The sequence below is a fragment of the Haliotis cracherodii genome, unplaced genomic scaffold (genome assembly GCF_022045235.1).
Source record: "Haliotis cracherodii isolate W230 unplaced genomic scaffold, xgHalCrac1.p SCAF_2, whole genome shotgun sequence".
Classification (NCBI taxonomy): Eukaryota; Metazoa; Mollusca; class Gastropoda; order Lepetellida; family Haliotidae; genus Haliotis; species Haliotis cracherodii.
In genome coordinates, this window is record NW_027266275.1 from 69,527,231 (window position 1) to 69,599,319 (window position 72,089).

At 39.1% G+C, this 72,089-nt stretch overlaps 2 protein-coding genes across 3 annotated transcripts; one reads left to right on the forward strand and one right to left on the reverse strand.

Moving 5' to 3' along the window:
* Window positions 1–16,227: 16,227 nt before the first annotated feature.
* Window positions 16,228–24,949, forward strand: LOC139469523 (uncharacterized). The gene is made up of 8 exons (XM_071251714.1): window positions 16,228–16,338; window positions 17,047–17,142; window positions 18,092–18,190; window positions 19,244–19,376; window positions 20,438–20,568; window positions 21,277–21,413; window positions 22,199–22,379; window positions 23,245–24,949. Exons 1-8 carry the CDS (start codon window positions 16,230–16,232, stop codon window positions 23,466–23,468), a joined length of 1,110 nt encoding a protein of 369 aa, XP_071107815.1. The 5' UTR covers window positions 16,228–16,229; the 3' UTR covers window positions 23,469–24,949.
* A 12,160-nt stretch (window positions 24,950–37,109) lies between these two features.
* Window positions 37,110–60,620, reverse strand: LOC139468425 (troponin C-like). Of its 2 annotated transcripts, none has more exons than XM_071250383.1 (5): window positions 60,455–60,620; window positions 58,969–59,002; window positions 44,137–44,280; window positions 42,076–42,318; window positions 37,110–39,361 (listed from the first exon to the last, which is right to left on the reverse strand). In XM_071250383.1, the coding sequence occupies exons 1-5, from the start codon at window positions 60,455–60,457 to the stop codon at window positions 39,333–39,335; spliced, it is 453 nt and encodes a 150-aa protein (XP_071106484.1). In that variant the 5' UTR covers window positions 60,458–60,620; the 3' UTR covers window positions 37,110–39,332. The 2 variants fall into 2 exon arrangements, with proteins under 2 accessions (XP_071106484.1, XP_071106483.1); XM_071250382.1 differs by lacking the exon at window positions 60,455–60,620 and adding an exon at window positions 59,343–59,384.
* Window positions 60,621–72,089: the final 11,469 nt, after the last annotated feature.

Here is a 72,089-nt window from a genome sequence, read left to right on the forward strand (position 1 = left end):
AACTCAGTTAGTACTGAGCACAAATACAGCGTATCAAAGGTTTTTATGTCTTTTTACTAGTAAAAGTGTGTTACAAATATGAACAAAACGGACTGTTGTGAAACTGAGCATAACCAGGTGTTTGTAGATCAAGGTGAATGTCCATGACCTATGACACCTTGATGACAGGTGAAAACGGGTGCTTGAAACCCACGTGCATGTGATTTGTCAGTGGTTAGTGATTTGTGAGTGGCATTGTGGGATAGTGAATCATCGTCAAAATATCAGAACGTAAAAGTAACATATTCCCTTCTAAAACAACAACTTAAATGTCATGATTATTATGTACATAAACGTAGCTGTTATTTTCATTGTTTTTGATAACTGTTTTCCAGGCTAATTTGCATAATGCCTATAGCCTGTTTCTGCCATGTCAATTTGGACTTAGTTTTATTTTTGAAAGTTGAAAGTGCCTACAAATTATCTCCTGTAAAGTACATTTTGTATTGAGCACTGAGATAAAACTAGCAAATCCAGACCAGTGCTTTTCCAGTTGTTTTGTTATTTCGTATTTACATCTACGTAATGCTTTGTGTCGATTATTAAATCCAGCAAAACAGTTTTTTTTCATTTCCATGAGTACTTTAGTTATATTTTGTAAACACCAAATACATATTTCTAGAAAAACGCGGGGACAAGGACAAATGCAAAACATGACATGATATGTTTTATTACAATGTAGATTCTGCGATGTTCAACCCACGAGTGGCAATCTCGGGGGGAGAGTAATTACTCTTACAGCGGCAAGCAAATGCTTTTCAATGGATGGAGCTATGGCTATTAAAGTGAAACTGCTTTCCCTGGGAAATTATTTCTGCTACATGGCTCCAGATAAGGACAGTATGTACAAGTGCAAATATACAAGATAAGATGTATGAATTAAGGAAAGGACCTGATATCTGTGTATGGCCAAATCTTCTGCTTTTAGCCCCTAAATTTGGAAAAAGGCCCACATTTTCAAATACAATGCGACATTTTAACGTTGTGCTGTATGGGCAAGTGCGGGTGTACCTAGGGAATATATGACATTGTCACATAAGGGGCCCATGTCAGAAAATTCCTTGAGTGAACCCTGTATTTATTAACTGGTGTCAAGACTTAAAATAATATATACACACATATGTAAGGTGGTGCATGTGAACAGGGTATTACTTATTCTATTATTCCATTATGTTATCAATAACTTGTTTTGACACACTTGTGAAGTCCATTACTTGTAATTGTCAGAGAGCATGCAATGACTTATAATATGCACACTGACATTTTTTGCTATCACTTGTAAACAGAAGCTGAGGAAGAAGCCTGCAGCTGAGCTCTTACAAGCCACTGACAAGTACATGGTGACCCGTATAAAAGAATGGCTTCGAGTTCCAGGAGCAAGGCTGAGAAATGGCACAAGGAAAACGCATACTGAAAAACAGAGGTGCAGATAGAGAATCTGCAAACAAAAGTGCTGAATTGCAACGGAGCAAAGAAATAAAAAAAAGTTGGTGTTGACAACATATTTTTCACAGGGTTATGACCCTTGTTTTTGAACTTTGTACATATACTGCAAGGTTCTCTTGGACACTACTGAAGTTAATAAATGAAACTTTCCTTGCTTATCTAAAGTACAAACTCCAAAAGATGGTTTTAAGAAATTATTTTGTATGGAGTTATGGCCTTTGCTTCATGTTTTTTTAACTTGATGGAATGGGTGAAAAAGGTTTGTCTTGCAAACGAATTTGAACCAAATAAATGAAATTTTGCAGGCCAATATGAGGGGTATATGTTTAGACTGAGTTTTAAACCTGGTTTGGAGAATATACGTTTCACATCCGCCTTGTTGCAGGTAGTAACAGTTTTCTTGTAAATAATAATAAATTAATAATAAAGTTTATTATTCTATTTTGCACTTTGTGATTAATTGTAAGTATTAACTTCGCATGTATTAGGGTACATAAAAATAGTACTGTAACTAGTGTAAGAATTTCGATTGTTTTGTACAGCTAGAAGTATTCATATTACTTACAGTTTGTAGGTGATACGCTTTGGCCATTGACACATAATCCAGTACACTGTCTTGAATGGTTTATTTTATAACTTCAGCATAGATTGATGAATACATTTTTGATTCAGTCTTGATTCATTGACAGATATTTTGTATTATATTTTTCCTTCAAATTCCTTTACTGGCCCTTTAATTGTAAGGCCTATTGTTGACAGGTACAAGCTATAATAAAAAACAAATGGGAAATATTACAACTTGTAACTAAGGTAGTAAGTACAGGTACATGTTATTTTCAACTTTATTTTCCGGATTTTAAACGAAACATCTGTGATACACACTTCAACCTTTTCAACATGCAATTTACCCTTTTACACCATTTACATTTGTTATAGCATTGCTACTTATGATTTACATGTTGTTTCTTATATATTTTGTTAATACTTACAAATTTTATGGGCCATTTACACCCTACACAAGTTCATGTCATTCTGCTTACGTCCACGTGCTTGTCCATGCACTGACTAAAACCCGGATGATTAACCAGGACAAACCAAAAAGTAGAGAACTTAAATGAAGCTCTCATAAAAGAACTAAAATGACTTATCCTCACAAGTGGTATCCTACACAGTTGGTTTTCAAAGTATTAAGTATGATAAAAAATTATCACCTTTTTTCAAAATTCAGTATTTTTAGTTTTACCTTTCATATTTGGAACTTTAACATCAGAACTAGCTGCAGCTTTTAGAAATGTTTAGTTTTATGTACCCAAACACTACACTTGGAAAAGTTCTATTGTGGCATCATTTACATGAAATATTAAGATGAGATGTTGTCAGTAGTGACGTCTGCAGGCAACTACTTTAGATGGCATCAGCTTATTTAAGACAATGGCAGATGAAAAAACTAACGGAGCGTTAAGTTTGGATGTTTTTGACTATTTGTGAAGATATCGATAATTCTAAATGATTACTGCAAATTGTTAGCCATTTGTTTCATACTTTATGTATTTATGTATAACTGCCATCAAATATTATGAAAGGTAAAAATACTGAACATCCCAACTGCCATTGTAAATGAGCAAAGAAGAGAAAGGGTGATGAAGTCTGAATGACTACTGCTTAGATGGTGATAGGACTTGAGGTTGGACAAGGGTGATTCTAAACCTGAAATTACTGTCAGGCAAATGTCAACCCAATGCTGCGCCGATAATTATCATCGATGTTGGGCCGATGTCCAGCCGATGCTGATTCGATAACAGTTGCCTATGTCTGGCCGATGGCTGGCCAGATAACTATTTACGACATTGGGCCGATGTCGATCCGATGAGCAAAACTTCATCGGCCCGACGATGTTTGCCGATGTTTGCCGACGCTGGGCCAATGATGGGCCGGTGCATAGCTGATGCAGGGCCGATGACGTTTGCCGACGTAGGGCCGATGTCGATCTGATGAGCAAAACTTCATCGACCCGACGATGTTTGCCGACGCTGGGTCAATGCTGGGCCGGTGCAGTGCCGATGCACTGCCGATGAAGTTTGCCAACGTTGGGCCGATGTCGATCCGATGAGCAAAACTTCAACGGCCTGATGCTGTTTGCCGACGTTGAGCTGATGGTGTAGCCGACGTTTGGCCAATGCAGGGCCAATGATGGCATGCTACCTGGGATGCTTGCAGTCAAACATTTATGTATTTGCTAAAGAAAACCTTGAGTTTTGAGCAAAGGAAAAATATTCTCGCCCATGAGCGAAATATTTTAATAACGCTACAAATTAGTTGAATTAAGTTTAAATGAGTTCAATCATGTGTCCGATGCTTATAGACAAACATGTAAGTATTTGCCAAAGAAAAACATGAATTTTGAGCAAACAAAAGAAAACGTTCTCGCCCATGGGCCACATCTTTTTACCCAAGGGCGAAATATTTTAATAACGCCACAAATTATTTTGTAGCACAAATTTGTCAAAATGCTGAAAAACATCTGTTTTATCCTTTGCCAAATGATGTCTTTTTTATTTTCAAATATATTGCTTCAAATTCGATGTCTCTCCAATCGTGTCGATTTATTGATCTTTGATGAGTACTTCTGCTTGAGTATATCCTCCTTGTATCCTTGGTGCCGTCTGTTGGAGATCCACAGACCATGAAGCAGAGGACAGTAACCTCTGTACCAATACTCCTGTCTGTTTCAACTGCTCTGGCAACCATCCCTCTTCTTCAAAGGAATGCCCGACTTGGAAACTGCAATATAAAATTTCACGTGTAAGGCACGAGCGCAGTCTCCCTTATATAGAAGCAAGGAAAATTTCATATAATTCAATATGCCTATCAAACAATTTATAATTCAATAAGTTGCCACACTGACTACACGTGGTGAAGACTAGTACTTCTGCTCCCACATCGTTGTCTGTTGCATCCCTAGGTGAGGCCCCTGACAGGAGAACTCTAGCTCACAAACTATCTCTACATCACAAACATTCACTAAATCACAGGCATAATTTGTGATAAAGATCCACCTTCATCTCGGGTAATAACAGCTCAACAAACTAGGTGAGGTTAAATGGGGTTTAACGTCACGTCCAAGATTATTGCACTTATAAAGCGACGTGCATGCACGTTTGTGTGTGTATGTATGTATGTGTGCGTGTGTGACTGCTTGTACTAGTCCGGACTGATGCCGATTTATAGTGCTTGCTCGATGAGATTCCATGCCGCAGTTTAACATGAATACCCCACTCAGACACAGTATACTGACTCCGAACCGACCAGTCCTTGTTTTAGCCCCTTAATGCCGAGCGCCAGGCAGGGTAACAACAAGTACAATATTTCAACGTCTTTTGGTAGGACGCGCCGGGAATCAAACCCCAGAAATTCCGCTCTCCGGACGAACGCTTTACCACTTGACCACGGAGGCGATCGTGCTCAACAAACTATCTCCGACATATATGTCAAACCAATTGTTAAGAACAAATCCATGCCAAAAAAAGAACAAGCGTACACTACGACCTGGAAATATGGACTTGTAAATGATCTTCATGAAATGGGATTGAGAGGGCGTTTGCCTCATGTTGTACCTTATTTTCTAACCGACAGAAATTTCAAGGTCCGTGTTGAATCCACAGTCGATCAAGATGTCCCACAAGGTAGCATATTGTCGGTAACGTTGTTTATAAAGAATATTGGTTTAGCTAAGGTTTTTAAATGACGTTAGTTGATGGGTATTTGATTGTTGATGATTTGTTTGTGTCATGTCGATATGCACACGATTGAGAGAGATGCAACTTTGTCTGAATAAAATCAATGATAGCGCAGAGCAGAACAGGTTTTAGTTTTCTAAATCTGAAACACATTGCATTCATGTCTGTCGAAAATGTAGACCACATAGGGACCAAGAATTACACCAAGCTATTTGATCATCACCTTACTTTCTTACCACATATTTAATGTCTAAAAGCTAAATGTTTGAAGGCACTGATTTATTAAGGGTTGTATCTAATTCCAAGTGGGAGGATCAATCGACCCTCCTTCATTTGTATCAGTCACTCATCCGTTCTAATCTCTACTATGGCTCCATCATTTACTCGATCCAGTACACTGACAGTCTGTACATTGAGGCCAATGAGCCATCTCCTAAACAACGCCATATTAAACTTTCTTTACAGTATTATATAAATAATAAGTTATATTGTAATGGGTCCAATCATGCATACAGCTGTGTGTTTAATCCTCTCTATGAGGATCTGTATTGTAAAAAGTCATCTCTTGTTCCGCCTCTTGGAATAAGAATTGAACCTTTTATTTCTGCTGCTGATGTTAAAATGGAAAATTCCGTCTGCTTTCTTCTCCCTCTTGGCAATTGGTAAAGAAACGGGTGGATCTTACCTCATCTAGACAAAAAATATCTGAAACAAATCAACTACAATTTCAACAAAAATATGATCAGTTAAGAAGCGAATATAAAACTTATAATAATCTATTTTTACAGATGGATCCAAGGATCGTGATGCTGCCGCCAGCGCCACTGTCATTGGTTCCAGAACTGTATCAACTCGATTACCTGATATCTCTTCCATTTTCACAGCTGAATCACAGACCATTTTAATTGCTCTTGAATATATAAAAAACTGTACTATTTCTTGGCCTCAATCTATAGTCATTACATCTGCTGATGGCAATCCATTAGAATTAATCTCATTTGCCATCTCCAAGAGCACTGAAGGTCCCTGCGAAGTAGTAAAAATTGTTACACGCCTTCATAAATGCTCACGTCTCTATATAAGTGCAATAACAGTGGCCTTGACGTTAAACCCAATTTCAACTCACCTCATAGTTGCTCACTCTTGTTGAATGTGCACACAGACAACAATCTGTTAACATCAAGGTTGTTGTCTCTGTGTGCACAGTACACTAAACTCCTGTCAGGGTATCATCAGGGATTATGCTCCTTGTCTCGCTGACATGAGCTAGGAAGTGATTGTCGCTGAACTAAATGACCAAGGTGTTACTGCTATAAAGCGTTTCACAAAGAACCAAATAATAGAATTACAAAATCAATCACTTACTTGTTCACCTTTGATCTGCAAAAGCTTCCAAAGCCTCTCAAACCTGGTTACTTTAATATCAGAGTGGAGGCATTTGTGCCAAATCAACTCTGATGCTTCAAGTGTAAATAATTTGGCCATGGTGCTAAAGCCCCATTCACATGGACACTTTTACGTACGTGAGTATATATACTTACATGAGTAAATTTACCTATGGTGGTATGTGAACGCATTTGCTTACGTGAGTAAATATACTCCAGGAGTAAAGAAACATGAGTAAAAGTATATTTGCTACACCTGATGAGGTCTAGTAAAAGTATATTTACTCATCAGTATAAATGCTCCTGGAGTATTTCTGGTCATGTGAACAGATTCTCTATTTGCTTACGTAAGCATATTAAATCCTTGTGATCCAGCTCCAATGGTTCCCTCACATACATTTCCTGTGCAGGAAAATACGGCTGTAATTCCTTGCAAAGAACATAAAATGTTTCGCGTGTCATGCAAAAGTTATCGATCCACAGTTTATCATCAAATGATCGTTTGATGACATTGTTCCACCAGTGTTGAGAACGTTCTCTCTTCCACAGTTCTCTTTCCTGGCATAATCCTAAGACTAATCTCATACTAAGAAAGTATGGAAAGTCTCTTTCGCCTCTGGTTGACTATCTTCGTCAGCGACATGGCCTCAAATGATAAAATTCCACAATTTATTTAGGAAATGATGTTTACTTTTGCCTTGCATAAACTTCATGTGAACGCAATGTAAGCATACTTTTGCTTACATGAGTAAATGGGGCTTAAGTTTTGCACTCGCAACACTGTGTGCGTTCGTTGTGGTGGAGCTCATGAGATCCTTGACTGCACTCCATCAAATGTGCAAACTGCGAATGTGATCATGTTGCGCAATTTATTCCCATGAATCTAAAATTCTCATCATTAAATACACCCAAAATTTATCACATCATGAGGCAAAACACCTAGTTCCAACTCCATGCCTACCTACTGCTGCTAAAACATATTCTGCCACAGTCTGTCTTTTCTCCAACCTTATGTTGGGTGACTGACAAGCAGATCACCCTGGATGATATCCCTCAAACACGTCAAGAAGAGTCACAAATCTCAATGTCTGCTTCAAAGACCGAGATTACACATTCTTATGAACAAGAACCAGAAAAAAAATGAAATATTTCAGGGCGATGCCCACTTTACTAAAAAAGAGAAGAAGAAAAAACAAAGAAAAGGGCTAGGGCCCTCCAACATTTGATGGTGCCTCCTTCTTTGACATCCCCCGTGGAGGTTAACAATCCGTTTGGACCTCTTGAGATGGAGGTGGCACCTTAACCTCGTTCAAGATCACCAGTTGAGCCACCATGAGCTCCTGTAATATAATTACTGGAACTGCAGAGGACTTCACAATGATTTACAGTTATTAATACAAGATATGCAGCCGTCAGCATTTTGTATCAGGAAACATATCTAAAAAATAGCGATCAGTTTGATATTAGACAGTATAATTCATATAATGACTTTTCGCCTCCAGGAGCTTAAGCAACTGGAGGTTATTCTGTTTTGGTGAGGCAGGGTGTCATCCGGGAGTCCTGTCCTTCTAAATACTCAACTCCAAGTTGTTGTTGTTCGTGTAACACTGCACATTGTTTTTACTTTGTGCTCACTCTATGTTCCTCCATCTTCTAATCTCTATCATACTGAACTTCAGGCTCTGTATGACCAGCTCCCCATGCCCTGTATCATTAAGGGCGACTTAAATGGACATAATCCACTTTGGGGTAGTGCCAATACAAACAGTAAAGGGGAGGTATTAGAAAATTTCATTTCTAACAACGATTTATGTATTTTAAATGATAAACTTTAAACCTATTTACATCCTGGAACAGGTACCTACTCATCTGTTGGCATATCTCTTACAGACTCTGATCTTCATAATGAATTTGAATGGTCGGTTCCCCAATGACCTGTGGAAGTGACCATTTCCCGACGATATTAAAACCTGTCACCCCTTCTGACGTTCCTCCTTCCACAAGATGGAACTTTTCCAAAGCTAACTGGCCATTATTTGAAATACTGTCTTCAAACCAATTAGCACCTGCTCTTTTATCTGATACAAATAGTCTCGGATGAAGTGACTAAAATAGCTGATTCCTATGGAATACAGTAAGGGACATTCTTGCGATTTTGACCTATCGCAACGCGGTAAAAATGCCCAAAACACAGCGTTAACAACAAACAAACAAATCTTTCGGAAAAATACCATTAGGCATCCATGTTGGTTATTTGACTCTTAGTTGTCAGACAATATTTGTCAAATTCAGTCAGTTCACAGGCAAGAAACGGAGCTTGTTCTTGACTTTATTATGTTACTAGTTATGTGTACAAATCTACATACAGTCAAGTCTTGTTAATCCGGAAATCGGCTTTATCCGACGCTAATGATGGGAACCGATTAAATCAGTGCTATTTAGACACGTTAATCCGACAGTCTCACACTCCGACTCGACACACCTAATTTGCAACGAATTACCGAAATCACTCATTAATCAGTCTCGTTAATCCGTCAGTCATCAGCGTATTCCGTGGTCATCTGCCCGCGAGTACACAGCCCCATGTTTTGATGCGAGACGAATCGGCTGGTAGCTGCATATAACAACGGCTGCCGAGATAAACTTGCTTAACAATAAACAATTAATGCTTTAAATAAAAAGAAAACAGGATAAATCACATGCTTAGATTAAACCAATCTTATTAAAATCAGATACAAGTTCTCGCTCACGACGAGATCATCCCATTACAGGTCACGTCAGAACAACCTTTCGCGATCTATGACCTACCAATGAAATTACCAACAGGAAGTCGATGTTAGCCACCTAGAAAGCAGCTTTCATAAGCATTAGGTACAAGTTTCAAAGTTGCGACTTCCATTCCAGACTATGCTTTTTAAAGTATTTTGAATAAGTCATACAGTCCGTAACAGTTGTTTTGTGTTAAACTTTAGAGGTTGCATGATTAGAAAACATATTCCACCAACAATGTAACATAACAATATGAATATTTATTTTATATTTTTTATTACGTGTTTGAATCCTGATATCTATCGTGTAGTTGTCCGATTTTTTATCACGAACGTTGATACTACTTAATTTCGTTTATCCGATGGGACTTGACGGGACTTGACTGTATAATCAAAAGACTTGGAAAATCTGCATTGTGACATTGTCAAAAGTCACGTGATTTTGGAGCAGCCATTTTGAAAAAGTGTGCAATTCATTTGCAAAGCAGAAATTTCTATGAACGTTGTGGTTCATCTCGACGTTTTGAGCGTGAGATTTTACAAATTTCGAACAAAACACGAACCTTGGTAGAAGATATACTACGAATTCCAAAAACAAAGAAAATAGCAGAAATAGCAGACGAAAAAACTGTTTGGGCTATACTATGATATCAAAGCCAAAACAAAAATTGGTCCCCCTACAGAGTTGTAGTTGTGCCCAAAGAAGGAGAAGTTGTTGCGGTTTGGTCGAACAAACAACTCGCAAAAGTGCTAGACAAATGCCTAGACTTTTAGAAAGACATGTAGACAGATTCGAAAGAGAAATTCGCTGGATCCACAGCAGAAAACAACCAAGAGAAAGACGATACCGAACAAGTAGGGTTGTATATATGCGTACAACCTGCACAACAGTTCTATTCTAGTAGGGGGACAATCTCCTGGAATCCTATTTCTGTAGAAGCATCATCAGACACCCGGAAGCTAGCAACTTTGCATGAAGCAGCTCGAGAAAAAGAATACGAGAAAATAGAAAGCAAAGCCACATACAAACTACTTCTAGTACATGCCCCACATACAAACAAAACAACAAAACCTGTATCCTGGCAGATGTGCCCGTGTTGTTGCTGTTTGACATTATGTCCCACAGATATTATGCTCTTTAAACAAACTATCTAATAAAGACAGAATGATATGGAATAGAAGAGGGATGGAATGTAAATGGACAGGAGCAGTATGTTGGTGTATGTCCAACCTCTCAGTTATCACCAACATGCAGATAAATACTCAAATTAATCAATAGTGTTTCACTTTGTTCTGTATTAAACAGTTACATTTTATTTCAGGTAAGTACTCAGTTGTATATCTGTGTGTTGCTGTCATCTGAATATAATTAGTGTCTCATTAGAATAATTAACACTGGGCTGTCAGTGCACATGTGCAGAACTCCACACTTGAGTCAGTTAAACAGTTTATCATTTGCATTCTGAATACCGGTTACTATAGTTATTTACTTAACACATGATGATGATGATGATGATGATGAAACACCTGTGATTATTCATGTATGTTCGCTGAACGAACAAAGTAATTATGTTCTGCTTCCTTTTGTTTCATATGGAGAATTAAAAAGATTTTTCACTGTAACCCACAACTGTTACTAATATATGCCAGCCAGCCAAACAACCAGTGACAGCAGTTATCATGATTAGGAATATTACTGGTTGTAATGTTTTGTTGTCGCCACTTGAAATAGAATCACAAAATGTCGTAATTGTTAATTAACTAAAATGGCTGCATGTGTTCTAATACTTTTAAAGTTAAAACAACTTTAGGCGTTAATGATTATATCACTTACAGTAATGACAAATAATTCAAAGTGCACTTTTCGAGAAATTTCCACTTTGTTAATTTTAAACATCATCATTGAGTTTTGATCACATGGTTACTTTCTGGTTCAGGCAGTAAAGCAGATGACTGTCAGTAGCTATTTTTGGCAAAGTGTGGTGTATGTTCATTACCAGCACAAACTGAAAGAAAAAATGTGCACTTGTAGGAATTAAAGTGCATTACAGAAATTAAATTTTGAGATGCACACACTTCTGAATATATTATGTAGGTTAAGGATAGAGCATGTCAACTATATGTGTTTTAGCGGTCTTCCGGAAAGATTTTTCTATTATTTGAACACGTATAAGTTCTTCTTAAAAATTTATTAACATTCACTTACCATCAAATACAATGTAGTCAATTCCCTTCCACGTATTTACTTCCGTTTCGCCCGGATTATGTTTCTAGGTTTGTCAGCACCATACCCGTGCTCGTGGGTTTCACCGAAGTGGTAAAAGTCTGAGACCTGCATCACTTCGAGCATTCCTTCCACATTAAGCTGACACAGCGTGATATAACTGGAATACTGTTAATAGCGTCGTTAAACCCAACTCACTCACTCACTCCACTTATTTACCCACCAGGATGCCTTAGCTACAGTGGCTAATGTTTGTATTGCTCCTATACCTTTCCAATATCCTTGTGGGCTATAGTAAATTTTATCCATTATTAATTGATATTGATGTTTCTTTTAATACGAATCATGACGATCATTGAATCACATCATCATTTTTGCATAAAAAATCCCCCTGTAGTGGAAAGGTATAGGAGCAATGCAAATATTAGCCACCGCGGCTAAGGTATCTAAAGATGTGGCCAAGGATTGACTGAAGAAACAAGCGATGTGGCAAATATACTTACCCGCACCGCGTTATATCCCGAGGAAGAAGTTTGATATAATTACAACGAATGAAGTTCACCAAGCTGACCTCTTGTTTCGTTCCCATGATTAGGTAAAACGCAAAACGTATAAATACGCTTTAACCGTAGTGGATGTGGCTAGTCGTTACAAGGAGGCTGAACCATTTACCTCAAAAGATTCAACAGAAGTAACTAATGCACTGAGTCGCATATGTAAACGCGGACCACTAAAATGATTTTAGCTATTTCAAGTAGATCCCGGTCACGATGTTGAAATCAGGCGTGGTGAAAAAGAGGCCCACCGTAGTCAAGCTATTGTCAAAAGATTTAACCGGACATTAGCGGAAGTTTTGTTTGGCTATCAGTATGGGATTGAAATGAAATCGGAACGATTAAGATCAACTGAATGGGTGACACGATTATCAACTGTTGTATCTGTGTCAGTGGCATGTTTATAATTTATCTGTATATATATGGTACTGGTTTTAGGCAGTGTAATTGGTGTATTTTATTTGATCATGTACGGTACAAGTTTCCAGCCTGATTGCTCCAAGCTGAACTTGGGCTGGTAAGTTCTTTTGTTCATTGTGAGGGTCGAGAGTATTCACTTATCTGGCTTTTAGAGGGCAAGCTTCTATACTAACACAAGCACTAAGTCAGTCTACTCTATACAGCTTTCACTGGACAGTCACGACATGAGACGCATATTTAGATATTTATATATATTTTTTCTGCCATATCTTTATATATATCCTTGGTTTGTATTTTCCATCAACAAAGAAACTGTATCAGTATATAACACCTCCCGACTATCACCGTATTGCTTCTTAAGTTCGTTGTAATAAAAGTCATACATTAAGTGTTTTGACAAGTCAAGAATACTCATACCAACGTACCCCCGTCTGTTGAATTTTATATTACTCTTCTGCACATGTAGGGTGGCTAAGTCGTTATCGAATATCTTGCTTCTGTTAAAAGCCGGACTGGCTATAAGTTTCCTGAGTCTTTCTTCCTCATTAGATCTGACTAATTATATATCAATACGCTTCCTTAGATTCTCCATAGTTTTTCCTAATACTGAGCTTATTTTGGTTCTTTTCGAAATCGCTGGTAGCCATCTTTCTTAAATCTGTGTTCAGTCTTATATATGTTTCCATACAAGGGATTTGATCGAAATTTAGAACTCTGTGTATTTTCTTTAGTTTCATACCTAACAATAGATATAACTTGAGATTTCTGTAGTGAACTATAGATTTTGTCTTATCCATAAAATTTGGTAGGAGTGTTGATATTCCGACATCCAAACTTTGTTAACCATTAATCTTTCGGGAGCTAGCGGATAACTGTTATGATCTTTGTGTAACTCTGTTTGATATTCCAAGTCAACTTCTAGTATGTACCCTTTATCGGAATCCGTTGGGATATCATTCACATCGATCCACTCAAAACAACCCGTGGGTAAAGGTTGACTCATAGCCCATCGGTACAAATTGTTGGTGTCCAGATATAATATGTTCGTATCGGGTTTACTCGGATCATATCCTTCCACTAATTTATTCTTAGCCTCAGAATACCTTTTCGCCATCATCGATATACCACCTCTTAATCCTTTTTCAACAAACAAGTGCATATCGTAATCGGTGAGTAGTTTTAGTTCTACACCGGTCTTCTTCAACAATGCATCCCACAATAGTTCGGGGCTGGAATAGTACCATGCCGGGTCCAAGATGTATTGTTTTAAATATGTCCTTCTAAATATCTCGAATATATCAGTGAAAAACAGTACATCGGTTTTTAAGTACAGATCGTGACCTAATTCTTACGACCTAATTTATCCCACACCATCAGAGCATGTTTATAATCAGCTTCGGTTGTTTCAGATTCAGTTAAGTTTATAGTATGATTCAAGAGGCGGTAATTTAGTTTCATCGAATCTAGACCAATCATCAATATATTCGTAAGGATGTACACCTTTTCTCAGCAACAAATGCTATGTTAACTGATCAGTATATTGTTATTTTGTTATTGCAAAGTCATCGGGATTGTTCCCATTAGCTAAATTGTCAAGGGAAGATAACAGAAACTGTACAGAGTCCGTGAATCTAAGTCCATTACTTTGATTTATTCTAGATTTGTCCGTATAATGTATAGTTTTAGTCAACGAGAATGATATGTATTTTTCCATTTTATTAGGAATGGACGTTAAACCACCGTCAGTCTTGGAGATTGCATAATGAGATGATAAGGGTATGAAACACAACGGGGAGGGGTATTCTTAGTTTCAAATTACACTCGTTATGCGCGGCTACCCGATAATTACCCTTGACCTGACACTTATCTCTTATGGAAACCCCATTCAGGGGTTTATTACAAACATGACAAATCATTGACTTCTTATCGTATCAGATTCGGTTATAACTTCTTGATTGATCTAGATTGGGTTTGGTATATTCAGACTCATTTTTTCTCAATGACATCCATGTTGGAATTAATATCCATCTTCCAACTTCTTAGATGTTTACCAATGCCGTCTGTGGGCACAAATCTTAACTCAATGGGTTGATTATTTTTATCATCTGGTTGATTTTTATCAACATTCAGTAAAGTGATCAATTCAGCTTTTCTCATTCGAGAATAACCTCTCAGCCAAATTTTTTTTCTTTTAAGCTTTGAGTTCTCTAACAGTCTGGGGTTTGTTGTATTCCAAACCGAGTAAATCAATCAATTCAGCTTTTCTTATTCGAGAATATCAGCACCATCTAACAGCAAAATCTAATCTCAACATCCTCTGTTTGGCCCATTGTGACTTGGCTGCTTTGAGTTGTTCTAATGCTTTATTATGTTTTTTCAGCTCCTCTCCTCTCATACTTGAAAATAAAAAAATTACTCCCCGAAAAAGCTAGAGCATTAACAATAGTCCCACCAACCATCATTGCAATTGATGCCATGATATGTTTATATGTTTATGAAATATTCAAATGTTTAATTACTTCATTATATCTTCTGGGATAAGCGCTTGTTTGATTAGCATATCTTTTGTTGCCATTGCTAATCCTATATTGAGAACCATCATACCGATTTCATAATGGTATGCTGAACGGTACGTTGTGTTTGCCAACATTTTACCATCTGTAACTGGAGTAGTCATGCTTTTATATCATTACATGAGGGCTTAACTCTAATTGAAACTCATCTGCTATAACAAAAAACCCTACTCACCAGGGAGCCCAAGTTTTAATCAGGCTATGTTCAGTATTGTAGGCCTTTGCCTTCCTCGCTAGTGTGCCCTTCCTACCAGCTGCGACTTTTCAAGGATTGTTAGTCACTCTGACTTGTGGTGCAATCACTTGTGGTGTTTCCACAATCGCTTGTGTTTGTGGTGCAATCGCTTGTGTTTCCTCATTCCCTAGCAGTATTTCCGTCTCCATTATTAATAAGTGGGCACATATGTTTAAATTGACAATACCTAACCGTTATTAAAGCTGTGGTAAGTGGCGCTAAGAACATTCCGTATGTGTGATAAAACTCACAGCTTACTGCACTTTTAGTGTGTTTGATGAATGGGTCTTTCTCAATTCGCGTGAAAACATTCGATTTTCTGCCTGGACAGGAAGAAACGTACTAGCTACAGCTGTGTATAGTTGTAAAATAGCTAAACCTATTGTTTTAGTCATCGTAACTCCCAGTCTGGACTCGTCATGTGCGTACAGTTTTTTTTAATTTCTTCGTCGGTCATATTATCAATTTTTTCAGTGGTATAATTTCCCCCCAAATATTGGGAACATTTTCCACCAGCTACCACAGCCGTGAGTCTTTCTTTATGTTTATCTGTATGTTGATCATGCTCATCTTTGAGCATTTGTTCGATAAGTTCATCGCATTCCATAATGTAATACCTAAGGATATATTTAAGTCTAGCATTTGGTCCTCAGTCTATGAAGGTTCTTACTCCAATGAACGCACACAAAGTGAATGTCAATTTTTTTTAAACCTTCTTGTTATACTATCTACATATGTTTTATTGTGTTGCGATATTCATTGTGTATCATTTCGGGAACATGTATAGTTGAAACCAATCTCAGGCTTACCACATTAGAAAATAGTTCGACAATTCTCTTTGCAGCACAATGAATAACGAATGCCCTGCCGTCTTTGATGACCTGTACACAAGCTCTGTTGGCGCCATCGTCAGGTCGCAAACCCATTACTTTGACGACACAGTGCGTCAGATTATAGGTATTGGTATAATTGTCTGGTTTCATTGTTAATAATTTGCTAGATCTAACATGGATAATGTACTAAATATAACTTGTATAAAGCATAACTTGAATAATATGTATTTAATTTTTCCATATATTCGTTAATCCATTTCTCACTTAGTATGCAATACATAAGTTTAATATCTGCATGCGTCCGATATTAATGAACGATTGTCATTTGATTTCTGAAAAAGAAAAGGATTTTATCCATGTTTTATTTAAGTAAGGATTGCTATCCGTGTGCACAGTTGCATTCCTTAGTAGTTAGAGGATCCGTTGATCGAAATGGTCGACCCATGCTTGCTGTAAAAGGCGACTATGCTCGTCGTAAGAGGCGACTAATGTGATCGGGTGGTCAGGTTCGCTGACTTGGTTGATAAATTTCATCGTATCCCAATTGCATGGAACGATTCCCATGATATCAATCACTGGATTGTCTGGTCCAGACTTGATTATTTACAGCCCGCCGCCATATAGCTAGAATGTTGCTAAGTGCGGCGTTAAACAACAAACAAAACAAAGAAAATGGTTGTAAATGATTATCTTACGTTCGGTTTCCTTCCCAGTCAAGCTGACATGCTGTGATAGATCTAAAACGTTGTTCATAGCACATGACAAGTTTCAAAGTGAGTCATATGATACATACATGTATGTTGAACGACATCTTTCTGGTCACTATTTAAAGAAACGTCAGTCATTCCGAAAGGCGAACCGTTTACAGTTGGCGACTATGGGAGTCATGACGGATCTTCATCCAAGGATATTCTCGAACACCTACTAGGTAATTACATCGACATGATGTATACGAGTTAGTGAGTATTGTTTTATATTTTTCACATATAAAAAGAATATGAAATTCGTCTTTAATCTCCTTGTTGGTACAGTTAGTACATATACAATTTACAAAATCCATATCCTTGATTCTATGACATTTATTGGCATAGAAGTTATGGAGAGATATTCTGTATCTACAAAGAGCTCTCTATGGAGATTTATCTTGTTATATAAGATATTATATAAATATTTATCTGGTAGTAACAATGATTTGATACTACAGAATGTTTAAGAAAATGTGAAGAGGAAACCTGTTGGTGCCAGTTTTGCTAAATTATATCCCATACTCTTTGTTTAAATGTACTTAAAATAGTTTTTCCTCCTAGTATTAAATAATATGCTTCTTACCCCAGACACCCATTTCGATTTCCCTGTATCATCTAATTGCTGTAGCATTCTGTAATATTGAAATGGGTACCTGTGAGCATTTTTGGTGAACTTGCGACTTACTTCCATTTTCTACTATACTACTCAAACGAAGTAAAGGATCACCCGATTCTTTCTTATTGGTAATGTTAATCTGTCATGGCATGAGAGATTTACTATTGTAATATAAAAGAATCAGGTGATCCTTAACTTCTTTTGAGTAGTATATATCCATAGCTGCCGAAATAGTTGTTGAAAATAGGTGACAGTGCTGATAACAAATTACAGGAACCCACAGGACAATACCGGTTATCGGCATCCATTATTATATTCATCGATGCGACCACAGGCTGTCGTTCGATAAGATCGATGTTTTCATATACGCGTTTTAGTGTAGAATCTGTAGAATAAGAATAAATCGTTGTTCAATGTCATGGTAGAATTGTCATTGATTACAGTGATAAATCAAGAGGTTAATGATTAAAGTATGTACGTCACATATTGTTTCCTTGTATTATTTGTCATTAAAGGCGCCCTCAAGCAGAACCATGGAGAGGACCTCCCTGCCCACATCATCTACGAGGACACCGCCAATAACGACTTCAATGCCTTAGTTAAGAAGGTTTTCTGTAGGTGACTTCACGGTTTCCCAGCACGGTTCCCCAGCACAGTTCCCCAGCACAGTTCCCCAGCACGGTTCCCCAGCACGGATCCCCAGCACAGTTCCCCAGCACAGTTCCCCAGCACAGTTCCCCAGCACGGTTCCCCAGCACAGTTTCCCAGCACAGTTTCCCAGCACGGTTTCCCAGCACAGTTCCCTAGCACAATTCCCAAGCACGGTTCTCCAGCACAGTTTCTCAGCACAGTTTCCCAGCACGGTTCCCTAGCACAATTCCCCACCACAGTTTCCCAGCACAGTTCCGCAGCACGGTTTCCCAGCACAGTTCCCCAGCACAGTTCCCCAGCACGGTTCCCCAGCACAGTTCCCCAGCACGGTTCCCCAGCACAGTTCCCTAGCACAATTCCCCACCACAGTTTCCCAGCACAGTTCCGCAGCACAGTTTCCCAGCACAGTTCCCCAGCACAGTTCCGCAGCACGGTTCCCCAGCACAGTTCCCTAGCACAGTTCCCCAGCACGGTTTCCCTAGCACAGTTTCCAAGCAGGGAAATTTGGGGTAGACCTAAATGTACTTTGAATTATGTGGAACTTGCGTACTCTTTAAGGGGGAATTTATTTCAGAGTACTTTGACCCCCTTTCAAGAATACAGCCTCTAACAATCTCAGGTTGCGAATCTAATCTACCAATTTAAAATGTAGATCATTTCAAAAGATCAAAAATGTTCAAACAACTCAATTTCCTTAATTTATTTTAATTACATGAGAACTAATACTATTAAAAAGATCCTTGACAGATGATGATTTGAAATAATTATCCATTGTGATGTCAAAATCAATACGCTCAAGCAGGACATGCCTGACTGTGATTCTCTCATCACAAGGAATACAAAATGGAGGATCCTTTCAATAAATATCCATGCGTGTATCTGGAATGGCCAATACGACTCTGTCGTGAAATAATCTCTTCGAAACTGGACTGACAACCCAATAGCTGTAAGCGATAATTGGTTTTATTGCAAGTAATTTATTATACCTACTTGGGTGTCCCCTCTATGTGTTTTAGGTAATTGGAGAGAGTCACTTAACCACCAAAAGGTCTATCTGTCCATGTGCCCCACCAGCTTCTATGAGCAGTGTGTTCCTGACAACACGTTCCACGTGCTCCTCAGTTTTTGGTCTGTTCACTTCCTGCCTAGGTGAGTAAAGCTTTATTCTACCATGAATTTGGGGAATACCCGATTCAAATCACAATGACCACTTCGCGTTCGCTTCCAAATTCCAAAAACCTAAAAATTAAAGAAACACACTGTCAGTCATCTTCCCGAGGCAAGAGAGTTAACTGACTTTAAAAGTCCAGTTTCCACGTGGAAACTGGACTTTTATAGTCAGTTAACTCACTTGCCTTGAGAAGATGACTGTCAGTAAGTATTTCCCCAAGTAAACGGAACCCCGGCTAACACTGGCAGGAATCTATATTGAAACTAGTTTCATGCTGGTGACTATCAAATGACAGAACACAGCCAAGCAGCTGCCGTGAACCTTATATCACTTTTCAAATTGGTTTTATATATGTTGTCTCGAAATCAAAGTGTATACCTAATTTCAGTATAACCTGTCTTCAAAAACAGCAGCGTTACATGTATACAGTGTTTTCACTGAATACCCTTATACCACTACTGATCGAGGTTTTATGTAGGCAGCGGAATAATCCCAGTGGACCCAAGTGCCAACGTGTCACACTGCAGAATTTACTCCTCAATATGTAAATGCCTGTTCAACTTGTTCTTAGAACCAAGGACGTCAGCTTCTCACCTTAACTTCCAATGCCAATGTCTCTTTCTGCCATTGCGACAACCGGATGTGGCGTACCGTTATCCTAACGCACCATTTCTCTTTATTAACGTTGTTTTGATTTGTGTCTAATGATTAAATTTACTTTTGATTTTTGATAGTTCTACGCTGCAGTCAGTGATATTCAAACAATGTCACTGTGGCCTGTAAATCATTGAATCAGTACAGGCCACTTGGTTGATAGCATGATAAAGATCCCATGACATCGGGTTGCGACAGTCCATTCCATACCAATTTCAACACTTCCAATCATGGCAGAGGAGACTTAAAGTGAAATAATGCCACATTGTTCAATCCTTGTAATAAGGTATATATCTATTTTAGGCGCACACATGGCTGGCCATTGTTACAATGTGAGAATGTTATATGGTAACACACACGAAGGCGTGCTTTGTTTTGCTTTCAGTTCGGTATCGTATAAAGATTCGTTGAATACGTTTCCTGACGGCTCACGTGCTGAATGCGATGCTATGGCGGCTTTGGCGTGCGATGGATGGCAACGATTTCTCCTCATTAGAGCAAAGGAAATCAAAAGTGGTAAAGTAATTTTCATTTTAATTAAAACTTCACTGTTTTATTCAATACCATTCATATAGCTAACAATACGTGAGAAAAAAAGCGCAAACCCTTACTGATATTCAGAATCATAAATACATAAAAGCAACAAAACCCTTGCCATATTCATGAGAAATATCTGCAATAAGCATATTAGTCGAGTGTACGATTCCGGCGAAATGGTAAGCAGGTGTTTATGAATCCCAATCAAATAGTGATGATACCAGGTGTTCGCGAAAAGGTGAGCATATCCTACCCTCGTCACAAACACATGGAAAGGCAAGTCAATTGTTCACCGGTACAATCGGCTGTAACATATGGTACAAGTCAAAATATGGAAAAGCCTCGGACATCATTTTTGTCACCGATGTGCCAAATATTGTAATGTCCTTCACATGTCTACTGTAAAAAAATGAAAGATGTTTGGCCATGTATTTTGTCACATTGATCACACAACGTCCCAGCATGAGTCGTATGAGACTCTGTGAAAACTATGTTGAAGGAGCATGCTCAATTGTGCCTAAAAGGTTGTGAAATGTACATAGCAAAAGCTGGAGCTGCTGAAATATCAATATGACTATTGGAAAGTTGAAGTCATACCTCTTGTCAACATGTTTGAAACTTTGTCTTTGTAAAACGTTATAACTACACAATTAAATTTTGCGTGCATCGACATTAATTATCATTTAGGTGGGTGTATGTTGCTGATAACTCCTGCACAAGATACAGACATGAAATATGGTGAAAGCAGAGTCCATTTGCAGAACCTGTGGGTAGCCATGACGACAGTGTGGAGATTGTTAAGGGATCTGAAACAAGTGACAGAGGTACCTACAGTGAAGGTGTCGTCAAAATGTATCTGTAGTTATGTTCAGTAAATCTTGAATATCGGGATTATTCCCGTTTTAATAAACATGACACGCCCCCACCCTTCTCTGTACCACACTCAAAAAGACATACATATACGTAAAACAACTGATGCAAGCTTACATATACGCACTCAGAAACACCCAGATAAAGACACCAACAAAGAATTCATCGATTATAACATCAGATCTTTTTATTTACACTATAAGTCATAATTCAACGGAGTCACTTTTCAACGCGAGGCCCGGGTCACTATTTAACGACTTGTTAAGCTGACAGGGTAACTTTTCAACTGTTGAAAATTGACCCTGGTCTGTTGAAAACTGAGACCTGGTATGTTTTCAACGTTGAATACTGACTCCTGGGTCACTTTTCAACACGGGTCGATTTTCAATGTCACACCGGAAATGAATTATATTTCTAATCCCCTTGGTTGTGGCACTATACTCGTATATCTCCCCAATAGAGAGTTTCAGTCATATACTTATCAAACCAAAGGAAAAGCGTGTTTGAAAATGAAACCTAGAGGTTTAATTCCAGAGTTTTTAAGCAGTTGCAAAACACTTATTTAACACTTTCCACTTATTCTCGCTAAACAATTTTGTGGGAGATTGGACACAAATAACAAATGTTATATTTGGGATAACACTTGGCATTGTGTATTCATGTCACTCTTTGCCTGGTCGTTGTGTGGGATAGTTGTGTGTGTGCATCCACACATTGACGGTGCCTACATTTCCTGCAGTGTGAGTACGAGGCAGCCAACTACCCCGGCTACTACAGGAATGAGGAGGAACTAAGAGCTCCGTTTCGTGACGACGCCTCCCCGGTTGTCAAGGCAGGACTGCGAATCAAGTCCCTAACACTATCTCACGAAAAAGTACACATCTTGACACAGAGGTTGAAAGACATAGAGCAAGAAACAGGTGTGATACCCCCTTTTTGCAGGACATGGGTAAACCTTGCAGGATTGAGTCCCTCAGCTGTCGTTATCCATAGGCTTGTGACTGGAATCCCAGAATCACAATGATTATAATCGGGTACTGGTCAGCTTCATTTTAACCATGTGATAAACGTCTACGCCCTGCGCCACTTTAGACTCGCACTAAAGTGTTCCCCGTTTTACATCAATGTTAGTTGCAACTTTGAAATAACTTCCAGTGCATTGTTAATACTAACTCCTAATTATGTCAGGTTTGTGTTTCTGGCTAATGATTTTCTTTTTCTTTTGCCAATATGACCTGTTTAAGCAAATTACCACATATAACTCCGACAAAAATAATGGAACTCATGAAATAAGAGTGAAGGTGTAATGACGATACATGTATGAAGATCCGGGAGGGGAATAGGTCTTCAGCATCCCATGCTTGCCTTAAAAGGCGACTATGCTTGTCGTAAGAGTGAGTGAATATGGTTTTACGCCGCTTTCAGCAATATTCCAGCAATGTCACGGCTTCACACATTGTATCAATGTCGGGAATCAAAACCGGGTCTTCAGCGTGACCAGCCAAGGCTTTAACCACTAAGCTACCCGGCCGCCCCGCTTGACGTAAGAGGCGACTAACGGGATCGGATGGTCAGGCTCGCTGAATTGGTTGATGCATGTCATCGTATCCAAATTGCGTGGATCGATGCTCATGATATCAATCAAGCATAATCGCCTTTTACGGCAAGTATGGGTTGCTGAAGACCCCGGATCTTCACTGAAATATTGCTGCAATGCGGTGTAAAACAACATTCAGTTGCAGACTTTATCAGCGGTTGTATTTTGAGCTACTCCTTCTGTTCCAGAGGATAAGGATGACCTGGAAAGTTCTGTTTCTAAATTCGTCTCAGCAATCCGATCCTGGACGGAATATATGTTCATGCAGGCTCTTTCCAGTAGATCCCCCAGCTCCAGGCGGGACGTGGTCAACACATTCTATGACCTGCTGGTTGAACATATTAAGCAGCAAGACATCTCCACCTGTGAATGGGATAATGTTATAGCCTATCTCGTCATCACGAAGATGTAGAAGAGAAGAACGTTAACAAAGTGTTCTTCTTCCAGAGTTTTATACATCTTATTAGCTGAATAATTGCAGATAAATCGCAAAATATTTACTATTTATTAACTTATACTGTGAAAAAACTGCACCTTTATACATTTGGCAAGGCCATCTGTACTATTGTCATGACAATGCTTATTCAAGTGGGGAAGGAAACATTTTTCATTGTTCATTTTACCGAGTCGACTAACGACAATCAGAGCCTACACCGACAAAAGAAATTTTAAAAAATGCAAATACACTTTGCAGGAAAATTATAGCACAATCGTTAGAATATCAAAGATTGTGTATACTATCACGACATTGAAGAATGCATAATCCTGATTGGATAAAGTGAGGTTTCTTCTTTGCTACAGAAACCACTTTTGATATACTAAGCCTTTTCACACACAAAAAACGTGCGTATGAATGCATCGATAGCCTACTTACCGAACCATAAAAAGACGGCCACCGATCACCCATAAGAACTGTATAGTGACTTTACTACTGTATCGACATTTCCTCTATTAGACGCTGAGTCTCTCATACAAGCCAGGTCTCTGACACACGCCGGTAAACTGATCTCGCAAAATTAATAGACGACCGAGCGTCTGATAGAGGAAATACGGTACGTTTAATACCGGATGTAACCCCGACTGCTTCGATGATAAGGTGACAGCACTTAACTAAGGCATATCTTTTGCTTACAAATGATGACGTTTATGAAACTGTTCGGTGGCGAACAGGTAATTTCCTCACTGAAACAAACGAGAATGAAAGTAAAATATAACATCATAAAAAAGCGTTTTCAGAAACTATATTCATGTCAAGATGTTGCTTACCAACCTTTATATGATCGATATTTTATCTATCCGTCAAGATCTTTAAGGAAGGAGGGATCTGAAAGTCCATCCCTCTCCTCCCTTGAAAGGCCACGAAAACATGCAAACAAATGCCTCGACGTCACTGTTACCACACTTGATGGAATCTAGTTCAGAGCACGCACATTTAAGCAAAACATACACGAACCACTGTGTCTAGGCCACAACTGTCACATTTCTGGCGTCGAATGCTGTAAAATCTTAAAACTTGAAACATGAATTCAATCCCTCGAGTTGCAAAAATGCTGGCCCGTCTGCAGCCAAAACAAAATGGCTGTTCAGTCATACTCCATTTCCATTGGCAATCACATTGAACGAGCAGGATCATTCCCAGTATTAAATCTACTGGTTAATGTTGAACCACACCACAGATAGCGGTTTTCATCTGGCGTCATTGTAACTTGACTGATGCACGGAGAATGTCAACAACAACATTGGCAGCCATTGACAGTGGAGACGAGTAAAACTGTTGTTATGACTCAATTTATCTGCAAACTTATGCTATTTGTCATTACAGGTATTACTCTAGTAATGCTGCGGTACATTTGCCGTACATACTCCAATAAAACATACATTGCTTCATTGCCCGACTTAGAAACTGTATTAGGATATTATTATCATTATTATAATTGTATGCCATTATTATATATGAATTAATGTATTTTGAATGATATTTCTCGACGCTCTTGCTTCAATAAACCCTAAGAAAGACACATCTATCTTCGCTCTTGTTTCAGGGCTAGCTCCCGATAGCTACTTCCCCATATTGAGGTCTGACAGTAACTTGATTAATAGAACAAGGCTTTCTTAATTGGTGGAGACGTTCGATCATCGATGCCTTGAGCCATCCCTGAGAACTACTCCACACTAGCACCACCACCCCCACAGTTTGACACCACAGTGTGCCTGCTGACACCATCCTCCCCAACAGAAGCAACAGAAGCAACACACTCAGCCTCATCCTACCCAGCAGCAACCCCCAGTAACGACATTGGTACATGTCCCCAAATACACATGCCAGCAGGATGCTACAATTCGCACTCCCAATCCTGTAGAATTCTGCCCTTCTACCCAGATGGAGCTGCTAAAGTGTGGTTCAAAGACCTGACTGGGCACACACAGCTGGACACCCAGATGGATTTTGACGTTCATCAGCCTTCGATTCGAGTCATCTCCGTATGACGCAGATGGAGCAGGAGAACGTTGAAGACTTCATCACCAGGGTCCAAGCATCTGCGTTACAATACAGCTTACCACAATCTGAGATAGGGCTACTCCCACAGATTAGGCAGTGGGTGTATATGAAGGAGCCAACGACCTTGGATGAGGTTCGTCAAGAGGCCCAACTGGCTGTACAATCGCAGGCCAACACAACGGCCAGCTTGGTCCAACGAATTAAGCAATTGAAGACCCTCTGCTGTACAATCAATACAAAAATCACAGAAACAATACCAACCATCACTTGAACAATACCAAGCACAAAAGCAACAGTACCAACCACAGCAGCAGTGCCAACCACCACAACATCAATATCAGCCTCTGTAGGAACAATACCAACCACCACAGGAACCATACCAACCACCACAGAAGCAATACCAACCACCGCAGGAACAATACCAAGCACAACAGCAACAGTACCAACCACAGCAGCAGTACCAACAACCACAACCACAATAGCAGCCTCTGTAGGAAAAATATCAACCACCACAGGAACAATACCAACTATCACCACAGCAATACCAACCACCACCATAGGAGTATCCAGCCCCAGCACCCTTCTCTACCAGCTCCAGCAACAGTCAAGGGGTGCCACTTCCACAACAGGCAGATGTCGCTGATGTGTTTGACTTTTTTCGGTTTCCTCACATTTGCCCTCATAGAAATAGTCTGTAATTATTGCTCACGTACAGGACACAATGCGAAGATATGCATATGTATGCATACTATGCACAATATGGAAAGATGCAGGGACTTGTACCTGATACTCAACATTCTGGAGTCAGGCAAGAGTCAGCGTCAAGAACACTGCTCATAGTAAGATGCAATAAGTGGGAACTACAGCTCTTGTTAACATAGGTGCATCAGTTAGCTGTGTCAGCATGGACTACTTTCACGAAATTGGCATCAAACCCTGTCATTTAGGCCCATGTCACCGAAATCATAGGTGTAGGTAGAGAAAACAATTCTGTGTTAAGTTCTGTCTCCCTTGGCATTTACATAGGGCACATCTACCTCTCTCAAATCTTTCACGTAATCTTACATCACACACCCCGCTTAGGCACTGACTTCTTTGAATTAAACAAAGTTACAGTACACCTGCCCTCGGGGTGCATTCACAAGGTCTTGTGTCAGTCTTTCTAGCATCAATCGATGGGGGCTACACAAGACCATGCAAGTCTGTAATTATTCCCCCACACTCTCAAGCTGACATTCCCATAAAGTTTTTGACCTTGAACCAGTTCCGGCATTACATGACATGCAGCTTCAAGGTGCTAAGTGCCTCATTACAAACAATCAGAAATCTGCTTGCATGAGATTGCTTACTGTTAGTGATAGTCATGTCTCTTTACATTCACAAACTAATTGCTGTAGCCTCAGAGGGTGCCCCCATCTGTCCATGAGCTTACATCAACCAAGTCAGCGACCCTGACCACTCGATCCCGTTAGTCGCCTCTTACGACAAGCATAGTCGCCTTTTACGACAAGCATGGGTTGCTGAAGACCTATTCCACCAGGAATCTTCACGGGTCTATGATGCTGATATGCAAACATTAAATTACGTAATCATACATAAAGTTGGAGGGCACGTCCGGACCGACTTGTCTTCTCTTGGTCAGGAACTGATAAATGTTTTGTAACCAGCTGGCGCATGATTGACCATCAGCTAAAACTAAAGTAAATCAACTCTGGTCAGGCAATATTGAAACTACTTTCTTTCCCTCTTCCAGATAACATAGCCGGAAATTACAACATCAGAGTACATACAATTGTTAATGTAAGACGATTAAGCTGTGGGGGTATATAACTCCTTGGGTGTTGGTCCTCGGCACGCACGCTTGTATAAACCCTATGGAATTCACAGATATCTCTTCCATTGTTTCATGGTTAAAAGAAAAGTTATTATTTTATGTCTAAATTTCATAATTTATTGTTATGATTATCTAAATAAATGTCAGAGAGGTCGAAACTTTGTAAGATTGATCGCGATAAACGAATTGGTTATTATGAGAAGTACTTGATGATTACAAAAAAAAAAACATTAGTTGAGTTAAACTATTCTCTAAAATGACCATCTCATAAAATCGCATTTGACCTTTCTAACAATTGATGTAGTCATCTTCAATAATTTCATTGATTTGCACTAATATGACGTCCACGGAGATGAGGGCTACAAACAATGGAATAATTGGCATGATTAAATCAATAAACGTGAAACATATAAATACTTTCTCAGTGTTAAAACTAAATTATATAACCCTGATAATCGGGTCCATCGGTATAACAATAGAGACGACTGTCACGAGACGAGGCTGTTTCTACTTGTATTCAAAACTGTTTTGGAACTGAAGTTAATGATTGAGGCCTTGCTGAAATATACATCCATGATATAACTCTCCCATGAAGCATGAAACTGCCGACATCATATTAATTCCACTGAAACGTTTAGCTACATGTATGAAACCTTTGTGATATCACTGGTAGCACTTACAAATTGGATTTACGTGTGGTCATAAGCTGACAAACATCAGAAATAGCTTTCTCTGGTACAAAATGAAAATTGATAAAGAAATATCACGATAGACGACGTTCAGTTACGTTGCTGTTCTGTGCCTCAGCGATAAGGAACGTCTTGCCTTAGACTGGTGTTCACGAACAGCAGGTGTGAAAACGGATTTTCAGTGATCCTTTTCATATAGGCTTAACCGTTAGTTTGCATTTTACGCCCAGTGGGGCACAAATAGAAACTCGTTGTTTCGTGGGATAAGCGAGACAGGTTATTCTCTGGCGTTGACGTGTTATATTAGATTCCCAATATTGTGAGGGGTCACAGCAATGTTCTATTGCGGACACAAGTAAACAGTTTTCACAAAGGTACGGTTTTTACATGTTTCACCTCCGGATACAGAACCACCTTCAGTTATCACCTCCGGATACAGAACCACCTTCAGTTATCAACTCCAGATACAGAGCCACCTTCAGTTATCACCTTCGGATACTGAACCACCTTCAGTTATCAACTCCAGATACAGAACCACCATCAATTATCACCTTCGGATACAGAACCACCTTCAGTTATCAACTCCAGATACAGAACCACCATCAATTATCACCTCGGATACAGAACCACCTACAGTTATCAACTCCAGATACAGAACCACCTTCAGTTATCACCTCGAATACAGAACGACATTCAGTTATCATCCCCGGATACAGAACCACCTTCATTTCTCATCTTTTTGCATATGAAAAACACTTGTTTTGCAAAAGCTATTCAATTCTTCTGTTAGTTCGATGCTTAAGTTGGTTAAATTAGTAATCGAAGATCGCACATACATTTATGTAGAACTTTAAATGCCCCGAAAAATGCCTAATAAATCGTAACACAAAACGTACATATCCAATCACGTTGTATATTCATGTACTAGTATATTGATCAGGTAGGTTTAGATAGTCCATGTACACAACATAAGAAAACAGAGGCATAGGATGCATAAACTCTCTGAAACGTGCTACTTCGGGGACAGTGTTTCCTTCTATATTTCAGGTTAGCTTATTGTTTTTCCGGGGCCTTCTATTTCGAAGAGTAACCTCTCAGCAAGGAATTTCTTAAGAATATCTGTCAGTCCCGGTGATACTGTATAGAACTTCCTCCGGCCAAGTGAAATTTTATAGAAAGTCCGTCTGTCCCAGAGATATGTACATATATATTTTCTTTACATTTTAGAATGATTGAACCTTTTTCTTCTTCGGCCCAGTGAGTGATCCACAAGGCGACAAAGGCGGAGATTACCACACTGACTCTCATTTCCAAGTATATGTCCGCCAGCAAGAGATATTTTACGTCCGTTTCCTAATGTTCTAATGTTCAGGGAAAGTATATTTGAAACATAAAATCATTGATAAATGTTGCTTCAGATTTTTGTTTATAAGTTGGACATCATCGTTCTCCAAAGTCTTGACTGGGAATGTAAACCAGGCGAACTGGGAAAGTGGGTCGGGTCTTCAGCCCTTTAAAAGTGCCCTCTTCCCCGGGTTATATGCTGCTTATGAAGACGTTTTTTGTTACTTTTGGCATTTTATCGAACAAAATAAATTGGACCAGAAAATTCTTTTGAAAAATAATTATGCTTCAGACTGTTGAAAATTAAAGAATTAGCCTGCCACCAAAATTCCATTGATAGTAAGAAATAAATTCAGGTTCATAATCCTAAATTGATATCGATACCAAATCGCAAAATTATATATCCTGACTGACATTTAATCCCAGAAATTAATTTATCTCATTTAAAAATATTTATCTACAAAATAAAATAAAAAATCCAAATGGAGCCCAGACCAACGCATAAGTTGAGGCCTTGAGCTCAATCTCAGTCACGTCTCGGAATCTCAGATGCAATCTAGACTTGCCCAATCTTTCTAGACTTGAGACCTGGGAGACAGACTAATGTATCATTAATCTGATGTTTACTTACAAGCCATAAATGCCATAAATAGAGCCATTTGTTTTACAGTTGAAAAACGCGTCAGTGATTTACATACCCCTGGGGATATGTCAAGTTTATATGGGTAGCCTATGACAACAGCTGCAAATAAAAATACTAATCAGTTTACAATCAGGTACGCTCTATGTAGTTCAACTCTCGATAAAAAGCCAACGAGTTTCAATGAAACATGAATGCTCTACATTCATTCATTCAGTCCCCCTTCTTAAACAAGTCGACATAAGTGTGCTGATTGTTTGTACGTTCTGGGGACTATATTTGTATAATACATACCCCTGGTACGATCTCACATAGGATTTAACATACTGCATTCGTGTACAAATATAATGAGAGGAACACAAAGTCATACTTTTTGTTGTCTCAGTTGTTTCTTTGCTCCAATCCCATTAACGATAGATTTCCTCTTGCGATTTTTTATATCAGATTTTGTTTCACTTTCTTTGCCATTAGATGCCTTCTCATTTTTATCGACTGGCTTTGGTTCTTCTTTTTCCTCAATGGGTGTGGCCTGTTTGGTATATTGTTTACAAACACACGTTTGTTGTTCCTGGTTTTCCGATTTTGCTTGTTTTTTTTAACGGACGGTTTGACAACCTTGAGCTGTCGTCGAGATTCGTGATACTGCAGCGGTGTTGAACGAATCTATAGAAAATATAAGTACTACTTACCAATATTTCTGTGTTAGTGTGCCGCATTTATGTTAACCTTTGTTCAACGTTTATAACCAGGCTATTCAAATGGCATGTTTTGAGCGAGTGAGTGAGATGTGTTTTACGCCACTTCGAAAGGGGAATTATCAGGGACAGTTTAAATATTGCAATAGTTAACATACTTTTACAGCAGTAAGAGGGGGCAATGATTGCCCACTAATCTAAGACTCCGTGACTCTCTGTTTGTTTGTTTGTTGTTTAAAGCCGCGCTCAACAATATTCCAGCAGTATGTCGGCGGTCTGTAAATAATCGCGCCTGGACCAGACAATACAGTAATTGATATCATGAGTATCGAACCACGCAATTGGGATACGATGACAAGCATCAATCAAGTCAGCGAGTCTGACCACCTGATCCCGTTAGTCGCCTCTTACGACTAGCATGGGTTCCTGAAGACCTATTCTCTACCGGGATCTTCACGGGTGTGATATAATGGTCACAGTAGCATTAAACCCAACTCACCCACTCACTCGTTATCTTCCAAAATGCCGATTCATCAGCTTTATTCGTCAGTACTTGGAAGAGAGTATATATTTTTAATACTTGTAATACAGTACTTGTTTCGAGAATATATTTTTAATGAAACAATGTGTAAAACAGGTGAGTAATAAAGCTAAAGACCCCTGAAGATCCGGGATTGAATAGGTCTTCAGCAACCCAAGCTTGCCGTAAAAGGCGACTATGCTTGTCGTAAGAGGCGACTAACGGGATTGGGTGGTCAGGCTCGCTACCTTGGTTGATACATGTCATTGTATTCCAACTGCGTAGATGGAACATAGCTGTACATTGAAATCACAGTATGTTTATCTCCATTCTACCATGACTAAATAAAACGCGAACTCTTTGGTGTTAGCATATATTTTGAGTGAAGCGGCATGGCAAGCTTTGCAAGCTTTCGTTCTACACCGCACGTCACCATTATGACGTCATATCGCTCATTGTGAGACAAAAGATATGACGTCACAGTCGTATATAGAGAAGCGCCAAATTCAAAGCTCTCTGTTGTCTGTTCTCTATCATGTTGTCTGCACGAAAAGTATTGCCACACATCCTTTGAATATTGTAGTAACCGCAACACTGCATTTTGTAACCTGTAATTATAGATATAATTATTTAAATATGCCCACCGACAATGACTGAAAAAAATACTATTCTATGAATGTTAGTTTCCGCAGTGAAGTTGCCGTCAAACCAGCTGTTTCAATCAGAGGGGGTTTATTGTGATTTTATAGCCCCTGATTGACCAATTATAATCGAGTAATTGGTAGAATGTGGTTTTACGCCGCTTTTAGCAATATTTACGCAATATCACGTCGGGGACACCAGAAATGGGCTTTACACATTGTACCCAAATTGGGAATTGAACCAGGGTCTTCGGCGTGACGAGCGAACGTTTTAACCAATACGATACCCGACCGTCCCTGTTCCATACTGATACATGGTAACACAATATCAATGTTATTTTCAAAGAAAAACGTAACTTACATTAACTGGCAGTGTTAAAGAATACATTTCTAGTTTGTAAAATGTATTTCCATATTGTATGTATTACCTAACCCAAAGGATCACAAAAACATACCACGGCCAGACGTGGGAACCGGGATTTTATCACACTGATGACTTGTTGATATAGATGTGCTGTAATGTAATGTACGAGGTATTTGTGCAACGTCAGCCGAAGGCAATTAGTAAAAACAACATTTATATTACTCCATTTCTTTAACGTATACATGTCAAATAGACAACGGCTGACAGCGGGAAATGTATTAGTCATGTCAGCAGGAAAGATTAATCATTTCCTGACGTCTATATATTCCTTGACACTGGATATTTAAATGACCACCGCACTTCATGTTACCTTTTATCGCAGTCAAAGAAATTGATTAACGAATATATATATATATATATATATATATATATATATATATATATATATATATATATATATAATATGCATTTGTCAAGAGGTCTTAACTCGCTGCACACGTGTGCTACTTACTCTGTGTCTTTCAGAAGGAATAATTTTCAACAACCAATGTTAAATATGTGTTCCCAAACCATGAGTTACCAGTTTATCACACCATAGAACCCGCGGGGACTCCGAGTAAGGGTATAGGTTCCCAGTAACCTATGTTTGTCGTAAGGTGACAAAAAGAACTGTCTGGTCAGGCTCCGTGACTTGGGTGATTGCTTGTCATCGTATCCCAATTGCGCGTATACAGTCTAATCACTAAATTCCAATAAGTACAAGAAGCCGATTCGCCTTCGTTTGTCCAAACCATGCTCGTGGTTTTCAGGAAATGGTACACATTTAAGACCTGAATGCGTTTGGGCTTTGAACTCATTTATTCATCAAGTTTGTAAATGTAAGTTTGCAAAGCGTTCAGGCATTGTTAATATGTAAGCTGGCTATACTTCACCATTTAATATATTGATGTATTATCCTTTATTACAGGGCATGGTCAGGTCCAAATGACTTTAGGATCCCCAGTAAGGTGGTCTAGCTTTGGTTGCCAGTGGTTTATAGCCTAGTATTATTTTCTGCTCCATAATCTGCTGAAAGATTCTTTGTTTTTATTGTGATCTAGTTTGTTTTATACCTAAGCTGTGATACATGACTTACTGTTTTACTGTTCTTTGTCGACAGGTTTTTAATAATAATAAACTTGTTTTCATCGCAATATGGCTGCGATATTGCCCATGCGATTTAAAATTTTAACACACTCACTCACTCACCAAATGACTTAAGACAGGGATTTTGTCCTTCACAATAAACTTGTTCAGTCAAAATAGCATAATATGCGTTTTCATTCGCATAAGCAACTGAATGGAAGAACGATTTGAAACGTCCGCTCGTAATTAGTGATTAGCTTTTAACAGTATTCCAGTTACATCACGTTGCGCCAACTCAACGTGAGGGAAAACCCGAAGTGATGGACCCGTGACGATCCGGGGTAGAATAGGTCTTCAACAGCCCATGCTTGCCGTAAATGGTGACTAACGGGATCGGGTGGTCAGGCTCACTGACTTGGTTGATGCATGTCATCGTATTCCAATTGCGTGGATCGATGCTCATGATGTCAATCGCTGGATTGTCTGGTCCAGACTCGATTATCCACAGACCGCCGTCATATAGCTGGAATATCAGAGTGCGGCGTTAAAGAACAAACAAACCAAACACAGACGCTGACAAACCTATAAATCTCCACAGCGAATTGGGGCGCCGTATACCACTGGGCCACACTTACCCCAGGTCGTAATTAGTTAAGGTCAGACCAAATACAGCTTGATGAATGTGGGTAATGTGTTAATCTTGAAATGAAAACGGAGAAGGATACAACTGTCTGATTTGGAGGATTCGGCTCGATGTCCCTAAATGTAAATTTAATTTGTATTACTCCAAGTCTGTACTGACTGATATATCATGGATGTATTGTCATTCCATCCTTATAATAGGAAAGTCTAGACAGTAGGAAAGTACTAGCTGACAGTACTCCGAAATGCTGTTTCTCATTTTCAAAACGAGGGGGTGGGTGGGGTGGTATAGCGATTCACGTCTATCAGTCTAGTGGTGAACTGGTGCCTTTTGTTGATTTAGTTTTTGGGTGTGTTTTTTAAAGTTTTTTGACTTTATGACAAACTGGAATTATACTGGAAATGGGACCGTTGTAGACCTCCGAAAACCGTTGAATATGTATTCATTAAACTAGATATACAGATCAGTCTGGTGCTAAAATGATGTCTTTCAATGATTTGGTATTTTTTTATTCTTAAATTATGTGTTCATGACGATAAGTTGTACTTTACTGAAATGAGGGTAGTGCTCCTTTCCGGAGCATATTTCTAGATGAAACTTTCTTATACGGATCTTATATATGCCTTTTGATGAATTAGGGGGGGGGGGGGGGGGGAATATGTCATCTTCTGAAGACTCTAGTTTCAAGTGTACCCTTTGCTTCAAATGTTATACCTACATATTTGTATCTTTCAGTAACTAGCATGTTTGTATAACCCATGGCCCATGCAAACCTTTCTTCTGCTTCACTTGATTTACCAAACACAACAACCTTGGTTCTGTCACTGTTAATCTTTAGGTTATTTTTTACATAAAATACTCTTAAACCATCAAGTATTTAAATCTGTAAATAGTACATCAGCAGACAACAAATGACACATTTAGTGTTATAGTATTACGATCACGTTTGAAATAACTTTGGGAGATCATTGAGGAATATTGAGACAAAATGCAACCTTGTCATCCCCAATGTTGACTTTAATGGATTTTTTTAAATGCCCTTGTCAGTTTGCGCTAAGAAATGTCAGTACATAGTTATATAGTTGTATATAGTTATTATTATGTAACCTTCTGTAAATATAACAAGAATGATGGAACAATGTTACCAAGGATGCGTTAGATCAGGGGAGGTAATTTGAAAAGCCCATTATGGCGTAACTCAAATTGAATACTTTATCGCAGGATAAAGTACTGCCGGCGCCATTGATCTTTCAGCGAAGCATCTAAGAACGTGTCATGTAGCAGAGGTGGTTCACATACAACACACGCTTACGCTGTAAGAACTTTCCGCATGGTTACAGTCTCGCGATGTGCTTAAACATAGCCGTTAAAACGAATTTGGGGTTTAACGTCCCTCTGACATAATGCAGAACTTCACAGCAAATTGTCTGATTATTTTACCCTCTAGTGTACGAGATGAAAGGAGTAGTTAAGGGTGAACCAGCATGCATAATATAACTCGTGCACGCCATTACCTTTGTCATGAATATAAGGGCGATAGACAGAAGCACAATTAAGATATATCGACATATGGACGGAATCTATGGACATTGACAAACGTTTTGTCACTGGAATGCTTTCGTTGAGTACAATAGTACTCATTAATTTCTCATTAATTAATTTGAACTCCTGATCATTTGACCATCTGTACACCCTTCTTGTCATGGCTGACACCATCCTCTACCGTACATGTTAAAATATATTTGAATAAACAGGGGTTTTGCCCACATGGTCACCACCTGCTAGACATTAAAAATAGTATGAGCTGTACATTGAATGAACTTAGACCATGCTTCTTCCAATGACGGTATCACCACGGAAGAAAATATTTCTTGGAAACCAATATCCTTTCAGGTCAGATGAGTTGACAGTTTCAAAAGCTATTTTTATGTAATTAACATTGATGTAAGTATCGCTAGTTTATGGTACTGTTGAGTCATGTCTATAACATCAGGACATTAAAGGGGTGTGTACTTTATACATCTGAAATGGTATTCGCGCTACCTTATCTTTTATTGCAGTGATCCAAGTATTAGGGTGTAAACCATGGTCAGAGGTTGTGAAAGTAAACAAACGCGGAGTAATACCGACCGGCATATTATACTACTCCAATGCTACATCGTTCATAACGGGGGCGTTTGGGTAGCCTTGTAGTTAAAGCGTTCGCTCGTTACGCTAAAGGCCATAGTTCGATTCCCCACATGGGTACAACGTGTGAAGCCATTTTCAGATGTCCTTCGCCGTAATATTGACGGAATATTGCAAAAGGCAAAGGGAAGATTGATGCCGTTTTTTGTCTCTTTATCTGGAACCATTTTATAGAAACAAAATTTTATGTGTATTGTTTCTCACTGAAATCTCGGGTGAAGGGAATTAGTATACAGAGACTATTTAAAGCAATGCATGGCGAATAACAGCTCGTCTTAATCTTTAATATCTGTACATGTACGCTGCAGATGTAATTCCAAATTAACAGCAATTTAATTGCAGCAAAATCAGCAACCGCGCTTTCGAGTCATTGGATTATCTAGTCACTATCTCTGGATTCTGTGGTCAAGACTCGATTGTTTACGTACCACCATGTTATGGCTGTGTGGTGTTACTTTCTATGCATGTTTTGTGAGTGGAGGTGGCTACTGGTAGAGCAGGACATGCTTACCCCTTCGCGAACACCTGGTGTCTTCACTGATTTTCAGTGGTCCATTCATATCATTTTCACCAGAACTAAGGCTTTTACAGCAATGGAATCAGTTTCGGCAGATAATCGAAACTAATTGATCTCTAGCTTTGATGTTTTATGTTTGTTTACTAACAAGCTTATAGAATTGTTTAAGGCTTGACATCTATCCCAAGGATATGTTGGGCCAGAATTGTATATTTCTAGGTTATGTTACAGGTTAAGAACGACCGATGTCAAATGATGTCCTGACATGACAATATAACATGTCAATTCTTCATAAAAATGTGATAATCTATTTCCTAACCCGTAAATAATAAAGTGGTTGACTCTACACAAGCAAAAGGTAATATATAAAATTTATTCATATTATCAAAAACAAAAGAAATATACATGATGTGAGGATAAACTCAAACGTAAGCATAACCAAAGTGTGTGTCAGTCCGCAGTGGATGTAGCATGATACACTACCGCTGACTAGAACACACGGCCGTCGCTACATTACCGAAGTGTTAACGATGTGATGGATACAGTTAACTCACTAACTCAGAATACACGGAATGTGCGTTCTCAGCTGACTGTTCAAATGATATCTGAATTTTCATTTTGGGTAGTTTCTGTCCAAACCTCACCTTTTCTTAAACGCTTTGGTCCTGTGTACGTATCACAGAGAGGCACATCTCGGGTAAAATGCCCATAACGCATGCTATATGAAGGTATCAGGCGGTACGACGTACTTATATACTTAAAATGATGCTCATGTATTTAGTTGTTACATTACAGAACAATGTCGTGGTGTTCTCTTGACGGAGAAGTAGTTGTCGCCCTTGATATAGAAATGAATGGTCATCATTTTCTCAAATCCTTCTGGAAACGAATTTGGGATATTCTTTGAGGTTCTTGACTCAAATGGCTCCAAGCAATCAACAAACACACACCTGTATGTCTATGTATATTGTGCAGACTCAAGCAGTTGGCTATGTATCTACAATGGAATTGTTCACACTTTTCTACATAGGTCAAACAGTAAGCTTGGATCTATATAGCGATCTATCAACACTTCTACAATGTCATCTCCCTTTAACATCTTAACCACGGATTGCATGCCCAAAACCGACACAATGTGTTTGAATGGCATTTCGAGATTAAAATTGATATGGGTATGTCGAATTCTTTTTATATACAAATTTACGAGTGGTTTTAGCAATATTCCATATGTGGGCTCCAGCTATGGCTTCACATGTTGTACCCGGGTCTGGGACATGATGAACCAATGCTGCAACCACAAGGCTACCCCATTTGCCAATGTTCGTGTGAGGGATATTATAATGTTATACATGCCGAAATATATTACTTCACACCATGTTCGAGTAAAGAGAGTTTGCTCTTAAAAGTGATATTGTTTACTAAAGATATTAAAAGGAGATTTATTTCTATATCAAACACAGCAAATGCATAGAAACTCAGGATAAAGATTTATTTCGTATCAGATATTCACAGACAGATTATTATATATCGTTTATATATAGACATCAACCTGTTTTCTAATCTTCAAAGCTGCAAATCCTTTCCTTGAACTATTTGTGAACGGTCCTGGTGTCTTGGGTCAACACGGTACCAAGTTTAGAACATCTGGTAGAAATTGACATTTATAGCAGAATAGTAATGATATAAGTTGAATGAGGAAAGTGCTTTTAGTAAGTGCTGTGCATGTGTGTGTTTTTTCTGCCAATGAGATTTAGGACATTAAAGAAATAAAAAATTGTGGCGATTTCAGGCACAAAAAGCAAAGAAACCGACAAATAGAAATGAACTACATATTACACGACTAGCAACACCATACTGAATAAGTTCTGGAAGATACAAATATACAGACATGGTAATTAACACTTAACAGGTGGTAATTGATTGAAATTGACACAGATTGAAATATACATCACGCCAACAGAGGGTCTTAGAAAGGTACACATTATCGTTCATAAGTCGTTAGGGTGGTATGTTCGTCAGATTATCTATTGGGAGAATGTATATTGTTAGAAAACAGTTGACGTCAGTTTTGGAATAGACTTATTTATTACTGGAAACCGTTGAGCGGATAACGACCGATAGGGGGGCCTCCATCAAAGATGTTGAACCTTGGGCCTTTCATTTATCATTCATCAACGCATAGAATTCTGGAAACAACAGAAGAAAACAGATCAACAAGAAGTACTACAAAGCATGCTGGATAGCTATGTACATGAAGAGCAGCGCAAGACAACAGATGTAAGCGTGCGGTTAGTGCGCATGTGCAGTGCAGACGGAACAGGAAGACAAAATAATTTGTATGACGGGAAAAGGTCAAATGGTAATGGAAGCCCGCCTTGAAGGGGACTTGCGAATCGAATCAGGGAAAATGTGGGTCACGTGCAAATTCAGGCCTTTGCACGGGGGTGTTGACATTATGAAGTCTAATATCCACTGTTCCGCGGCTGTCAAAGATTGTTTTTAATAAATATTACTGCCGTTTGGAAGAAACATGATTGTGGCATAAGGTAACCAAAACCAGGTCTTGTATTGGCTCTTTCACGCAGATGTCATCAGGTTTTTGAATTCTGCAAAAGAAGATGAATAAAAAATATTGAATTCACAAAGTATGTATACAGGTGGAATTGTCCTTGTGATTTTGCATTTTAGATTTTGTTGTTGATTTAGTATTACTCTGAACAGTAACACGTTAATAGTGGGTCCAAGTTGAATTTACATTCAAATCACACACGTTCTATAAAATGTGTGGCATGTTGTTAGAGTTTATAGTTCAGGGTCGCGTACAAAGATGCTTATACACTAATATGTTTTAATAAAATCATCAAATAAAGTTATTTAAGATGCGATAACTCATATTTCTGTTTGATTTGGATGTAAACGGTAATTGTCAATATACAGTGGGATCCTTGTGTTCATTGTGAATGCCTCTGGAGTCGATGATCGGAAGTGGATCCTTAAGAGTTGAGGCTTTTATCAAGGGCATATAATTTGAATGTAAATGCAACGTGGACAGAGAAATACACAATATATGTATCACCTGTAAGCCAGAGGGGTAAATGGTCATAGAAAAAGCAAAAGGATAAACATTATGGGATATCATTTGATTAAAATCGGATCTTTCGAAAACACGGGGGGTGGGATTCCACGTCAAAGTCAATATCTTCATATTGGGCCATCAGTATATAAGTATGTGTTATTTGTTTAGTTAAAAAGATTGTAAAGATGCCAAAACCGATGCATATAAATTTGGTCACTTTAGAATACCAAAGGTGCTTATAAGGAGGATGCCAGGAACTGATAAGGAGATAACAATATCTGCTAAACTGTTTCTGCTCCTGTTCTGCTGAAAAGGATGACAGATCATTAAATCAAAATCAAACGTTATTCCTATTAATAAAATGCAATGTTTCTTAACCATTGGATATGCTGGTTAATTAAGACCAGAAACAGATCTAATTATCATATGTATGTAATGTAACATTGATTACAGTTCATAACATAGCGCATTCCGAAGTTTCCTATTCCGGTAGGCTGTCAAACACTTATATTCGAAAACAATTTCATTAGACTGAGATAAATGTACATTTTCGTTCATCCATTTCTTTCTTATTTTCTGCAAAATAAACAATTATCATAAATTGAATTTTGTGAATACATTGAGTTGCGGTAAATTTGTGAACATAAAACCAAAATTGCAATCTACCTTCGGCTTGAAAATACTTAATAAATTTCCCTGTTTGACATCGCACAGTTGTTATCAAAAATAGTGTTTATTACATATCCTTTGTCCATAGCGATTAAGTTGTAATGCATATGTTGAAACTACAAATTTGTAGCTCGCACGATGGTCATACATGAGTGTTTTTGACATTAGGTCAATAATATTTCTCTGAAAGAGGACAGTGTTTCCACGACATGGCAAAACAGATGCACGCCCCGCTCCCCCCTTTTTTAATGGAAACATTTCTCGAACATTTGTCTCCATAGAGACACAGCAGTACAACCACAACATCGTTACATGAAAGCCTGTGTAAGAAATGTGTGAGTGAACGCGGCTGCGAAGAGAAGTTCAGTAACATCCCTGATTGCTACCGTAAGGTGCGAAGAAGGACAGAAACAGCAATGTGATGAATGTAAGTTTTGTTTGTTTGTTTGTTGTTTAACGCCGCACTCGGCAATATTCCAGTTTCATGAGGGCGGTCTGTAAACATGCAAGTCTGGACCAGACAATCCAGTGATTGATATCATGAGCATCGATCCACGCATTTGGGATCGATGACATTTATCAACCACGTCAGCGAGCCTGACCACCCGATCCCGTTAGTCGCCTCTTACGACAAGCATAGTCGCCTATCAGGGCAAGCATAGGTTGCTGAAGGCCTATTCCACCCCGGATCTTAACGGGTCGATGAATGTAAGAAACTTACGTTATTAATCCTACTTCTACTGCAGGTATAACACATTTTCATTACGTTCTGTCCAACTAATCTGCTCGGCACCAGTTTTCAAAATGCCAATTTAACATATCCTCTTAACGCATCTTAAACAGAATATAGAGCGTTGTCACCTTGAACTTGAGATGTCACTAACTATCACGTATTTGGGTTTTAAAAGACAAAATACCTTCATAAGCGACAAAGGTAAATAACTTTTTACAATGACCTTAGCGAAACCTTCCCCAATGCATGTTGCCAGAAGGTCGTCTTCTACACAGGACCAAAACCTAGAGAGGTTACATACCACGTTCACGGATGGAATAATCATTACCTTTCAGAGCGTTATCAGACAGGGTGTTCGTGAGAATTGGCATAAGGGAATCTCCGACCTGCTCGTTACATTTGTTCCAAAACACATATTTTCCGTTCTTAAAATGAGAAGACAACCACGGGCGGCGGCAATAAATTTAAAAAACCAGACCAACCTAAACCTGTTTCTTACGGCTTGAATGACACGCAGTTTGTGTTTCTTTGTTTGTTGTTTAACGCCGCACTCCGCAATATTCCAGCTATATGACGGCGGTCTGTAAATAACCTTGTCTGGACCAGACAATCCAGTGATTAACATCACGAACATCGATCCACGCAATTGGATACGATGATGACATACATCAACCAAGTCAGCGAGCCTGACCATCTGATCCAGTCAATCGTCTCTTATGACAAGCATGAGTTGCTGAAGACCAATTCTAACCCGGATTTTCACAGGGTCCTAGTACATGTATGTATATATCACAGTGAAATACGACAACACTTCGAAACGAAGAATTCTACGATCCTGATACCTTCGTAGTCCACCGTTCCACTGCCGTCTGTGTCTGTCTCTGTGATCATGGCCTCAATTTCTTCATCGGTCAAGTCATCGCCTAAACTCTTAAGGATCCACTTCAGGTCATCGACTCCAATCGTTCCTTTGTGGTTCTTGTCTAATACACGGAAAGCATCTCGGAGTTCTCTCTCGTCTTCATCTTGCCTCAATTTTAATTCGAAAATCTGTTTAAATTGATCGAAATCGATAGCTCCCGTTGCTGAAAAATAATTACTCTCATTAATGTAAGGAGTCTCATTCCTTGGACACATCTTTAAATGCATAGTGTACATGCAGGTTAGCCTTACTGGTAATTGATTTTGTTTTTGTTTGTTTGTTTGTTTGTTTGTTGTTTAACGCCACACTCAACAATATTCCAGCTTTATGACAGCGGACTGTAAATAATCCGAGTTTGGACCAGACAATCCAGTGATTGATATCATGAGCATCGATCCACGCAATTGGAATACAATGACATGTATCAACCAAGTCGGCAAGTCTGACCACCCGATCCCATTGGTCGCGTCTTACGACAAGCATGGATTGCTGATGACCTATTCTCTTCCCGGATCTTCAAGGGTCTGCTGATAATGATTATTTCGTCTACTTACTTACCCTAAACTGTTTGTCTCTGTCTAATGTGAGGTAATTGGATACACAAAGTACTTTAATGTAATAATGACATTTTGAAGATGTCGTTTCAAATTCATCTTAAAGAGTTGTATGTGCTGTAGTGTTTGTTTCACTATACCTGTATAACTAGCATCTCTCGAGGGAATCTCGCTATACATAAATGTATGCAAATATTAAGTGTTTGCAAATATTGACGGAATTAATGCACTAAATTGGCGTCGTGTATTCAAAACATCAGTCTCGGTATTAAAAATCATCATAAGTTTCCATTTCCAGTTTTCTTCATTGGACCAGTATTTCTTACGACTATTGTGGCATTGAAAACAAAGAGAAAGACAGTAAGTGTTAACAGCGGGTTTAACGCCTCTTTGAACACTGTGTCAGTTATATCAGGAGTGAGTGAGTATAGTTTTACGCCGCTTTTAGCAATGTTCCAGCAATATCACGGCGGGGGGCAACTGAAATGGGCTTCACACATTGTACCCATGTCGGGAATCGAACCCGGGTCTTCGGCGTGACGAGCGAACGCTTTAACCACTAGGCTACCCGACCGCCCCAGTTATATCAGGGAGTGTGCGTCCTTGCGTGCATGCGCTTGCCGTCCGTGTTCACCCCTTTACTGAAATCCACGAGCATGTTATATAGTTTTCACAAGTCCAATGGGTGAACTTGGGATTCGAACCCAGGACGTGAGAATTCTAGCATCACTAAAGGACACGATATTCCACAGCTATTATGTATTTACGCCAACTGAGCCACCCCTCAACGTTGCATGTATATAGATATTATTAAAAACAGAACAGGCTTTATATTTTCTCTCATAATACATTACAATGATAGACAAAATGGCATAATAACATTCTAGATATTGATATGAACCAAAATATTTTGGTCATAAAACGGCATGTCAAGTTTATAAGGGTTGTAATGCAGGTCTTAGACGTATACCATTTTGGTATCACAAGAGTACATGGGTATGGTGCTGACAGACCAATGGCCATTATCATTAGGAATCTGGGATTTGAACCAACAATCGACGGATTTGGTTACAACTAAGGGGCGCAACTCTGCACAGTGAGTGAGTGTGGTTTTACGCCGCCTTTGGCAATATTCTAGCAATATCACGACGGGGACACCAGTAATGGGCTTCACACATTGTACCCATGTCGGGAATCGAACCCGGGCCTTGGCGTGTTGAGCGAATGCTTTAACCACTTGTCTACCTGACCACCCCCGACTCTGCACAGCGAATTAGACAAATGTATAAACAGTGCTCTGAAACCAGGAATCATAAAATTGTTGAATCCTGATACCAAACCAAGAACAGGAGACCCCACAAATGTTTTCACGGTCACCGGCCAGCATGTATGACGTAAACATCCGACATGACAATACCAATGCTCACCTTCCTCGTCCAGGTCATCCGTCCAGCCCTTCAACGTCTCTTCATCTACCTGAAGTCCTAGCCCTTTGAACACACTGCCAATGTCTTTCGTTGATACACTACCGCGACCTTTCTTGTCGAAGAGAGCGAATGTTTGTGCAGCATCTGGAAGACAGGAGTTGAAACGCATTAATTGAGGGATTGAGTGAGTTGGGGTCAACGCCTCTTTGACAATATTTCGATCATATCACCTCTTGTCAGCTAAATGTTGAAGGACATCTAAAGAGGTATTGGTTTTAGACTAGGCGATCCTATCCTTCGTTAATACGGGCCCCATTTGCACGAACAACGCAATACGCCCGGCATTTTGTGTATACTTATAAAAGTCTGCTTATCTCTATCTAATATCTAAGAAATGTCTCGGTTACAAAAATGTTGTTCAAACTATGGTTGCGTGGAACTATTTACATGATTTGGGGGATATTCATTTTCAAACTGAAAGTGAGGGGGCATATAATTTTTATTGGGAAAACTGTATTGTGTCTCAAATGAAATGAAATTGGTCAACGTCATCTTATCATGATGTAATGTTCATGAACCGTTGAACGAAACACAAAACACACAATTCTGGAAAAAAGGATCATTTAGTGGGATTTTATTCATCTACATTAGGTTGAATATTTACACCTACGTTAAAATAGACCTAGGTAAACTAAATGAAGCAATATGAAAATGTTTTCTCTCCATTCTGATTTGGTTACCGGAAACTGCTGATTGTGCAAGATTTTAGTATTTACTTTACCTCACGCGGTGCGTTGGTACCACATGTGTATCACATTATACAGTCTCACATGACGGAAGTACACACTCCGCCGCAATGGACGTTCTCGGGGAACAGTTCATGAAAGGAACATACAGACTAAGTAATATATACAGGGGCGTTCATATAATTACTTTCTGTAACTGAATCTTTTCACATATGAATATATTTTTCATGCATATTTACAAACCATGTGTTTCTGTTATTAATTGAACAGTGTGTAAAGCCGTTTTATTGTGTGTTTGTTCCGAATCACTATATTGTTTGTTTATTTATTTAGAAAAGTCTGGATCAGGCAATCTAGTGATTGATATTGCGACCAATCACGTTTCGATGACACGCACGCGGTCAACCAAGTCATCGAGTCTGGACAAACCATTCACTCGCCCCTCACGACTACCAATGGCTGCTGGGAACGTAGCTTAACTTGGAGTCCTCACGGGGTTACGGGCGACAAAGAAATTGAGTACATCAGAATGATAATATAAGTTGTTAGAGTGCAGTTAGGAATATTACAGCAACACCACGACTACCTGTAAATACACGATGACACACAGCAACACAAAAAGAGCTGTACGCATTGCAATCACCAGAGTATCTACAGTAGCCCCTTCCCACAAGTACGGGGCACAGGCGTCCCAAAGGTGAATTTTCTCCTGTATAACTACATGTGAGTTGTCTCACTGTCGTAAACGTGCATGAGACAATGTAACATTATACCACATGACATAAATACTACCTTCTTAAAAGTACAGGGGAATGGGTAGACTAAAATCTAGTCTCTGAAATGAACATATCGTACATAAAAACAGTTGTTCAGTTATCTTAATAAAAATATAATACAAAGGAGCCCAGTGACTCTCTTCATTTTCAGATACTGCAGTGATCTAGACTTGCCAAACACTATAGACTTGCATGGGCTGTATTTGATATATATTTGTATCAGGGTCTGTAAGACAGACTAGGGAATGGGATACACAATATATATATGGTTAACAAATTTACGCGTATTAACATCGCATCATCACAAGCAATGCATGTTCGAATACATGGTATGGAAAGAAATGCAAGTATCGTCTGTACATCTATGAGATGATGTGAAATGCGGTTTAACGTTGCGTTCAATATTATTGCACTTACATAGCGCGTGCATGCCAGTGTTGTAGTGCCAGCTCGCTGAGATACCATGCCGCAGTTTAACATAGAGCATGGCATATAATACTGACTCCGAGCCGACCAGTTCTTGTTTAATCCACGTAACGAGCGCGACGCAGGGTGACAACTTTTGTACCATATTTTCATATGACGCGGCCAGAGGATCGAACCACTGACCTTCCGAGCATTCGCCCTATCCACTAGACCACGGATGCAGTTATATACCTATGTGAGTGGTACTATGTGACATCGTCAATTGAGGCTTGTAATAAGTAATTACATGCAAGATTGATATTCTAATATTTAAGGGACTCCAAATACCTACTGGTCGGCACATCAACACAAGGCAATGTGTATTTAACTATCAGTTGGTAAAGTTAGTACACTCCTCCAGTTATACCTATCAACACTTTTCTTTGCAGAACATAAATATTGTTCCTCGGCAAATCTGTTCATACAATATGTTTCACATGTCTGTAACTGTCTATTGTGTACATGCAACCTCGCTTGTAACACACTTCAACCTATATACCATACTTCAAGACGATAACAAGAACTGTTTCCGTCAAGCTTCATCATTAAAACACTATCTTTATCCACCGTGGTAACCCAACAATCCGTTTCAATGCGGTATTAACAGCCTGTAACCAAGGTAACTGGTTTCCCAGCATATATATCTCTGGTTATTTTCGTCTCTGAGCACGCGAGGCATTTCCTCGAGGACTAATTCCCTGATAGAGACACAACCTCCTTATAAGGCCCCTGGTGTCAACATCTGGAAGCTTCCTGTGTCAAGGGACACAACTCCAAACTGGCCTTGGGTCAATATGCCCGGAAAGTAATCAAGCCCTTTTCTTCTTGCCAACACGTGGTTTCCATTATTTAACACAAGATGGGAGGTAGTGTGGCAAGGATGGTTTACATACACCGCGAATGTTCGTGATAAATATTATCTGGTGCCGGTTCATCTTTGCAAGACAAAAGCAACACCCCAATATTGAAGATGCAATCTTCATATTAACAGGCGAAGCAGCAGAACTGATAATACAGTTACATATGCCAGCGGTGGTATATCTCACACGCTGTTTACTAGCCTTGCGCCAAGGCTATACGGAATGATAAGTCCATGGGTGTTCAGTAATTCTGTCCTAAAATCGGCAAGTCAAGGAAGGACTTCAGTTTTTAATAGGGGCAACTTGTTCTTAATATTTATGTAATCTAGGAAATTGGGTTTAAAACTAATACTTTATTACTTGGAGACTTATGCGAGTCTAGCTGCTTCCCTACTACTTGGTGTGTGGGGAATCCTGGATCAGCTGCATGAGGTTAGCATGAGTGTATTGCTAGTGCCGGGCCAGGTATCACCGCCAGATTTAGCGCAACACATCTTGAGAGTCAACAAGCGCTGTGTATCACGGCATGGACTGGGTGCCCTCTCTATTACGCATAGTTCGTCGGTTATATCTTACACCAGTTTGATGCTTCACCATTTGAGCTTAGCAGCATCTTAACTTCAGACGATATCTATCACAAGATAAATATTGTCAAGAGTTGGATAAATGTTTTCATTAATATTTATATTTCCAATATCGAAAGGAAACTGTCATAAATGACACTTCAAAAACACAGATTAGTTGTAGGCTTACTTTCCTTCTGCATATATCTACAATCTACAAGTTACTTGATGTAACTGATATTGAGTGTCTACAACGTACAAGTTACTACATGTTACTAACCTCCCCTATCTACAGTCCACAAGTAACTACATGTTATTGACCTTGTATATCTACAACCTACAAGTTATGAAATGTTATTAACCTGGTATATCTACAACCTACAAGTTACTACATGTTACTAACCTTGAGTGTCTACAACCTACAAGTTACTACATGTTACTAACCTTGAGTGTCTACAACCTACAAGTTACTACATGTTCCTAACCTTGAGTGTTTACAACCTACAAGTTAATACATGTTATTAACCTGGTATATCTACAATCTACAAGTTACTAGATGTTACTGACCGTGTGTATCTATACAACCTACAAGTTACAATATGTCATTAACCTTGTGTATATCTACAACCTACAAGTTAATACATGTTACTTATCTTGTGTATCTACAACCTACAAGTTACTACATGTTATTGGCCTGGTATATCTACAACCTACAAGTTACTAGATTTTACTAACCTTGAGTGTCTATAACCTACAAGTTCCTACATGTTACTGACCTTGTGAATCTACAACCTACAAGTCACGACATGTTATTGACCTGGTACATCTACAACCTATTAGTTACTAAATTTTACTGACCTTGTGTATCTACAACCTACAAGGTTTTACATGTTACTGACCTTGAGTGTCTACAACCTACAATTATCTACATGTAATTGACCTGGTATATCTACAACCTACAAGTTACTAGATTTTACTGACCTTGTCAATCTACAACCTACAAGTCACGACATGTTATTGACCTCGTACATCTACAACCTACAAGTTACTAGATTTTACTGACCTTGTGAATCTACAACCTACAAGTTACTACATGTTATTGACCTGGCATATCTACAACCTACAAGTTACTAGATTTTACTGACCTTGTGAATCTGCAACCTACAAGTTACTAAATGTTATCAACCTGGTATATCTACAACCTACAAGTTACTAGATTTTACTAACCTTGAGTGTCTACAACCTACAAGTTACTACATGTTATTGACCTGGTACATCTACAACCTACAATTTACTAGATTTTACTAACCTTGAGTGTCTACAACCTACAAGTTACTACATGTTATTGACCTGGTACATCTACAACCTACAATGTACTAGATTTTACTAACCTTGAGTGTCTACAACCTACAAGTTACTACACATGTACATGTTATAAATCTTGTGTGTCTACATTCTACAAGCTACCACATGTTACTGACTGACTGTTACAACCTACAAGTATATCATATGCACAGAGTTGAGAACAGAATTCATGTTGATAAAATAATTGTTTTTGTCGTCGTGGAGAAATTCTTTCCACTATACAATGGCTGTCATCATACCGAATTGCTCAAATACGTGAATTAAAAACAACACAGAGTAGTAACAGCCTTACAGAATTCTCTCCACAAGCGGTGTGACTTGCTGTCTACGTTTCGCATGCTCTTTCTACGAATATTTGATAGAGCGTCATATCACTCTTGCTCAAAAGTTGTTAGATCAAGGTTGTAACATTCTGGGCCTCAATAAAGCTTTCAGACACTGTTATAGAGACGAGGATGACATTTCCAACTCATTAGTGCCAAAAATGATGCCAGATGCAATTCCACTTTTTGAGTTGTAATATATATTCACGTGTTTTTTATCAGGTGAACAATTGACTTGCCTTTGCATAATGTTTATGACCTGTGCCACCGGCGGGACAAGATACGCTCACCTTTTTGTGAACAACTGATATCATATCACTATTTGATAGTGAATCATAAACATATCTTGCCGTAAAAGGTGACTATGCTTGTCATAAGAGGCGACTAACGGGATCGAGTGGTCAGGCTCGCTGACTTGGTTGATGCATGTCATCGTATCCCAATTGCGTGGATCGATGCTCATGATATCAATCACTGGATTGTGCGGTCCAGACTCGATTATTTACAGACCGCCGTCATATAGCTGGAATATTGCTGAGTGCGGCGTAAAACAACAGACCAAAAAAACAAATCAAAAACATATGCAGATGATACAGTTAGAATCGTACTGTCGACTCTGTTTTAGACTAATAAAAGGGTTCCGCCGCTTCTTTTATTGTGTCCATGCCGATTCTATTTTGATATAAGCTAATGAACATTCATAGCCTCTACTGCGATCAAATAAATGCATTCCTATTTGAAACTTGATGATAAGTATAACATGGAATGTATCGATTGACATTCAACTGTCTTCTAGCTGTGTAAGCAACAAACCATCTGTCAAGTCAGACCAGAACAGTGTCGTGTGAAGCCGTTTTGTTGCATTGGGAGAGAGAAAGATATCACATTAAAACAACAGTCATTTTGACATTTCGCATGAGTGATGAAGAAAGCAAACAGTACATCATAACTTGAGTGAAGAACACAAAATAAATAAAAATAATAACACACGTGGTTATTCTCAACCCAATTCATCATCGGCGCGCTTTAAATCTTCAAACAAAATGAAAAGAATTTTATCTTAAGTGCGTCTAAAACATATCTATAATTAAGCTCCTGTTTATGTTGGAAAAAAATAGTTGAGCTCAAAACCTTTCAAATGATCTGAACCAAAGTCCCCTGGCACACCCCGAGCCCTGAAAATCAAATGTTTGTTCCCTAATTACCACCATGAATCTCCGTCTCAAGCCAAGCTGTCAAAGCCAAAGCTCTATATCTTCATACAACAGTCTAACAAAGATTCTAACAAGTATAGTCGTATCCATAAACATAAGTTACTTCTGACAATGAAGTATAACATACTAATGAAACAGTGTGTGTCCAAGGTCATGTAGGTGCATATACATGTATCTATACCACTGAGACGTGTTGCTTTGCGCATACACATTCATCACACATTCCACACTGTAAAACCATCACATACATCACGGCGGCCACCACTGGTTGCAGCGAGGTAGTCTGCAACGATTATCTTCTCGTACCCATGTTGAGCCTAATAAAGACCAATTTCAAACGATCCATCCTTTGCTTCTCTATCTGTCTACCCCTGCAGAATCACCAATGTGTTTTGGACTAAAGTACATGGCATAGAAAGAGCTTTATCTCTCACGCATATTTGACTTGTCATTGTATGGCACACGTCCAAATTAGCTTTCATCCTGGCAAGTTCAGATCGCTATTACAAATGCAAGGCGGTCTACTTTCTGAGGCTCTTGCCAATTACGATTTATACTCGTGGAATGAAACGTGGTGAAATACATGTAAAAGATCTGTTTGATTTGCATTGGCTGCTTCGATGGGTATTTTATCTTGTTAATTTGTTATATGATTGGTCTGTAAAAATACGTTTATCATGTCTGCTGACGGTATATCACGGGAAGGAGAAATTAGTGACGTGACCGGTGATGCTATTTTCCGAAATGCTTACTTCGTCACGTGAGGAAAAAAACAAAATACAAGAAAAACATAACAAGTACAAAAACAAGATCGATCTATCTGATCAAGCAGGTCATCGAGGCGGTGTGCAAAAGGCGTAAAATAAAAAGCCACATATCCACGCGTGTGTCTTATCGTTTACGTGTTTCTTCTTTTTTCGAACACTGCTGGCATTCATGAAGACATTGGCTGTCTCACAGGCGCCTATCTAGACAGAGATAACTTACATCCTCTGGTACAAACGTAACCTTGTAATGTACACGTAGCCGATGTGGATATAAGGCATTGCGTTTGTTGCACCATCCAAGCTATATAATATATTATTTTAAATATTAACATAACAATCGTTCCTCGTCTCGAGTCACGGGGAAAGGGACATCCAGACTGGGTTTATTATTTTATGAATAGTTGGAACATGTTTTTGCTTGTTTGGTTTTGTTTTTAATCCCAGTGCTCCATGTTGTATTTGCGCTCCTGATTTGAATTATCCAAGAAATGAGGAAATGAGATTTCATAATTTGAAATGCATCGTCACAAAATTGCATGTACTAAACTCTGAAACGATGTACGCGAGTGACAGTCAGTGGTAACACACACGCCATCAAATCCAGGGGTATTACTGCAATGTTTGAAAAAGGGGGTTCGTTTTTAAAGCATATGTTTTAGTTCTTACAACAAGTCCTTGACACAAGCGGATGTATTCTGGAGATGTACGTACATGCCATTTGGTTAACAATTTCACCTTGGATCAAGGTCTTCTTAGTAGTTAGTTTCCCTAGAAAAATAAAAACGTCATCCTTTTCATGCATTTCTGCCTTAATCTTGTACTTAATGTTGCTGGAAGTTCACAAATGTAAATATGTCATTAAACAAAATATTCTTATTGCCATTCATTTGAACATTGTAATTATTCAAAGTGTTTTCGAATGTATAAAACATAGACGGCAGGAAAAAGTCTCTATCATATCTCGCCTTTTAATGTTGGATTTGATGAATACTGTGGGTATTATTGGGAACACCCAAGGTTAGACTTGCTCAAATGTCTGAGGAAATAATTACTAGTTTAAACCATAATTCCTCGATTACAAGTTGTCCCGATGTCCAAACTTGCCTTTTATGAGAATATAATTACTACACCATCCATCATTCGGTACAGCCTGAGTGCAAGGCTGCCCATGCCTTGCCAGAGCCAAGTTAACATGAGGCGGTATATTTGGTCACAGTGCGTACCGTCATGTGTCATCGTAACACGAGTGTTAGGGTCGTTGCTCATGCAATAAGCAACATGTTTGTCGGATCAGGTCCCTTTGTCATTCAGCTAGGTCACACATTTTTACCTTCTGGCTCTTATGACAAGCATTGCGTATTTGGCACTTGTTCTTCGCCAGCCAATACCCACGTGGCAGACACATACATAATACAATTGGTTGGTTGGTCTGTTGTTTTACGCCGCACTCAGGAATATTCCAGCTATATGACGGGGGTCTGTAAATAATCGAGTCTGGACCACACAATCCGGTGATTGATATCCTGAGCATCGATCCACGCAATTGGGATCGATGACATTTATCAAACAAGTAAGCGAGCCTGACCACCCGATCCCGTTAGTCGCCTTTTACGACAAGCATAATCGCCTTTTACGGCAAGCATGAGTTGCTTAAGACCTATTCTACCCCGGATCTTCACGGGTCACAAACAACCTGCACGTCCCAAAGCGGGAGAGATCTGACAATCGGTTCCAGGAGAACAGATACAGGTAATCGAAGTGAGGATTGTGGGAATATGCGGGATGTACACACGTGTGCATAAAATTGACTTATCCGACATTGCCGAGGTCAGATTCGATTGAGGGAGTCATCATTATTTAAATACGGGTGAATATTTTTGTAGCTTGTACAATTTATCGTCATCCTTAAAGACGATGTTCATAATGTTGATGTCTCATATAAGAAATAAACGACTCGGTCGTTGTTTATCGTACAATAAAACACTGCAGGGAGAATTATTCACTCGGGGCTGTGCCCCACATGGCTTATTCTCCCTGCAGAGTTTTATTTACGATAAACAACTCCCACGCATGATTTGCCTAGTGGTGAAAGCGTTCGCTCGTCACGCCGAAGACCCGGGTTCGATTCCCGACATGGGTACAATGTGTGAAGCCCATTTCTGGTGTCCCCCGCCGTGATATTGCTGGAATATTGCTAAAAGCGGCGTAAAACCATATTCACTCACTCACTGTTTTGTTTCTTAAATACAATTTTCCATCGAAATAAGTACATCTGTACCTTTTATGCATGTTCATATAAATAGTGATTGCTAACATTCCCTATTTTAAAATGGCGATTGAGTAACTCACGATTTGACAGGAGTATTGCTACAAGCGGCGAAAACTCGCTCTTACAATATCCATGAAATTTAAAACCAAACATTGTCCTATTTCTGTTGAAATAATATTTCCCAACGTCCGACAATTCCGGCTACCAATGCCTGCATTACGCTGCAACAAGAACCAGCGTATTGTGAACTCTTGCCCCTCTAACATATGTAAGAATTCCGGTACGTTTAATCCCAGATGTCAAGGGGCAGAAGCTACCGCTAATAATACCTGTGATGCATATCCTGGAATGTCTGCCTTGCTAACTCTCTCAGGAATACATGAACAGCTGTGTAGCCAGAAAGTTATACTATTTACTTAGCGTATCTAGTGCTCGGTAAATACTCCCAAGGGTTTGGCCATACAGACTGCCAGATCCAACAGTTAAAGGTAGCACTGATATCTGGTTTAACAGATTTATATTTCCCGAGGAGATGTGTTTTATATATACTCCAGCAGACACAGTTTATCATGAAACTTACGTGAAGGATAATAAGAATACACGACATATAGACCTTGATGTCCTATTAATGAGAAGTAGGGATATATACACTGAAATTAAATTTATTACCGTTACGGCGTCCAGTTCAACTATTTACCACTTTGCTGAAAATCACTGGTTAAGTACTTAAGTCACTGGTTAAGTACTTAATAATGGTCAATCTGAAATTGAAAACCACAATCAATGTATCAATTTGAAAGATTAAACATTGAGTTTAACCCCTCGTTAGGAAAATTTGACTTTATCTCAAAGAACAATCTTTTGGTCTGTAGAATTTCCACTTTATCTGTAGACCCTGCGTGAACACAGACAAAGACACACACAGACACACACAGACACACACACACAGACACACACACACACACACACACACACTGCTGACAATGTTCCGAAGGATGTCATGTCATCGTGAAGTCAGTAGATGTGTAATACGTGCATTGCCACAAAACCCTTTACGAAGATTCAGTGGAACCATTTCAGGGCCTTTGTTTACTTTAACCTTTGACTTTACTCTACTTGTCACGTTTTGCTGACAATGAATGATTAAATGTTCTTTGACGTCACAGTCAGCAATAGTACCCACGTATTACAGTTGGATGTAACTAGAGATGATGTGTCCTGCAGAGAGATTACTGCATTGGGAAACATCTGTGTTCTGAGCAACTGCCTGCACATGCTAACAATGCTCCAAAAATGGGAACAGATTGTATGCTTCGGAAACAGACATATAGTATGACGCTTATATCCCCTTAAGGATAAAGAATACATTCATTTCAAAATTACCAACATCTTATCGAAACAAGCAGAATTGCAGTCTGCGTGGTATTTCATGACATTGCGTAATTACTATTAGGTTATTAGTTTTTAAGGGATAATATCTTTTCAAATATTTATTCTTGTTTTCATGAAGTGCAAGACAAAACAGATGTCTTGTCGTTTCAATTCTGGTATGATTTTCTTTGATAATGATATACATTTGAACGTTATAAAGGGGCTGTCATCTATTAAAGGGTCATGCAAAATGTTACTCGCATGGAACATGTTTCACCAATCTCCCCCACATCCACCCACCCATGATGAATTAGCTGTACTTGACACTGAATAAGAGTGGTAGCGTTCAGCTGCTTGTTACAAAATGCATATGCACATGGCGAGCAACTTGGGAGTTAACAGATTCGAATGAAACCATGTTATGGTTGACTTTGCATAATGACCTATGTATGCGTAAGATTTACTTGTTTACCGTTAGTTTAGAATGGCCAGTGAATTCCTGGCTCAGAATCAACTGCAACAACAACAGCGTGATGTCAATATAATAGTTTAACTCATAGGAGTGTCTCTAGTCCTGCACCATGACCGTGGAATATATTTATTTTATGAAAAAATAATAATCTAGAAATGCATTCAAAAGCAAGTCTAGCCAGCTCAAGCTAGCTCTATTCTGAAATCAGCATAGGGATTTTTTTTATTTTTAGAGTCAAGAAGGATATTGTGTAATATAAGATTTCAGAGACTAAATGTTAGTCTAGAGTGTCTCTTTAGACCCGCGTAAAGCTTCACACTGCAATGATTACCATCAAGCTCCAATAGTAACAATGGACGTTTGTTTTAAAGGAAAACAACCTCTGAAGAAACATGTTTCTTCAAGGCCAAACTTCAATACCAATAGGTCACTTTTGGTCCATTATGAGTGAGTGAGTGAGTGAGTGAGTGAGTATGGTTTTACGCCGCTTTTAGCTATATTCCAGCAATTTCACGGAGGGGGACACCAGAAATGGTCTTCACACATTGTACCCATGTCGGGAATAGAACCCGGGTCTTCGGCGTGACGAGCGAACGCTTTCACCACTAGGCTATCCGACCACCCCTGGTCCATTATGCGAACGGAACATTGAAGGTATTTACACCAGTTGTGTACAGCATACTGAAAAACTTGCGTAATATGCATCTCATTCAGAAACGACACATACTTCTATTTTTTCAGTCGTGTTGTTTCCATCCTACATTTACCCTAAAAATAATCTTTCAATTAAGATGACCATCTATGATATCTTAAGTATTTTCTTGCACTTACACAAAGTGTAAGAAGGATTTTTTCATAGGTTTCATACAGCAAAAATGTACCGAAGAAATCATCGCTACCTGTATTGTCGTCCTGTGAGGCCGGTCAGGCCTTTTGTACTGTGCTTTCAATTTTCTTTGTTTAATGAGCATGTAAAGGCAGCGTTTGTTTGGATTCGGGTTTGTTGTTTGGTAAATGGTATTGAAGATGGTTGATAAATTAATAATCTGCATATTCTCATTATCATGTTTGTTATGGGATTTTATCAGAATTGCGAAATGACAGAATGAATGCTAGAAATTAATCAAATCGTGTCAAAGTATGTTGTGCTGAATAAAACAAATATTTATGAATCTATTTGTAATGATTGCTTCTTAAAATTCAGTTTTCTTGTTCTAAATTCTAACATGTCCTTTTGTGTACGTAAGGGCAATTAACGGGTCAACACAAAGCGTTTGATGATTTGATTCTTTGAAAGGCATTAAAGTTACGTATTCATATTTACTTTATTGATATTGCTTGTAACCAAATATATTTTTGTTTAAAATAGAATTCGAAAATGTCATCATCATCATCATCATCATCATCATCATCATCATCATCCTTTTTATCAACATCATCCTTTTTATCAACATCATTCCCATTATTATTTACTGTTGATTAATGTATACGCTACGTCCATACTAACAATGCTTAGACAGTAACGGGTGGTAATTTGAAATACGCTAATACTACCCTTTTAGAGTAGAGGTGGGTAATTATAGGCGCTAACCAAACTTTGATCACACTATTACCTTTATTAAGGGGCTATCCGATTTGTGTATCTTAAAATAATAATAAAAAACATCCCTTTCAAAAGTTGAGTACTATATCCTCCATACGTCGTGTTTTAAGGACAAGGAACTGATATCTACAAAGATAGTCCATCTTTACTCCAAACATTTCAAGGTTTATGACTTACTATATAAGTTGATCCTGAAGTAAATATGGAACAGTACAGTTATGCGTTTTAGTATTTTATTGTGCTTCATTGCTTTTGTATTCACTTGTAAACTTACTTTTATTCATACATGATTATACTTATTAATTTCATGAATACTGATTTCTACCACTTTATGTCAAATTGCTCACCTGAAAGGATTATCCTCATGATAAGTATGAGAGTGTTTCCTGGTGACGGCTCTCTTTAAAAAACATGCAAATTTGATTACATTGCATATGTTCTTCAATGAAATGCAATAATCATGATCTATCTTATCTTTTCAACTGTTGTTGTTTTTGAAAAAACAACAACATAATAATTGAGTGTATCTGGTTTCCAAATTATTGGGAATATTGTTTTATATAATGAAGTAAGACTGAAACAGCCAAAGAAACTATTTTTTATGATAACGGTAACGGATATAAAAGCTATGTCATCAAGGAATTCATATGTACAATATCAATTACACAATAACACTGACATCATAAACACACAGCAAATATATCTCATTTACTGGAAGTTGCATAACTGTTATCATGCTTAGGGGTGCTACTTTCGAAGTCTGATTTTGAACAATGAACCATTTTCTGCACGATGACCGGCTGTGTATCAAATATCCAGCTTTACAATGAGGATATATTCCTACAAAGGGATCTGCACGGGCATCCGGATGTTCACAAAGGGCGATGTTATCAAGTGTCATGTCACTAAAGATCAGAGTGCGATTTGAATGGCTTCCTCAGCTCTGCGGGAGTTTGAAGACTTTGGATATGGAACTGATAGAGGAATGTTCTTACAGTTACATTCGGCAAAAGTGTTCGTTATTACGTATCACTGCAGTAGTTATGTTACACCAAGATTGTACTGTAAGATTGGTGCTTTTTTAGATTAACATTTACATTGCTTAACATTTCGTAAGATTTGCATTGCACAGGTGTAAAGTCAATGACATTTAATGAACCATGTGACCATAAATAGTTGTAGGGCCCGGAGACGCCCAAAACGAGAAAATTCCGGGGTTAAACTGTTATAAATACACCATCTTGATGTCTTAGTAACAATAAACATCTCATCACCACGTCTCATGACGATCGTTGGTTGTATTCTAAACTTAGAATGACTGATCAGGAGGATGGACTGCCCTTAAACTGCTCATGCACTCGGATCGCTTCAACCTGATAAGCCGTCTTCACTCGCATTGGGTGGAATCCATGTATTGGAACCAGTTTGAATACCATTCACGTGACTGTCACAAGACAGCACATTCCGACCGTACACGGAACAGGCAAGAATAAGTTGAAAATGTTTCTATTGTGTTTCACCAAATACAAGTGCATACTTAATTTGGTTTGAATAAATTCCAAAGAAATTCCAAATGGACGATTGTCGTAACACCGGCTTATGCCTACACAAATATACCTCATATCTATGCATTAACTGTTTCGTCTATGCGGAAATAATGATATGTCACTTCACCGCTGCCCAAGTAACAGAAGAAACGGACTCGGCTCATTTGATGTCGATCATGACGTTGCCTCTAACGAATACACTAACCCAGAGGCCACATACACATGTGGGTCATGAAAACACTCATGGTCATGGTGGCATTGTAACAAATATTTCATGATGCAAGGAAGAATCTTACATCAGTAAAGATGTAAATCTGAACGCTCTCAAAACAATAAATTTGAGTAATTCATTTCAAGATCTGGAACATACTAGAATAGTGGATTATTGGTAATGCATTATGTTAGTCATGTGTCGAATGCATGGGGCATTTTGTTGCGATGTTGGAAATATGAATTTGTACTCGGAATATCCAACCCTAACTATTACTCACCACTAAACTGTTTTTCGGTAACCTTGAATTCGGTCTGAAAAGTAAACATACACAATTATTTATTGGTGCAAAATAATTGACAGGGGGAACAACATAGAGCAAAGCACATTTAACCAGAAAGGTAAATCACACAATGAGAAAGATTAGGGTATGATCAATATACGTGTTTTGTATCAAAACGTCTGTTCCAAAACATTTCAATGCGTCAGAAAAAAATATCCAATAACCACTAACTGAAATAAATCTATGGCTTGGTTGAAATTCTTATTCACACAATTTGGTTATTCCTTTGAACAGTTATTCCTTTGTTATTAATGTGAATCACGAATGCTTGATTTTGAAGCCACTTTAACTGTATGTTTGGCTAAACCCACGTTCGTCTTATCCGAAGCTGAAGCCATGGAACATTCACAACCGTTCAGTTATACCACTAATATAACAGCTAGTTAAAGGTGTCTGAAACGTAATAGCAAGAGACGGGTCATTCTAAAAACATTCCACCTCCGTTTTGCTATCTCACGTGATGGCTTCCAGATGTGTTGCCATTAGTAATCTGTCCGAAACCGGAAATGTAGAGTCAGCATCTTTGATGATTCAACTTCGTAGATATATGCTATAAATAGACGCGGATCTAACGGCCCAGTAGACCGATGTTTATAAATATCTTCAACAAGTTATAAATAGTTGAGTGCCTAGCAAAACATCGTGTTGTTTTTCTTTGGCTTGAGTTGAAGAAAACAACACATGCGGTTGGTTGGTGCTTTGCACAGTTGAGCAGAACACAGGCAGCTAACGGGACTGGATGATTCTGTTTCTTAGATCGTGGTGCTTTGTAGAAAATACGGATATGAAGAAGCTGCTCTGAAGACTTCTGACTCATCGTTGATGATAAAGGAGAAGGAACATTAACACTGGTTCTTCGTACGGGCCGTTTTGCATTTATAAAGCCTCGGTTTAAATTTCACACAAATATATATCTACATCAAAATGTTTATGCTTTCACATTAACAACTTACTCTTTTTTCATGATATATATTTCTGCTTTTAATCACGAAAGTGTTTTTCAATACATCATCCGTTCGCCGGTACTATTCACAAACGACATATGCTTTTTGTATGGCGTAAGTTTGGTAATAAGTCGCACATTTGTTCCGATAACATACGGAAATGGGAATGGTAAAATGTCGGAGGTTATGTCTGCAGCGTGCAGCTGGAATCTACAGTTAGGTGGTAGCAATAAACAGGTACAGTACATCAAACAATACCTACAGGTGTAGCTTATGTAGCGCAAATCGGGGCTACTCTATTATGACCTGACATTAATGGAAGTATCAGCGAGGGTCTCGGTTCGACATTTTGCTGAGGTGGTTCTCGACTCCCAGAATGAATTCACATGTCTCCTGTGTCTGTGTAAACACCCTTCGGACAAGCAACACGCACATAGAATCAGGGGTTAAACGATGCAAAATGTTAGTTATCCACTCACCATTTTGGCTTTGAAATCTTTTACTGACTATCCCCCGATAACAATTTGCTCCAAAAAGACCTGGAACGGTAGCAAGCCGGAATAACAGGAATCTTCACTGCGCACGCTCCGTATGTAAAGCCGGCCTCGCTCTGAAATCTGATCCTTGCTCGTCTGTCGTACAACCGTCTTACCCTGCACCCTTTTACGGTATGTTTGCACGTGACTTGCTCGAGCTGTGTAATAATCGTCTGCTGCTTATATCGTCTGCTTGGGATGCACTCTGCGGCAGAAACCGAGGACCCCGCTGAGCTTTAGACAACGCTACTCCACTTGTAATATAGACAACGGAACGCAGTAGGGAGTTTGCCTGTGGGAGATTTGTCCATTTTCTGGGCTATTTTTGGACCGAGAGAACCTCGAACATACACACGCATCCCGTCGTGTTGGTAATCGGACATGTGTTTATTCCTTTTCCCATTGAACTGATGGAGATATTTGAAAATAATCCCCATTCCTTGCCAGGCGATCAGCCCTACTTAAAGTTGAAGGGTTTGTGTCTGTGTCATCAGTATGCAGGAATTCAGAATGTTTGTAGTCCCAGACATCTTCTGCACATGTGGGCGATGTGGGATCTATATATTTATTTCCCTATCGTTTTATAGAAATCCTATTAATTTATTTTAATTTATTCTGTGAAACGGGATTGGCATTTTTTATTCTATTTTGATGGTTATGCACGTTTCGTAAGACCATACATCGCCTCTGAACGGTAAAGAATAGACTAAAATATTATCAACACAATAAGATCCCATATATATTTGTCAGTCTCAGTGGGTATTATTTTATCGCTGCAGATAGAAATGTGATCAACATAATCAGATCCTAGTGATGTATATTCGTCAATCTCATTAGGTATTGTTTGATAAAATACTCATATTCTACACAGACACAAATGTGATTGACACAATCACATCCTAGTGATGTATATTTGTCAATCTCATTAGGTATTGTTTGATCAAATACTCACATTCTATACAGACACAAATGTGATTGACACAATCACATCCTAGTGATGTATATTCGTCAATCTCATTAGGTATCGTTTGATCAAATACTCACATTCTATACAGACACAAATGTGATTGACACAATCACATCCTAGTGAGTGAGTGAGTTGGTTTTAACGCCGCTTTTAACAGTATTCCAGTTATATCACGGCGTGTCAGCTTAATGTGGGAGGAAAGACCGAAGTGATGCAGGTCTCAGACGTTTACCACTTCGGTGAAACCCACGAGCACGGGTATGGTGCTGACAAACCTAGAAACATAATTGGGGCAAACACATCCTAGTGATGTATATTTGTCAATCTCATTAGGTATTGTTTGATCAAATACTCACATTCTATACAGACACAAATGTGATTGACACAATCACATCCTAGTGATGTATATTTGTCAATCTCATTACGTATTGTTTGATAAAATACTCATATTCTATACAGACACAAATAGGATTGACACAATCAAATCCCAGTTGTACATATTTGTCAATCTCATTATGAATTGTTTGATAAACTACTCATATTCTATACAGACACAAATGTGATCAACATAATAGATCCCAGTGATATCATGCATATATTATATTACTGACATACGTTTGTGGAGTATGTGAATTAGATAGTTTTATTCAATTTGCCGTATGCTAAAATGTGTTAAGCAATCACTTAATATATTATATGTGATGTCTGCAGTTATGAATGTAATACTGAATCCAACTTTCGCAACAGCTCACTGCATGTAGGTCTTCCTATCATTAAGTCAGAACATGCTGACCACGCTAAGTCGGTTACATAAACAAGCGCAAGGTTACACGCGCGACATCTAGATTGTCTCCGTAACGAGGTAATCCAAACCACACGCATGTACTTGTAAACATGCAATGCTCCACAGGGAGTCGAGACGCGCATTCGAGGTCATCTGCAACGCATGCGCGCCGATATACCTCTCCAGATTGTCGTGTTATGTAACCTCAACAGCGTTGGCGGGTCAAGTGTCTGATGTCAGTTATTCTCCCATTGGCACCATGTAACGAGGGGGTAGTGCCATGTAGATAGTAATTGACATAGACATGTGCTTACTGGTAACATATTTTATGTAACCGTAGCAACGTGATTGTGTACGACGGCTAAAAACGAGACGGTATTTCTGTGCATTTTTGTAGAAGTATATATCCACATTGCAGGTGCTGAAAAATAAATCACTTTCCTTCTCAGACAAATGGCATTGAAACTGTGGATTTGAACATGCATTCTTTAACGATAGTAAGTAAGAGATTCTGCTGGGGCGCTTTTTATTAATTATTTATTCTTTCCATGCGCCCCAGTTGTTCGACAGTGTCCATATTGATACTTGAGATCATACTACTTTCTTCCACATTTTTTTTTTATGTTTTGTTTTTGGTTTCTTGTTTAACGCGGCACTTAGAAATATTCCAGCTATATGACGGCAGTCTGTTACTTGCAAGGCAAATACACACTGGTCAATGAAGGCCCAGTTGTCTAAGGTGCCGCGATTCGCTGTGCAGAGTTGCGTCCCTTGGGCATGCCAGAAGCCTATGATTGTAGGTTCGAATCCCGGTTCGTCCCGATTATGTTTCCAGGTTTGTCCGCACCAGACCCGTGCTCGTGGGTTTCACCGAAGTTGTAAACGTCATAGACCTGCATCACTTCGGTCTTTCCTCCCACATTAAGCTGACACGCTGTGTTATAGCTGGAATACTTTTTTAAAGCGGCGTTAAGCCCAACTCACTCACTCAGCTTAAAAGAACATAATATACAACGTATTCAGATACAATTTAGAAACTACGATCGTATCAATTGGCAGACTGTGAATTCATTTTTATCATAATATTAGCCAATAACATACATCTGTAACAATCAAGCAGTTGATGATGACCGAATCACAAAATGTATGCCAAACCTGGAAAGGGGTTCCAGGTCGTGGGGCTTAGGTGAAGTAAAATGAGGTTTAATGTTGCGTTCAAGATTGTTGCACTTATGTTGCGACGTGCACGTAGGCGGGCTTCGTTGGGTATAGTATCCCGTTACAAATAACGGTTAAATTAAAGATCAGCTTGGTTAACCATGTATATATATATATATATATATATATATATATATATATATATATATATATATATATATATATATATATATATATATATATATATTACTCAATAACAAAAGTTCCGGCGACACCAATATGTTAGTGTATTTTTGTTAAGCATCGTGCCGACAACAACCACTCAGAAAAACAACAAAATTACGCAATTATTTAACATTAAGAAATGCCACTCCTGTCCGAAAATGAGCGTCTGCGAGCCATTGGTATCCTTGAAGCAGGATCGAGTCAACGTGATGTTGCAAGACAATTTAACGTCCACAGACACATCCCTGGCCTTCGACGAATATCTTCACAAACCGTACGTCGTCGCCTCAGATGTACAGGGATTGTCGCCAGAAGACCCGCCAGACGTCCCACTTTGACAGGAAACCACCGCCAAGCATGCCTACAATGGTGCAGACAGCGTCTACGCTGAACGGCCATGCAGTGGGGACAAGTTCTATTCACTGACGAGTCTCGTTTTCACCTCAGCCATAGCGATGGACGTATTCGAGTGTACCGACGTCGAGGTGAACGTTACGTCAATCATTGTGTCATGGTAGAAGATCGATTCGGGGACGGCAGCGTTATGGTATGGGTTGGGATTACAGCAAGACAGAGGACCCGTTTGATAGTGGTAGAGGGAAATCTCAATGGACAGCGCTACCGCGACGAGATCATCGGCCCTGTTGTTCTACCGTTTTTGCGTCGTCATGGCCCAGGCATTACCTTTCAACATGACAACGCGCGGCCTGATATTGCTCGACTTCTTCAGGAATCTCTTCAACAAAACAAGGTGAATGTCATCCCCTGGCCGGCTCGCTCCCCTGATCTCTCACCAATCGAGCATATGTGGGATGGGATGGATCGGCGCCTTCGACGTCAACCACGTGTTCCACAGACACTCCAGGAACTTCGAAACATGCTCCAGTAGATTGCAGTTGCTTGCATCGCAACCAGAGGTGGCCACACACGCTATTGATTTGTAAATAGACATTTTGGCAAGTTCATGTTTTTTATGAAATAACGCATTTTCTGAAGTCAGTATGGCAAATTAAAGCATTTGAACACTCACAAGCGCTTACAAAAAGTCTTGGCTGTTAAATCACCGTTACTCACAAGCGCTTACAAAAAGACTTAGTTCTTTATTCACGGGTACTCACAAGCGCGTACAAAAAGTCTTGGCTATTAAATCACCGTTACTCACAATTGCAAGCTCTTACAAAAAGTCTTGTCTGTTAAATCACCGTTACTCACAATTGCAAGCTCTTACAAAAAGCTTAGTTGTTTAATCACTGGTACTCACAAGCGCTTACAAAAAGTATTAGTTGTTTATTCACCGGCACTCACAGGCGCTTACAAAAAGTCTCAGTTGTTTATTCACCGGCACTCACAGGCGATTACAAAAAGTCTCAGTTGTTTATTCACCGTTACTCACAAGCGATTACAAAAAGTCTCAGTTGTTTATTCACCGTTACTCACAAGCGATTACAAAAAGGCTTAGTTGTTTAATCAACGTTACTCACAAGCGATTACAAAAAGTATTAGTTGTTTATTCACCGTTACTCACAAGCGATTACAAAAAGTATTAGTTGTTTATTCACCGTTACTCACAAGCGATTACAAAAAGTATTAGTTGTTTATTCACCGGTACTCACAAGCGATTACAAAAAGTCTCAGTTGTTTATTCACCGTTACTCACAAGCGATTACAAAAAGGCTTAGTTGTTTAATCAACGTTACTCACAAGCGATTACAAAAAGTATTAGTTGTTTATTCACCGGTACTCACAAGCGCTTACGAAAATACTTAGTTGTTTATTCACCGGTACTCACAAGCGATTACAAAAAGGCTTAGTTGTTTAATCAACGTTACTCACAAGCGATTACAAAAAGTATTAGTTGTTTATTCACCGTTACTCACAAGCGATTACAAAAAGTATTAGTTGTTTATTCACCGTTACTCACAAGCGATTACAAAAAGTATTAGTTGTTTATTCACCGGTACTCACAAGCGATTACAAAAAGTCTCAGTTGTTTATTCACCGTTACTCACAAGCGATTACAAAAAGGCTTAGTTGTTTAATCAACGTTACTCACAAGCGATTACAAAAAGTATTAGTTGTTTATTCACCGGTACTCACAAGCGCTTACGAAAATACTTAGTTGTTTATTCACCGGTACTCACAAGCGATTACAAAAAGTATTAGTTGTTTATTCACCGGTACTCACAAGCGATTACAAAAAGTATTAGTTGTTTATTCACCGGTACGTGATCGTGTAATCACAGTAACTCATGTGATATTCGTATGTACACATTCTCAATGTTCATAACAAAATAGCACATTTAAATGAATTTCACAACACAATCGCACCACTAAGGTAATTACATTTCAACCACAACATTATCAATGAATAGCACGTGGTAAATCAGCAGAACCTTAATTGTGTTACATAATTCGTTTTGTGTCGTCGAAGCAAAGTGAATTGATAGATAATCTTTATTTGTGAACCAATCAGTACAATGTGTCTCCGCACATCATTTATAAAATCACAGACCAAAGCTATTGTTATAATATATCCTTCAGAGTTGGATGTTGATGTAACGCAATTACTGCCATTGAATTACGAGCACAAAGGGCACAAATATGCTACTAAATACTGAAAGTTTATTAGGACAAAGAAAACTAGCACAGTTTGTAAAAGAAATCCTCAAGATGTTTAATTAAATTTATGAGTCTGTTGCAGTTAAATGTATAGTTGACGCACGTCTGTCTCATGCCTAGTGTCACCATAAATCGCCATTTGTACCTTCAATATGTCATAGCTATGACCTTGAAGCGAAATAAACGTTTTGTGTTGTTGTTTTTGGCACGGAATGGTAAAGGCACGATAATGTACATATTTAAATGGCATGTGTTGTACGTTGATTAATGTTTGTTTTTTGTTTAACGCCGCACACAGCAATATTCCAGCTATATGACGGCGGTCTGTAAATAATCGAGTCTGGACCAGACAATCCAGTGATTGACATCACGAGCATCGATCCATTGACTGATTTCATATATGATAGGAAGAATAGTGTTTATGTGAATGTAAGTACAAATGTGGTTTTAACTTAATCTGTTTTGATGTGTTCCATGTGTTTATAATGATAATTGATATTTGATTTGTTTCTGAAGTATTAATGTATATTGTTTACTCAGATTTTAGGTACGCTTGGTACTTCTGGCTTGGCTGAGCTAACGTCGCGTGCACCCTAGTGCCATACACCGGGTAGGAATAATGTTATTTTGCATTCTGGTATATGTTTGTGTGATACTCAGTATCACATCTATTTCATTTGACATGCGTATTGCATTAAGACGTCTGTGTCTGTACCATATATATTTCATTTGAATGTATGAGTTAATCAAGGAGTTATCGCCCCTTGTTGTTAATTGTCATGATGTCTGTCATTTATATTTCATCCAACTTGTGTAATGGACTGTTTTGAAGCCTGTTTGACTACTGCTATTGTCTCAAAATCCAAAAATAATTAGTAACACAGCATAGTTTTTGTATTATACAAATGTAGAGAGATATCGAACCTTTAGTTCATGAAGGAATCTGAAATACGATTACCAATAAGTCATGCATGTAATGTCCATCTGTTACGTCTAACATGAAGGGGGCACGCGTGGCCCAGTCGCCTGAGGCGCCGCAATTCGCTGTGCAGAGTTGCGTCCCTTGGGCATGCCAGAAACCTAAGAATGTGGGTTCGATTCCCGGTTCGCCCCGATTATGTTTCTAGGTTTGTCCGCACCTTACCCGTGTTCGTGGGTTTCACCGAAGTGGTAAACGTCATAGACCTGCATCACTTCGGGCTTTCCTCCCACATTAAGCTGACACGCCGTGATATAACTGGAATACTGTTAAAAGCGGCGTTAAACACAAATCACTCACACACACTTACATGAATGTAGTACACTTTCCTTTGTACAATGCTAATGTGGGTCCAGGGCAATTGGCCTAGGTGGCAATTTGCCTGCTCCCGCCTAATGTGTGTACACAAGGGCCTTTGGTGCACACGTATTTAAATATAAGAAGATGACGATGACAATGATGATGATGATGATGATGATGATGGTGATGCAGTAGTAGGAATTGTACAGCGTACTCTGCTTAAAGCACAGATTAGGTATTATTAAAAAAACGGTTCTGTCGCATTTATTCATTAAACTGGGATTAAATGGCCCGGTTCTGTGACTTGGCTTATTGCCCTTAGATGCGCTCATGTTATCAGTCACCGAGACTTGATTATTTATTTCGCTTCTATACCGCTTGAATGTTGAAATACAGTCAGTCACTCGGGCGGATGCTGACAAGACCAAGAATATGATTTTTCCTGTTCGACACCACGTCCAGTGGATCCTCCACGCAATGCCTAAATGACGCAAACCTCTAGACCAGCTCACGAGAAAAGATATCGGAAATCAATTTGGACCTGACAAAAACGGAGAAATGTCACACAGTGCGAGAGGACAAGAGGACCAGTCATCAGGTGGTACATCTGAGTGATGTTAGTTGTACAGTCGAGTTTTCCCGTTGCTGCAGACAGTGCCTTGCAGTCAAATAAGTTGGGATTGTACGTATGCATCTTTCGAGGGCCGACATTGCTGTGTAAGTGTGCTCGAAAGAAGGAAAAAGTTACCGTGACAGCTGGACCTGTTCATAACAGTATTATGTTACGAGGTGGTGAGGTGAAATGGAGTAAAAAGTCGCGTTCAAGATTATTTAAAATCTACTTATGTAGCGATCTGCATAATGTGTGTGTGTGTGTGTGTGTGTGTGTGTGTGTGTGTGTGTGTGTGTGTGTGTGTGTGTGTGTGTGTGTGTGTGTGTGTGTGTGTGTGTGTGTGCGTGCGTGTGTGTGCGTGCGTGTGTGTGTGTGTGTGTGTGTGTGTGTGTGTGTGTGTGTGTGTGTGTGTGTGTGTGTGTGTGTGTGTGTGTGTGTGTGTGTGTGTGTGTGTGTGTGTGTGTGTGTGTGTGTGTGTTTTCCCACTGACTCTGAGCCACCTCCTGTTTTATCGCGTGAATGCCGAGCCACGCGTACCATCGTTTAACGACTTTTTGTATGACGCGGCCTGGAATCGAACCACCAACCTTCCACTATCCAGACAAATGCTCTATCCTCTTCACCACGGAGAGATTTGACGGATTTATGAACAAAGCATATATGACGTAAGAATAAGATATATGGATGAACAGCTTCTTTATTACAATTAGGAGCTACGTTTTGGTGTAGGTTCTAAACACTGTTATCAAGCAACCCTCACCGAAATGTCGTTCTTAATTGTAATAAAGAAGTTGTTCATCCATATATCTTATCCTTACTTAGAACTCCAACTTCTAAATGCCTCCCAAAGAACATATATGACGTGCAACGATTGCCTTCGACAAACGTGAGATATTAGAAGGTTGTGAGGCGCGTTGATGTACAGTATGAAGAGATTGGCACGTGTAAGGCTTTATTTGTTGAGATTGCGATGGTTCATTGGGTTTAACGTAACGTGGGAGTTAAACAATGAGGTGCAGTTCGGAATCCCTTACCTCACTGTTGTGTTTGTGACTACTGTATAGCACTGAAAAGACAAAGAATCGTAGTATTACGTTCGGCACAAAGAAACGTAAGACTCCTAAAGGCAACAATCGACTGGGTAAACAAGAACCTGTTACTACGAACACAAACAGTTCACAGGTAACCCTCAACACCAACGTTTCGACCATGGAACTTGGGCCCCCATCAACCCCAGGCTCCAGCAGTACGCCGTCACCCCTAAGATCGATCGAAGAGGGAGCTTACCTGCCAACACCGGTAGACGGGCAATCTGTTCATCAAAAAAGGAAGAGGAAAAACATCCCCTCACCCCTACTTCTTCATGACAGCACATAGACGTCCACCATATCCCCTATCCAGCCGGATACCACCTCAACGCTCACCCAGACAACTCCGCTGCAAGTACCTTCACTTTCCAACAACAACATTCCAACTATCCAGCCGCCGGACAATCAGTCGGATATCATCAACCATGCCAACAAAATCCTACAAACTCATTATCTACGACCCACGCCGTTTATACTACAAGCCTCCGGAATCACGATATATATCAAAGCGCCAGGAAACCGCTCACCCAGACCATAGTACAGTACATGGGCATAGAACGATTTGACCATGAAATTAATTCTGAGGATCTAAACTCATTTTCAACAGCCCAAGAGGATGGTCTCCCCCTCTCTACAATTTATTAGTAATGCGGCTACTGCCTTCATCAAGGAAATACACTCAACTCACAGACTCAGACAGAAAAAATGCAAGTATGCTTTTAAGATCATCTTAAATACAGCCACAGTAGGCCCCAGTTCAACAGCTTAGCAAACAGCAACAGTAAAATAGAATAAGGCCCAACACACAGCCCGTACCACCGATGCTACCCTTATCACATTCTCACCCATTTAGACCTATACAGGTGTAACAGCACACGACTTGTGACTTAATATCACTTATTAGTTATTACACACATAGCCGAAAGTTTTTCTATATTAGTATACTTTTATTAAACTTAACCCATTTTCTGTATTTATTAAGGCCTCTCAGCTTAACTGACAGCATTTTATTTATAGGTATATTCAAAATCAATTGGTCTTTTTTCTATCACTCTATTTCCTTCAACCTTACACCCCTGATTTACATGTTGTTTGTTTGTTGGTTGGTTTGTTGTTTAACACTCAGCAATATTCCAGCTCTATGACGGCGGTCTGTAAATAATCGAGTCTGGACCAGACAATCCAGTGATTGATATCATGAGCATCGATCCCCCCAATTGGGATCGATGACATGTATCAACCAAGTCAGCGAGCCAGACCACCCGATTCCGTTAGTCGCCTTTTACGACAAGCATAGTCACCTTTTACGGCAAGCATGGGTTGCTGAAGACCTATTCTACCCCGGAATCTTCACGGGTCTACATTTTGTTTGTGACAGGATTTTTCATATTACTACGCTTATACTTATTTCAGTGATTGCATCAGTTGTGTCACAGGTCCCGTACTGTAGACAACCCTCCGCGCCCACCAAGCTGGGTTCGCTCACCCGCTCAAATTGCACTGTTGTCAATCACCAGGCCCCTGGGACTGACAAACATGAACTTGGAAATGGAGATGGCGGACTTATGTCCAGAAATTACGATGGTTGAGAGTCCGCCCAACTCTCAAGAGAACCAGCCCAGTTCTCAAAAAGGGTCAGCCCAACCCAACTGAAATACACAAAATAAAATAACTTCACAAAATGATATTTTAAATATACATGAAGAGATTATTATTTCACGGGATTTTCCCTATCCTTTAGGTAATTGCTACACATTTAAAATGACTATCTGATTTCATTTGGTAAGTGGATTTATGATTTTAGCCCATGAGTATAGCCACGCAAGCGCTACGACAACCAAGCCACCCATCTCCAAACCAGATGAAAAACACAGACAGACAGATAATTTATTTAAGTCTCACCTCACAAGTACAGGGTAAAAATTTGCTATACAAAATACAATAAAAAGTGAGCCACCCTTTAAGGGTTACGAGAGACTATATATGAACTAAAAATATACACAAAACATAAAACTGTACACACTTAAAAGGTTATCACTAAAAAACTAAGAACTTAGAAAATATACCATTGAAATATCATAAATCATATCATATCGCTTCTGTATTAAAGTTTTGCAGGTTTTGGCGGAATAAAAAACAACATCCGGATGGGCTAAGATGAAACTAACTTTCTGTACATCTATATAATCATTAAAAGTACAACATTTATCCACACATTTACTTAAGAGGGTAAAACGTATATCATTATAAAGGGGACAGTGTAGTAAAACATGGATTTCATCCTCAACTTCATTCTTACAGTTAAACACAGTTCAACATCCATGCCACTTACACGTGAAGCTGGATTGAAGGACGCCTTAAAGAAAGGAGTACCCAAGGCACTGAAACTGATCATTTGCGACCCAATGATGGATGCATTTCGGTCAGGTTCAACCATTGGTCAAGATCTGATCCAAGTTGCCGATACCACAAACGATTTAATTGATATTGTGATAGCAAAGTTGCATCAAGTGCCCAAGGGGTTCGGGCATGGAGCTCGCTATCAAGGGACCGAGAGGTACTCTGGAGCAGATATCATCAGGTGTGTCCAGACGAAGATTCCCCTTCAAGCATGTGCACCTGTGTAGAGGAAGTCAGCAGCCAACCCATCAAGATAATTCACATCTTCACTCAGTGTTTGCTTGATCGGATTTTTAAAACCCTCCTTCACTTTCTATCAGATTCTATGAAGACAGCCGATGTAAGCCAACAGTATCGGTGAAAATAACCAGTCAGTTGTATTTTACATATCAGGGTATAATGTCCATACTTTGTCAAATAGACCCGTGAAGATCCGGGATAGAAT

Coding starts and splice junctions, on each gene's coding strand:
- LOC139469523 (XM_071251714.1), top strand. CDS start 16,230: ATGAATAACGAATGCCCTGCCGTCTTTGATGACCTGTACACAAGCTCT. Junction 20,569..21,276: donor AGCAAAGGAAATCAAAAGTG/GTAAAGTAATTT, acceptor ATTATCATTTAG/GTGGGTGTATGTTGCTGATA. Junction 22,380..23,244: donor AGACATAGAGCAAGAAACAG/GTGTGATACCCC, acceptor CTTCTGTTCCAG/AGGATAAGGATGACCTGGAA.
- LOC139468425 (XM_071250382.1), bottom strand. CDS start 59,369: ATGGCTTCAGCTTCGGATAAGACGAAC. Junction 59,003..59,342: donor CAGCTTCGGATAAGACGAAC/GTGGGTTTAGCC, acceptor TTTACTTTTCAG/ACCGAATTCAAGGTTACCGA. Junction 42,319..44,136: donor GGATGACCTGGACGAGGAAG/GTGAGCATTGGT, acceptor ATTATTTTTCAG/CAACGGGAGCTATCGATTTC.